This window comes from Convolutriloba macropyga, chromosome 13 (genome assembly GCF_964194025.1).
Source record: "Convolutriloba macropyga chromosome 13, txConMacr16.3, whole genome shotgun sequence".
Taxonomy (NCBI): Eukaryota; Metazoa; Xenacoelomorpha; order Acoela; family Convolutidae; genus Convolutriloba; species Convolutriloba macropyga.
This window is the reverse complement of record NC_134480.1, coordinates 35,939,152-36,011,240: the sequence shown is the minus strand read 5'-3', so window position 1 is coordinate 36,011,240 and position 72,089 is coordinate 35,939,152. Positions and strand designations below refer to the sequence as shown.

Below are 72,089 nucleotides of genomic sequence, written 5' to 3'. Positions count from 1 at the left end.
TCCTCAAAACAGTTTCGGTGAATCGCATAACTCGAAACTAGTAAGACGTAAGGCTCTAAGAGAGCTGCTCAGCAAATTAATGCACTTCGAGCTTTACCTTTTTATCGCTTTTTTTTGAGGACGAGAAGTCAAAAGGGCCAGACGATGAATTGGTCAAGCGAAAATCGCATAAAAAAGACCACAAAACTAATATAATTGCTACAAACTTTAATTGAGAGCAATTAAATAACGCAAAAAAATTGAACACAGGAAACGACTGTGGAACACTAGTGCTACTTGTAGTTGTTTTTTGGGGTCCGGGTAGTTGACGAATAGGTGGGTTCAGATATGTAGGCAAGGGTGTAATACAGGTAGATCGCGTGGGGGTGGGCGATAGGACTGTCTACGATTGAAAACGTCTCAGAATAATCTTTTTACCTTGAAAAATAGCAGCCAATACTAATTACTATACATTAGGAACTAGCTGAATGTTCGCGAAATGTTAATACCCAATGTTCCAAAACAAAAGTCGAGTGTTTGAAAAGAAAGGAGTCAAAGTTCAAGTGGTGAACAAATATACTTCAGCTTACGAACATGTAGAAAGCCAATACTTCTCTTCGAGTCGTAAGAAGACGAATATTGCGAATTATTGCAATAAATTTGTTTTGAGATCAATTAAAATCGGTCATAAAATAGTTTTCCGGCATTTCCTATAGCGTTTCATAATTATGTATCTCAGATACTGTTTAACAGCAATTTTTGCGATTCTTTTGCTAAATGTGCTATTTTGAGAAACTGAAATTACACGAGGGTGCGCCGGGGGGGGGCTGATGGGTGCGGGGGGCAACAAGGGGCAGTAACAGTTAGGGGGGGGGGTTCCTTCAACTTATAAGTATAAGTGTGAACAACCGCCCTTCACATTATAAGTATAAGTCACCCGAACAGTTTGAGCTGAAACAGAGCTAAAAGGCTGTAAGAGCACTTAATGTCCGCTGCGCGCTACCTGTTTATCCCGTTGTTGAGGACGAAAACTAAATGGGTCAGAAGAAAAATCGGTCAAGCGACAGGACTCATATAATTGCTAAAAACTTTGTTTGAGAGCAATTAAACATTAATTGTAATACCCGTAACAGCATTAGGCCAATAACGACCTGTGCTCATTAATCCGTTTTTATTCAACACTATTTTTTCTGTGAAACTTTTACGTAGCAGCCAATATTGATTGTGGTCGACAAGAAGTCCTCCAAAACTCATCTTTGCACAGCAAGTCCCACGGAGGCAAACAATGGCGTGTGAAACACACCTTGCCTCTCGGCTATCACGCACCGTGGAGATTAACATATCACAAGTTCACAAAATTCTTGATGAGAATTGGACTTGCCGAAAGTTATGCCATCAAAAATATCCAAGGCTGGGTTCCTGAGATTAATTTTAGCCAGGGTAGACACAGTTTTGCGAGCAGCCTCCGCTTTGTTCCTGTCTGTCCGTTTCGTCCTTCGAGTTGCATGTTTTCTGGTCTCAAACTTCTCCGATATCGTCAGTTTTTCCGAGTTGTCGGTAGATTTATTGTCAGCTGCTCCAGATGAGCAAAACCTTTGTATCTGAGAAAAGTACAAACCGTCTTCAGGTCTGAATGGATTTTCTACCAAAATGAATATTAGTTAATTCCTAATTTCCCTAATACAATATAGCTTGCACTTCCTTACATAATAGTTTAGAGGATTGTTCCCAGTTTATATAGTAACGCTTGTTCAAAAGCATAAAAATAAATTTAGCGCGTGTTAAAAATAATACGAATCTTAGTCAATCGCAAAGTTATAATCAGTTCAAATCATGAAGAGATCAAATTGTCATTTTGACACGCAATCGGGTTCAAAAGTAGATATAGGGGGAAATCCTATTTGACATGTGTTATTACGATTGCAAACCAAATCTTGCCTATTTGTCAGAGTAAACTCACTCGGCCTTTGAAAAGTCAACTCAGACCTGGAGACGATTTCCAGCAGTCCAAGAAAAGTCGCCCAGAAAAGGAGCTTTCGGAAACTGAGATGCTTCGTAAATACTATTTTTGCATGCCGCTTGACGAAGACAAAAGCGGCAGTAATTGCGAGAAAAATTTGCCAACATTGTTAAACCCTGCCAGCATGATTTACATCTGAAAGCGAAGATCTGAAAAGCGATGACCATTTTTTCATCATGAAATAAACAAAATGGAGGATAGCTTCGTACTCTTCTATTAATCAATTTAATCAAAAGATCATTCAAGATATAATTTCTTTGAAAAAAAAAATCAGCAATCAAAATGGCCAATATAAATTACAGCTGTTTATCATCAACAGATTTTCACTTAATCAACTAATTAAATGACAATATGCAAAATACTGACAAACTCGAACCTCGTAAGTACACGCTCAGATTTCTGCATTGTATTGCTAATCACAACAAGATCTGGACCATCTCACCAGACCATCTGGAATTTCTATTAGCTGACAATCATGTCCCTCTCTAATTATAACGAAGGTGAAAGCAGAAGTTTATTGGCTCTTTAATCACATTTCAATTTATAAGAACAATATATAGACCTCTATTTGTTGACTGAACACGCGCCCAAAATTCCTGCACAGCTTAAAGATGCGCAGAAACAGTACAAGACAGATATTCAATCAAGTGAATTCAGCCTCGACGGAAGACAGACACTAGGATTCGTCAATGACCATTTTAAAAATGAATAATTTTCTTGATTATGTAATTACTGGTTTACAGCCAACAAATATGAGAAACACATTTCAAAAACTACCATTTTAAGGCAGAAATCAACTTCTGTTCTGATCTAACAAACGGTAGATCCAAAAGGAACTAATAAAACAAAAAAAAAACAAATTGGTCATTCGGAAAACATTCAAAGAAAACTTAAATCGGCATTCTTTTGGCTTAATCCATAATTTCCTTGTAACAACGTAACTTAAAAAAGCAGGACGTTATTTTATTAACCTCCAAAACACTAGATTGTCTCAGTGTAACCAAAGTAACGACTTGTAATTCCACTGCTTAAAGAGAAACATTTCCCAGTTATGCTATTAATCACTTTTATAGCTTTGCTTCAAATCGAACTTAGTTCTGAGCGGTTAATCCACAAGTGTCATATTTGGCACAAATTTTGAAAACGAGTTTCTAAACTTACGCAACTGCAATGTTGCTCCCAAAAATATGTTTACATAATCGCTTTCCAAACGCTTCACAAGAGAACGAAAATTAAGAATAAGCCTCCCACTAGACGCCCGTTGGAATATATACAATTTCTCAGATGCCCCCCCCCCACTTCGACAATGAAAGCTGGAGATTCCATTTTGATCGACTTTGGAATGAATAATTGTAAAGTTCGCTCGCTTTATGGGGCAGTTGAAAATATGGAAGGTTGAAAGCTAGAAAACAAATTTATTTCCTAAAAATCTCGAAAAACCTCTGATCGGTTTCGATATTTATTTGGACAAATCTGACGTTAACCAATCAAAGGCTTCCGATGATCCCGGTACCGCAGATCAAAACAGAAACCACGAGCGTTGTTGATTGCCAGTAACACAGTCTTCTCAAAAAAATCTCGGCCCAATCACTTCAGAGTTCAATATAGTGCATATTGTGAACCCAATGATTTATTCGCATAATTTAACCCAACTACAACAACAACACGATGCAACAAGAAGCAACTACAACTCCAGCTGCAAAGGAGCCCAAGCCAAGCGACACCCTGTTCAAGAAGGCCCTCTCCGCTATCCAAAGCGCGCGTCCGAAGCTTTGCCTTCCACCGATAGCGCCAAAATTGCTAAGGACCATAGCTTTGTGATAGTCGGAGTAGGGCTGTACAAGAACCTAGAACATGTCAAAGCAGCCATCAACAAGACCTACCCAGCGAAGATGAGCCTAGTGCTCATCCGAAGCCGGGCCACCCACGCATCAACCCAGTTAGTGAGAGCCTTCACGAGATGCTAAACCACGAAAACGCTCCTAATCAGCCGCCGCCTGATGATCGAGCTCACCCATTACCGATGTGAAGAGTCAAGACAAGCCAAGACATCTCCTCCTCTTCAAAAACGTGATGTGGTGATCCAGTACTGTCAGGTGAAAGGCTTTGGTCACAAGGCGTACGCGTGCACCCTAGAAGCTAGATGCATCAGATGTTGAGGTCATCATAAGCTAGCTGACAGTCCCGAGGTAACCCAAGGGGTGTCAACTGCCAGTGAGACCACGCTGGGAGCTACAGGGGCTGCATCAGTTACAAGAACGAAAAAGCCCTGAACCGAAACCTCAGTGAGAAACCTCGAATGAATCCTAACAGCAGTCACCCGAATAGTAGCTGATGCCGTGGTCAAAGCCAAGTCCACCCGGAACTCTACCTTTGACCTTAACAAGTCCTAGACAGTCTCTTCAAAATGCCGCCAGAACTCCTCAGGGCGCCTCCAGAATCCGGCAAGCAAGACAGCCCAGACCCATTTGCTGATGAGCCCAACCACTGCCACCAACGACGAATACTACTGTGACAGAAACCACCACTGCAAAGCAGCGAAATATGAGAGCTAGGGACCCACAGCTCGAAGAGTTGCTGCTTAGACTGCCAGCCAGTCTGGCGAAACACGCAAACAACTCAATGATTTATTTGCAAATTTAAGTAGTAGCATTGCATCAGAAAAAATTGTCAATTTGCTGGCCATTTGAGCTAGTTTTCCAAATTTTGATAATGAAAAATAAAATCATCGCCCATTGAAAATACTCATTGAGAATTGGCATTATCAAAACTGACTGTTAGCCCCTTGAGCCAATCGGTATTGAAAAAAAAGTGATACACAATCACAGACTCAACTCTAAATGTAATATGTTCTAATTTGGTGGGCAGCTTCAGTTAGAATACGCATAAATTTGGCTAATCGGCAGTAGCTCAACGCTAGTTGTGTAGCAGACACAGGGGGGACGTTTCAATCGCTTGAGCCGAAACTCCCATTTTTCGAAAAACGATTTCAATTGCTTATGGTTTTCATTTTTCGAACCCCTGAGACAACTTCAACAAATTCATTCACTTATTTCATTTGCTAATTTTGCCCTCTATTCATAGGATAGCGTTTGTATATGCGAACATATCATAAGCGTTCTTTGTCTACGAGTGAATCATACACAAGCACATAATTTCGTACAATTGTCAGAAGAAGGTGAGTACACTCGAATTCGAGGAAATCGAAACAAGGTTCCTTGATTTTGTTTGTCCAAAGTCTACGTTATACAATTTAAGAATATTTTAAATTTTATTACACTACAGATTTCGGCTGATCAATACGGATATGCTGGCAATCAACAAATTTATCAACACACAGCCCTCATAAAAATCAGATGGACCGCATTTTGGAATATTCAATTTGTCTGAAGTCTTCCTAACTGAAATTCGTTTCTCGGGGGAAATTTTTCGTTTCCAGGACAATGTTCAAAAAACAAAAAAATCTGGACAAAATAATCTAGCGGTAATTTTGATTTTGTTCAACAGGTTCAGAAGCTTAGATTTTGACAGTTTGTTTTCAGATCATTGTTGCAAAGATTTCTTGCGATTCTTCATCGCCTTCAGTACGGTGTATTTTGCTTCTAATGATTTTTTGTTGCAGACATTTGGGTCTAGAGTGTTGATTATATCAGGGATTGAAAAGATTATGCACACTTTTAGCTAAAAAATACAAAATTGAAAAGAATAAATTCTCTTCATGTAATTACAATATTAATTTATAATTATAACATTTCTATATACCAGTTATTCCCTTATATTTTTATCTCCCATAATATTTTCGGACAGACGGCTCTTTACAGTGTGTTACTTTCTATCCTAAGCAGCTTGAACGGCGTTATGATAATAATTCTCAGTTGAGTTACCGCGTTTTGTGCTACCTGGACAAAGATTTTGCTAAGAATTGGATACGAGCGTATGTAACAACATTACTTTGAAAGCAACTCTTATATCTCGTTTCTTCTATTTATATTACAGGATGAAAAAATCGCTTCTCGGACAAGTGAAGCAAGCTGAGACGCAAAGAGATCAAGCACGCCGCCAACGAGACGGAACGATCAACAATTCCATCAGTCAATGAATCTGATCAAAGAAATTAGAGGGCAACTTAACAAGACAATAATTAGAGGGCAACTTAATGAATGCGATCAGGCTATTAAAGAACGCGAGGACGCTCTATTAAAAAGACGGGGCTGAAAGAGAACTACAAAGAACTATTGACGACGTCCAATGGGCACTGATTTCTCAGAGAAGCATTTGAGGAGCGTTCACAAATGTACACACTGCTTGAAGAAATGCAACACAAGCGCAACAGTGCCTGAGATACTTTGACATGAGTAAATGAACGCGGTGACAGTTCAGAGCAATTCGTCGAACTCAACTGTCCAATTGTGACGAACCCAATTGCCAATCAGCGGAAAGCAGCTGAAAAAGCTGAGAAAAATAAACACCTGCAAAACTAAAACCTTAACGTCGAAAAGTTCTGGAGCTTAACCAAAACAAACCTTCTAACAAATCTTTCGCTATGAATCGTCATTTGAGCTTGCTTCATTGTTAAACTTTTTCTTAGCGCCTCTTCTCAAAAAATCAACTTCTGGCATATACAAATAAATAAGCCTGGTTTACAAAAACTTGCACATTCAACGAGTATTGATGAAAAATAACTAAAATATTAGCACCTAAGGTGCCTGTAGAGTACCTAAGGATATCTTTGACTTACACATACACTGAGCATTGAAAAGAAAAAACTTGTGCAATGTATCCTGTACTAACTGTTGGTTACCAAGGCGTTTTAACTTGTACATATAAAAAGAACTGGTGAAAACTAACTTGTGTATCGGATCCTAATCCACCTGCTGGTTACCTAAGCGAGTTTTAACTTGAACATATTAAGAGTACTGCTGAAAAATAACTTGTGTATTGGTTAATAAGCTACCCCCTTGTTAACTAACCGAGTTTTAACTTGTACATATAAAAAGTATTGGTGAATAATAACTTGCGTATTGTATCCTAAGGTACCTACTGATTTTACTATGTTCATATTCAGAGTAGTGGTGAAAATTAACTTGTGTAATGAATCTAAAGCTAGCTGCTGGTAACCTAAGCGAGTTCTAACTTGAACTTATTAAGAGTACTGCTGAAAAAATTGTGTATCGGTTCATAGGCTACCCACTGATTAACTAACCAAGTTTTAACTTGTACACATAAAGAGGAATGCTGAACAATAACCTGTGCATTGGATCCTAAGGTAGCTGTTAGTTACGAAAGCGTGTTTTAACTTGGACATATAAAAGAGTATTGGTGAAAAAAACTTGCGTATTGCACCCTAAGATACCTGTAGGTTAACGAACCTAGTTTTAACTTGTACTTATTAAAGTAACAAAGCCGGCAGGTTGCCGGAAAATAGCTGCGATAAACGCTTGTGGCCTTCCATGATTTGAAACAACTAAAGAAATAAGATAGAAAGATCGGACACCAGTCCTTTAATAGACCACTACACTTTTTGGGTTAGATTCGGACTGTCAATTTCTTGACATATACGGTATATAGGGAAAAAGCCTAAGAGAGCTTTTTCGAAATTGATATTCGAAATCAAAAACTCAAGACTAATACTCAAAAACTAGGGCATATAAGTTGGGCACTACTTAGATGCACACTATTGATCCTTACCTAAAATGTTCATAAAATTTAAAGTTCCATAAGTGAGTTCAGACGTCATTTTTTTGAGTGAGGTTAGTCACGCAATTGACCTAAAAGCTGAAATGACGTCACGTACACAAATTTCATCGATGGCGACGACGAAATAGAAAAACACGATGTCCCCAATAATAGCCGCTATTGCTTCGCAGCTATTAATAAAACACTTTGTGTATTGGATCATAAGCTACCTGCTGGTTAACTAACCGTGTTTAAACTTGTACATATAAAAGAGTATTGGTGAAAAGTAACTTTTGCATTGCATCCTATGGTACCTGTTGGTTAACTATGAGTTTCAACATGTACATATGAAGAGAATTGATTGAAAAAAACTGACTTGTGTATTGGATCCTAAGCTACCCTCTGGTTACCTAAGCGAGTTTTAACTTGTACAAGAAATAATGTTCTTGAATAAAACAAAAACGGTCAAACAAAAATTTAGCGTGAAACGATTACAATAAGTGCTCGAGGGTTCATTCGATGGCTCTTAGTCCAAAGATCTCGACGCAATACTTGATCTGAACGAGTGGAATAGCAATGCAACGACAGATACTATATCTATGCCCAAGCTCCAAATTCTGAGCTATAAAAAAAGAAAATTGAAACACAGAATGCCACGTGCCGTCAGTGACACTAAAAGCTGTCTTGGTTTGCACGTCTTCGTCCACTCAACCACTTTATGGTACATGACAAATGCAAATAGCAATTCTGTCTTCGCCAGTTGTTGATAACTGTGCCTGAAAGGCTATCCTATAGGTACCTGTTTTACAGAGCTCTTGGTACGTACCTGGAACCAAAAGTTAATCTTGACTCAATAGAAAACAATGGGTACAGTAGAAACGAGAATCTGAGAAAATTTGCAAGCGTCTCTTGTTTTTCGAGCAGCAGGCTGCTGCATGCTATCCTGCGATATGTCATGTTAACATAAATGTCGCTGTAAGTGTTTTTAAAATGGTCACTGATTCAAACTTCAATTAAGTAAAATCAATTAAGTTTGACATTATTTTTTCTTTTAGTTATCAGTTACCGTGTTTCCGTTCTGAGGTACTTCGGCGAAAAAAGAAACGGTCTTAATTCAATCTTGCATTGAAAATTTTTGTGTGCACTAGAGAAAGGCGCCTGTTCCTTTAAAACGAAATGATTTTTTGTCAAAATGGAAGAACTGATGACATTAAAACAGTCAATAGCATGGCATCGAAAACAGCAGATTTGTTTATAACAAAATAAATTTGGAACTGTTTCACCTAGCCTGAACGAAAAGTTCCTTTTCACAAGCCTTCTGAACAAGCTAATACGTGCTATGGTAAGGTCTTTTGTAGCCCAAATGGAGATTGAACAGGGAATTATAAGTAAAAATAGGATCTAATAATATCAGTAAAAATTTTCATATTTCAAGGAAGGCGGAAACAGCTCCATAAATTGTTCATACTGCTTGTATAGTTCTAATAGTCAGTGCCTCGGCTGACGACCTCTTTGCATCCTGGTCTGAGAAGGATGGTATGCTCGAACTGTGCAGTGTAACAGCCTTTGATGTCACTCAGGGGAGGGTATGCATTCACTATTCCCTCATCACAAAGCTGTCGCAAAGAAAGCTGATACCTGAAACAAATTAACTCATCTCAGTATCAAGCTTTCTGCAATTAAAAGTACAGTTTGCGTGGTCACGACTATGCCTCAGCAGCCCGTGGGTTTCATACAAAAGCATCACAAACAAAGATGACATCAAATTAATTTTTTTTGAAACATGTAAATTACTCAGACTATAACCCTAAGGTTAGATATCTACATGCACTAAAATGTTAAATAAATCAATCAGCATTGTTATTAATATAATAACCTTCAAATTGTGGCTGTTCGTTTTCATAGGTAAAAATAGGACTTGAAGGCTCCTATTTGTCTATTAACGGGTACTTTCTTGTGTTGATCGAGCAAAAACTCGGTTAAAACATTTTTAAAGCAAGATTTACTGTTGAAAGTTATTATTGAAGAGGGGAATTTGTTCCATTTTTGAACGCTTTTCAAGATTAAGGATTTGTTACTCCACTTCGTTTTCGTTTTCTTTTTTATAATAATTTGATTTGTTCTCTTGTTCTGTCTAGCGTTATGGCAACTAGAAAACATTTTAAAATTTTCGGATGTTTCCCATTGTCTTATGTCTGTTTGTAGCTTCATTAGGCTAACTTTTGAGATAAACAATTCGGCTGGCAGGATACGATCCTGAATGAGAAGATCAATGGAGTGGTCAAATTTTTGACGAAAATAACAAACTTTTATTCCCCAGTTAATTTGCTTGTTTATGCGGTTTATGTTTCTCACTGTAAGAGTTTGAAGGAATACTCCACTGAATGAAAGATGAGAGAGTACAACTGACTTGAAAACATCAATTCTTACTTTCAAAGGTATTGATTTCTTACAAGATACTACAAAGAATGAATTGCATTAAACATTTTGCTTAAAACTGAGTTCAGGTGATTTTCAAAGGTTAGGTTTGAATCAATTTGTTCTCCGAGATAACGACATGCATGAGCTGGTTTGATAATTTCGCCTTTAAAAGAAAATTCTGGATCCGAATTAGTATGATTTGTAAAGAATAACATCTATGTTTTATCGGCATTTAAAGTGAGTTGATTCTCTGTTAGGTATTTGTCTGTTTGATCTAATACTTTTTCAATTTTTTGGAGAAAATTTTCATTACATTCACATTCACATTTGCATATATTACCAGTGTCATCCGCAAATTGAACATCATATTCACCTTCCAGCTTTTCAGAAAAATCGTTAACATAAAAAAGAAAAATAAGAGGTCCTAACACAGTTCCTTGTGGAACACCATGATTAATAGATATTTTATCTGATAAGTCAATACCCAGTTTTACGCATTGTGTTCGATTTTCGAGAGAAGATTTGAGAAGTAAAATTGTTGATTGAGAGAGGTTGAAAGTTTCAGCTTTCTTGAGAAAGATCTCATGTGAAATTGAATTGAAAGCTTTTGCAAGATCTAAGAACACAGCACCTGTGTCGTTGTTATCTTCCACATTTCCTATTAATTTTTCAATACAATAAAGCACAGCATCAGTAGACGACTTTCGAGATTGGAAACCGAATTGTTTTCTGTTCAAGAGCGCAAATTTTTCAAGATATTCTACTAACTGATTAAGTAAAAACCTTTCAAAAACTTTTGCAAAAGTTGGTGTGACAGAAATTGGACGATAATTAGTTAAAACAGAAACATCTCCTTTCCTGAAAATTGGTGTGATGTGCGCATCCTTAAGAATTGTTAGAAAAACTTTCTCTTGAATACAATCGTTAAATATAATCTGAAGATGAGTCCAAGAGCATATTTTCCGGAATTCAATGCCCAAGCATTGATGTATCCCGGCCCTGGTGCTTTGTTGTTGTCTAGATTGTCAATAACTTTATAGATTTCCCTCAAAGTAAAAGGTCTAAAGTTAAACTCTTGAAATTTTCGCTCTATTTTTTCGACGTTCAATGGAACACTCTGCCCTCTGTAGATGCCCGTTTCGCTGAAAACTCTGTTAAAGCGTTACATATTGTTTTTTGTCTTTCGTTTTTCTACCATTCTCATCAATTTCAGTGATGCTTGGACTGTTGTTCTTCTTTCCGATTTTTTTCTTAATGAATTTCCATTTCTCTTTTGAAGTTTCAATTTTCTCAAAAATATCCTCTGAAAATTGATTTTGTGCTTCTTTTAACTTTCAATTTACAAGGTTGCGATACTTTTTAAATGACACAAATGATTCAGTACTTTTTGTCAATTTGTAGTCATTGAAGTAACGATGCTTCTCGGCAACTAAATGTTGGATTTCTTTTGTCACCCAAGGTTTTTCTGAAGTAGTCTTTTTTATATTAGAAACTAATTTCTTCTTTGTTGGTGCGTTTTTCTCGAGTACTGTCAAAGAAATTCTGTTAAACTCTGCAAACATTTCATCGCAGTTTCTTTGTTGATAAAGTGTTCTCCAATCTGCAAGAGCCAGATCTCTATTAAATTTTTCATCGACAAAATTGTTTGTATCTCGTTTAAAAAAATAATTTTGTTTTTCTTCTAACAAAAAAAGTTTGCTCTATCGAAAGGAGGTAAGCAGACTTTCCAAGTAAAGATTTGCTCATTAGTCGAAAAACAGTGATCTATCAAACTTTTTTATTGTTGCTTATGCGTGTAGGAATATCAAGGTTAGATAACTGTAACCATCGTACCGCCGCAAAATTCTGAAGGCTTTTCTTCCCATTTACACTCAACATATCAATGTTATAATCACCAAATAAGAGAATATTATCTGTAGCTGAGAACGCATTAGAAACCTCTGCACTTAATTCGTCTAAAAAGAAGTCACCCAAGTTTTGATGTGGACAATAGGAAATTTTTGAGACATTTTTTAATGAGACATTTTTCCGTTAATGGGTTGCCTAGTTCCAGCCACAAAGTTTCAAAAAATTTCGGATCAGCTAACTCAAATTCTCTTCTGCGTTTAAAATTTATGTTCTTAGGAATCCATAGTCCTACACCCCCACCCTTAGCTGCTCCCATTTGATGTGACCGATTTTTATGCCAAAAATTGTGCTCAGCGCTGAGGTTAAAATTCAAGCTTTGTTCTTCGCTCATCCAAGTTTCAGTTACTATAACAAAAGTTTCCGAATCCAGCTGCTGGAGCAAGTTTGATATATCTTGATACTTATTTTGTATGCTGCGAGCGTTGAAAAGTAGGATGTTAATGCCATTTTGAGCGCCAAATATAGCATCATCCAAAGTAGAAAGTTTTGAAGCATCAAAGGGTCCAGGATTTTTTTCTATGTCACCACAAAGAAGCAAAAAACTTCTGTTAGGAAAAAGTGAAACACAACGAACAGCCGCAATGAATAATAAAATCAGCTTTCTCTGGAAATAAATCAGCACATTTTCTAAAATATCATGTTTCTTATTTACTTGAGTTAAGCAACGTTGCTTAATGTATACCTGGTCTTTCACATTTCCCAAAAAAAAACCAGAAAGTTAAAACAAACGGTAAAAATATCATGTCAAAAAGTTACTCAACTCAAGCAAAATTCAAATTTCTATGTAATTTCCGAGGTAGAACTGTATTCTGTGATGCTGGTAGGTTATGTGTCATATTATAGTGACGTATGTTTTCTACCAGATTTTTTATACCGCCATTATTGGGATGCACTCCATCAAAGCATATATCATCAATTGATACCGCTTTTTCAAAACCTCAATCCGTGACCAAGGATAGGATCCATCAAGCTCCAGGCTTATCATTTCTAGATGGTCATTGAATTTAGATATTTCCTCGTTGTTCGTTTTCCTTCCATAGCAACCGTCTTTTACCGGACCAATTTTGCATATAGCAACACGATGAGGTTTGAATTTTTGCATAAATTTGTCGACTGTTTCTTTGAGTTGAGTCGCTGCCTCCTGTCCAGAAACACCTTTGTCAATTGAATTATGACCGACATGTACAATTAATGTTTCCGTTTTGGCTCCAGTGGATTGCAGTCTGCTTTGAAATGTCATGCTGATTTACTTTCCGAAAAGTGCTATCAGATATAACTAATTGCTTGGCAAATCGGGTTACTATTTTTGGTTGATAAATTTTCAGTGGAGGATAAACACGCCTGTTGCTTTTTGACGTCTCCTGTCTCTCAAGTAAATTATCAATAAATTTAGAAGTTTGAGTATTGAAAAATTCGATATCTTTTTCCATGCGATCAATAGTTTCTTTTTGATGTCCGACAGTTAGTTTTTGCATTTCATAGTTAACAAGATGCTTTTCGAGTTTTGGTATGATATTGTCTTTTTCTTGTATTTTTTCATAGGTCTCCAAAAGCTTTGCAATTAGTTCTTCTTTGTTGCATTTCTCGAGAACTTTTTTTGAAAACATGGTGATAACGCGTATTTGCTCTAATTGAGACTTTAAAAAATCTAAAGCATTTTTATTTTTCGTTTGTGACCTGAAGATGAAATTAAAAAAAAAGTGAGTAGAGATAAGAATGGAATGATCTCACCGGTGATGAAGCAAGCAGAATACTCAATAAGAATTTTATCTTCTTTTGATGCCTTAAAAAAACGAAAAATGTTCGAGATGAATTCAAAAAACAAAAGATTTTTTGATCGTCGTTTGATAGGATACCGAATAACTGCGAGATTTGAAAGAATATCCAGTAATATAACAGCTTCAGAGAAAAAAAGAAGGTCGAATAAGACTTGCTCAGTATTCGAATTCAAAAAGAAGCGAATAAAACGACAAAAAATGGTTTATCCATACAGTTAACTTCTGACTGTGTTATGTATGATAAATGTGACAAAACATGCTTATAATACCAACTGCTATGTTGGACTACTGACCATAAAAGATCAAAAGCAGCCAATTCCCTATTTCACTGAGCATTATGGCAAGGCGTATTTCGACACATTTTGTATTTTGACATTGGGTAAACTGACAGCTATCTAATTTCGTGTACACAATAAAGAATAACTCAAACGACAGGTGTACATCTTAATATGGTGACTCAAAGAGTATAGGGTTAATTTCACTGGAATACCAGGCACTTTATCCTCACCTCGATTCTCCTGCTCTCTCCAACCACCGTTTACAAAACGCAAGAGTGCCGAAATTCTTGTTAATAGTGTTCAGCAGCTGCTTCGTCCTCTGCACGCGGATATTCCTGAATCCAGCATCGAAGTTCTTCATGTAATGGGAACAGTCTACGTCATCATTGACCCATCCTTTGCCCGTACTGCCGAATGTCTCAATAGCATAAAACTCGTTTTCCTCCATAACTTCCCTCTTCTCACCACCCTAAAATAACCACCCAATTCAAGCTTGTGGAGACCCAATTTTTGTTCAAACTATTGTTGACATGGTGACTTACATCTGTCACTTGAATCAATGAGCTTTTTAAAGACCAACGCATACTGCCTTTCAAACAATTTGAGCAACTTTTAATCAGATCTAGGAAGCCAGAAGTATTTTTGTTAACGTCTCAGTGGTCAAGCTCTAACACAACTAACTGTAGCCGTTCTTAATGTAATGCAAAACAATAATGAAGATCATATTCAAAGCAGGATTTATGGAACCTCCCACATCCATTGAAAACTCTACCAAATCTGATAATTCAGCAGAAATTATCCAGTTAAATCTCACTAAATCCTTAAAAAAAATTGTTTATTCCTCTGCATTTGCAAATGCGATCTGAACAAATCATTTGATTTCTGTCCCTTTGAAGCAATCATTCGCAAAATCTACGCTTTTTCACTAAAGAACTGGGCAATAATTCTCAATTCAGTGCTATTGTCAAAATTCGACCCAAAAAATGATTCGAAACCTTGACAATGGGAACTGTTTTTCCAGCGTGTATCCTGTAAGCATCAATGGAGTGTCCGTTCAGATTCCTGATTGGGTGAATTGGGTATGTCTTCCCATCCAATTCCACTTCATAAGATTCCATAGTCTCTTGAATGGCCTCTCCTATTTCGCCCAGTCTGGCATCGATGCCTGCCTCTCGGATGCCAGTGTTGGTAGCGGCCCTCACTGCTTCGAGTAGTTTGTCGTATTTGGGGTCAAAAGACACTGTCCAAGCGCAGTCTATTATTCGCCCGTTCACATGTACCCCGAAGTCAACCTAAAATTGCGCATAATTATTCTTTAAATCAAAAATTCATGCAATTTTGTGTCAAAATTGAATCTCAATGCAGCAATTCAATTAGTACCACAAACTAAGGCGATTAAACAATTGTTTACTGATTATTTACACTTCGAAACCCTGAGCATCAACCCTCAATTTATAATTCTCTCAGTGCAGCCAGAGCACTGTTTTTATTTTTTTTTTACTATTACAGTCAACTTGACAACATTGTACATGGCTCAAAATGTGATCTACTGTGTGTAACGTGACGTATTACTTTAAATAATGATGAGTAAACATAACCGACTAACGTCGGGCAAATTGCTCTCAAACGACCGCCCAGTGGTTGGCTTCGTCAGTAGCTAGCTTTAGCTTGATTCGACTGCAACTTTTAGCTTTCCAGCCTTGCTAGTAAAAACATAATCGACTAAACGTCGGAAGAATTGCTCTCGAACGACTAGTTGGAGCTCTAATCAATTGCAGCCTGCTTCAGTCAGGCGGGGGGGGGGGGAGGGGGAGGGGGCACCTGAGCCTGAATGGGACTAAGAAGTTCAAAAGTGGGCTTCAAATAACCACATTAGAGGTTAACATATACCACTATTAAGATTTAAAGTAAAAAATGGCACCAGTTTCGGCGCATTTTTCATTTGACTTTCAGTATTAAATTGCCGACAATTGAGTTCAGCTGCTTGAAATTCTGATTGAGAGAGAATTTTAGATCACGCGAAACGCAAAAAGTGAAGGGCGTAAAAGTCACTCGAAAAGTCAACATTGTCAAGCAAAAATTTTGCTCAAAAAAGACAAGTTTACAATAATTGCTATGAACTTCGTTCAAGAGCAATTAAAAATTTTAAAAAAAATATTTTAAAAATTTGCAAATTATTGCAAAATTTAAAAGAAAAGCTTCCAGATTTCGCAAAAAGTTCAAAGTTATTTTTTCCTTGGAGTTATGTCAAGTAACCCATCTGCAAGACTTGGCCAGTAATTATCGTTAAACTCAGAAAAGGACAAAAACATTAAAAAATTTTGAAAACAATAGCAAATTTGAACACAATCTTAAATCTTCAAAACCATTTCAGGCTCTGAAGAGACTATCCAGTATCCCTATTTCAAGCTTTAAATAGTTTCACTAGCTCATGAAGATCCATAAATTTGGAACATGGAAAATTTAAATTTTATTAAAAAAATTGCTAAGGCTGGAGTCATTAAAACATCGATAACCATCTCATTAACTCTAGAAACTATGCATCAATTTATTATCAAACCTTGGAGGAGGTCCCTAGGACCTCGGTGTTGGAAAAATGATAAAATAAAAAAAATCCAAAAAACTTAAAAAAATGCGAATATTTTTAAAAATTGCTCATATTAAAGTCTTGAAAAACATTCCATTACATCTAGAAGCTATTGAGTAACCTATGATTAAACCATAGAAGAAGTTATGTGACTCTTGAGGCTGGAGAAACCTAAAAAATGACAAAATTTCAAAAAAGTTGAAAAAAATTGCAAGTTGCATAAAAAACTACTAAAATTTGTGATAAGAAAAGTTAAAAACTAATCCCTGGCCAAAAAATATGTTCCGATAACTTATTATCAAATCCTAACGGAGATTTTCTGTTATGCCGAAAAACTTGAATAATGACAATAAATGTCAAAAATAGCCGTCAGATTGCCGGAATAGCTGCGAAAGAATGGACTTAAGTGCCTTGATAATAGATAGGAAATGATACAGATCTAAATTGTAAAATAAATCGACGCCGCTCAAAAAGCTATGTAAAAAACATTCAGCGATAAATTAAAAAAGCTTGTGTAAATTCATTACACAGAAGCCTTTTATTAGGGACCTTTACTGCACATATGGGTTCGTTCTACCTTAAACTAATTCAAATTAAACTTAAGTTTTAAAGTGCAAAAGTCATTTTTTTGAGTGGGGTAAGTCACGTATGATCAAAATCTAATCACGCAAATCACCCTCATACTTTTTCTAGAGAGAATGAGAAATAACGTCACGCGCGCAAACGCTGTTAGTGAGAGGAAGAAGTCATTCAGAAAATTTGACTTTTTCAGCTTTGATGTGTGAACAAATGCGAAACGAAAAAGAGCATCAGACGACGAAACAAAAACAAACAAGAGCACCGCAATAAAGCTCCGCTCAGCTTAGAGCTTCGCAGCTATAAAAAAATGAATATTGCAGTTTTTTTTAAAAAGGCTAAAATTTGTGGCGTTGAAATCTTGAAAAACCTTCCATTACAATTGGAAATTATACATTAAACTATTGTGTAACCCCAGGGAAGGTTCCTTGGCTCTTGAGGCTGGAAAAACCTAAAAATCGACAAAAAATTTTAAAACTTGAAAATATGCAAATTTCATAAAATTCTAAAACTTGTCATATTAGAAAATTGAAAGCTATACCATAGCAAAAAAAAATTTTTCAGTAACTCATTATCAAACCCTTAAGGACGTTTTCTGGCGCCTTCGTCTGGAAAGACGTGAACAATGAAAAATTAATTTAAAAAATTGAAAAATTTCGCACCGTTTGTTAAAAAAATGCTAAAATTCGTGATGTTAAAATGTTGAAAGAAACAATTCGACTACAACTATAAATATGCAGTAACCTTTAGTAAAACCCTAGAGGAGGTTCCTTGGCATCCAGGGCTGAAAGAAATCAAAAATTGGCAAACTTCAAAAAGCTTGAAAAAAAATTGTGAGTGAGGGGGGAGTGAGGGGTGGGGGGGGGGGGGGGGGGGTTGGCAAGTGGGGTGTGGGGGGGGGGGGCAACAGCGCGGTGTGGGCAATAGTGGGTGGGGGGTCATTAGTGTGGGTGTCTTCAACCTCTAAGAACAGCCCTTCACGCCATAATCATAAGTCTCCAAAACAGTTTGAGCTGAAGAAACAGAGCAGAAAGGCTCTAAGAGCACTTAATGCCCGCTGGGGGGGGGGGGGGGGTGGGCAACAGTGGGTTGGGGGCAACGGCAAATTGCCAGAAAATAGCCGCAATAGCTTCATAGATCTGTAGTCTCAAAAAGAAGGTAAAAAGACAGACCAAAAAAGATACTTATCATTAGGGGCTGAGATGTTAAAATTTTGATTGAGAACCTGCATAACTTACTGCTGTTTCTATTAGTTGCTCTTAAATAACCTTCAATTAGAGTGGCAAGCACTCATTTGACCTTATCTCTATGAATTAAAGCAAAGAAAAGTCAATTTCAGAGTGAGGAAGTCATTTTTGAGAGTGAGGTAAGTCACGTGTGACCCAAAATTTAATCACGCGAATGAACAAAAAAAACTAGCTCCACTAAGAGTGCAAAATGACGTCACGCATGCAATTCAGTTGAAATTGCATGAACGAATGAACAAAAAGCAGATTTGAAGTGGTTGTGACGTCATATGGTCGTAACAAAAATTGTGACGACGAAATAAATTTAAAAAACCAAGAGAAGGCCAATAATAGCCTCAGCTATCGCTTCGCGGCTATTGAAAACATCGCAATCCAAGAACAGTCATACCTTGCAGACATCCTCGTACTTCAACACTGTCTCATCGCCCGGATTTGGAGTGTAATGGGCAGCACAGTGGTTCAAACTGCACCCTGTTGGAAATGCTAGACCGGCACTCAATCCAGACTCCTGGATCAGTCTCCGGTTGCAGTCTTCTAACTTCTCACATATCTCCACCATTCCCATACCTGGCTTGATCCAAGACTGGACCCACTGCCGGGTCTGTCTGTGGCATTCTGCGGCTCTTCTGAAGTCATGGTATACTTCTTCCATGGGAGCTTCCATCGCCTTCACCTCTTCTGCGCTCACTCTGAAAAAAGCAATTCGAGATAAACCATTTAACACAATTAAAATTTGAGTCAAATCTATATTGATATTACCGTATCACTCAGCGGTGTGAACAATTTAAGGCCATTATAATTTTATTTGTCAAACAAATTTCTTCAATTGTTTTAACGTACATCAAACAAAGATTCAGTGTGGCCCAACATCAGAACAACAAATTATTGGTCCCAATTTTTTTCAAAATGGGGAACACATGCACGAAGCATGACTTTTCTCTTCAGTTTTCAGAACTATGTAGCTCCTTGTTGCCAATTTCCCTGGTATTAATTGCCAGAAATCTTATCCAAACGAAATGCACCACTCTTGCTGTACAAAACTAAAGAATACAATTTTTGAGATAACGAGAAAACCAACAAATCTGAAAATGTTGTTCACCTTTTTACTTGTTTCTCTGGCATAATGAACAAACTAATTTTGTAATACAGTGGGTACACATGCCAAAACAGAAAGCCATATTCCTAGTAAATTCGAAATATAAGATTGAAAAAACTGAGGAACAAAAAACAATTTGTCATCTTGTTTATTTGAAGAATTCAAAACGACATCAAGGGAGAAAAATGGTGACATTTTGATATTTAATGTTAAAAATCCAAGCTGAAAACGTTTATAAATAGTTTCGTATCCCGAAATATTTCACCCGGCTCGGTCTTAGGTCGATGTTTACTTAGCCAACACATCATTGAGAAATCATCTGTAGCTACTAGAGTTTTGATTAAAGAACCAGTTTTGTAGCAAACTTTAAAAAAATGTTTATACTTTCCGATCTATAACTTGAAAAGAGAAATCACGAGTGTTGGATATTGATTGCGGGGATATTCTGACTCTGAGACGGGGAAGTGAAAGACGCTTGCTAGGTATATTTAGCAAACCTGAATGAAGTAATGGTCGAAAACTTTCAAATAGATAACGAATATAGAAGTCAAAACAACTACTATGTTATTGTTGTAGCTGTCGCACAGAACTGCAATTCCCGGGTAATTTTGGCGGAATATCGGCTCTTATTGACGTTTTTAACTGGCTCCTTAGTTGCATTTGTATAATAAAAAATATATCAATAGGGTGACTGCTTATCCACAACATGCTTGTGGTGCGGCGACCTTTCTGCATGTACGCCATGGTGGGTAACATGCGGTCCCCGGGTTAGGAGGGCAGGAGGGGCACCGTCAACATCGGGGGAAAGCGGCAAGGAAGGCTGATATTTCTGTGCAGTTTAGTCGTGTTGGACTGATGGAGTCAAGCCAGTTAGCTACCTCTACTGGTCAATCCCACAAGTCAACAACTTTAAAACATAACCGACAAAACGTCGGAAGAATTGCTCTCGAAAGACTAGTGTGAGCTTTAATGAAATTCAGCCTGCTTCATTCGGGGGGGGGGGGGGGGGTGGGAGAGGGAGGGTGTGGGGGGGCGGAGGGAGGGGGAGCCTAAATAGGACTAAGAAGTTCAATAGTGGGCTTCAAATAACCACATTAGAGGTTAACATATACCACTGTTAAGATTTAAAGTGAAAAATGGCACCAGCTTCGGCGCACTTTTCATTTGACTTTCAGTATTAAATTGCCGACAATTGAGTTCAGCTGCTTGAAATTGTGATTGAGAGAGAATTTTAGATCACGCGAAACGCAAAAAGTGAAGGGCGTAAAAGTCACTCGAAAAGTCAAAATTGTCAAGCAAAAAATTGGAATAAAAAAAAACACGCACGTTTACAATAATTGCTATGAACTTCGTTCAAGAGCAATTAAACAACTACTTTTGTTTTCCCCGTTAGTTTTTGCCAATTATCTATAGCTAATTAAAAGTATTAAGTTGCTGAAATGTTTGATTTCATTAGGAATAGTAATAATTTCAACGAAAGACCTTCATTACATTGAGCTGTTACGATGAAGATTAAATGTACTTGTCTCTCTAAAGAGTTTCCAGCATTGAATTTCCTAATTAAAAAAATTAAAGCCAAAGGCTAATTATTGCAACCTCCCTCAAGTAATCAGAGAAATTCTGATTTACCAAGAAACGAGAAAGCCTGAAAAATTCAACTAAATTAAAGAACAATTTGAACAATTAAAGAAAAATGGATTTTCGCTTTTTATAAAAAAGCAATTCGTATAAAAAACATGATGCATCAAATTCGCAGACAATAATTTTCGTAACATTTTTTCAAACTAACTAAACAGATTTAGAAACTTGATTATGGATAAAAATGGTGCCAAATCCAGCATAACAAAGACTTTTATCATAGATACCTTTATTCTCTTGAGTCCTTTTCTTGAGTCCACACATTGTCAATCAAAAGAAAAAGTCATGTTAACATTTTAGATATTAAATTGTTTTAATACCAGCTCCTCAAAGAGTGAATGGCAAGACCTTTCGAAAAAAACTTGCAGTAAACCATTTTCAAACAGTTTTCCACGCTGGGAAAAATTTAACAATTCTGTTTGTAGGAATCTTCTATTCATTTTTCATCACAGCAGTTTCGCACAAAAAATGAGACCAGAAAAGCGTTTTGGATCATCATTTAAACGCTAGTTAAACTTATAACACTTGAGCTTTTATTATAAACTTATTATTGCTATATTTGACTGAATATCAAAAACAATTTCCCCACCTTAATGATATTTAAATTCATGTGTTTTTTTTTCTCCTGTTGTCATGTGTTCCTCGAGCATATAAGGCATAAGCCCGAGGAAAATCTTTTAATTGCCATGATAGACAGTTTGGACAACTTTTCTTGTAACATTTTCTCATTATTGCAAGTTTTTCTTGAAATTTGTCGAATTACTGTATCTAATTTGCTGTTCCGCCTGTTGTTTACCTTATTTAACCAATACTTAAATTAGAATTTCTCCACCGACTGTATAATTACAGGTTTTTAAAGTCCCGAAAAGTAAAGCGATATTTTTCAAAAATTTGTCTTTGTGCTCTATTCGCTCGATAAAAAGGGTAAAAAGGGCAAAACTTTAAGGTTGAGAGGTGTCGGAAAATTATGTGAAAACGCACATTACAGAGCCTTCTTGTTTTCTTTAATATTGGAGCCTTCAGTTAGCTCCAAAAATGAGTTCAAGGTAAAAAAAAAATGACGTTATTTACGTTAACATGTTTATTCCAATTGGCATGTTTAGACGTACATCGCAAGCTTGCTGCATAATTGCTGTCTATTATAACTAATGCATGAAGAAAAAAACTTTTCGGATAATTGTCGATTTATCTTGAACGTTTCAAACAACAAGGGCATGTTTTGCTACTTTCCTCAATCGTTGCTTCCCATTCTCATTGTGTACTTTTAAAAACACCATAGAAAATATTTTATGGGATAATTCTCTATCAATTGTGCGGTTCGAAACTAAAGGTGACGGAAACACTCTTTCGTTAACTTTTTTATTCAAGTTATATCTCCCAAAAGCAGCTTCTTTCTACGATACATCAAGGCAATAAGCACATCTCAATGGCCCGGCAAATCTAGCTGTATCTGCTAGCAGGTATTTTGTCTGAGCCGATTTTCGGCTCAGATTGGTCACCGATACGTTTTCGAAACATAAAAATATTAAGCCTAAAAAGAGCGCAATCGATTCAGTATATTAGTAGGCTCAACGAAAGTTATGTTTAACGAACTTTTTCCGAGCTTTCTATGCCAAATAGAACGTATTTTGTGTGCATTTAATCTTTTCGTAAGGCTTACATGGTTAAGAGATTACGTAATAGTTTTCTCGCTGGATAGATTTCTCGCTGCTTTATTTAAATAGCGCATTGTTCATTTAGTTTACTCGGTAACATCCTCCGGCCCGGAAGAAAATGTTGGGAGGATTGGCACAAGCTTAACGAGTGGGCGGACGAGCGATCCGGATGACGTGCGTAAGGCGGCGGAGCGGGCGACGCTGTCGGAGCCGTACCGAAGTTCCTCAATCCGAGCGGTTGGATAGTAACCCCTAGGGTTGCTTTCTTCAACGATCCAAACTAAATCACCGACCTTGAGGTGCTGCTCGGCAGGCGTCTGCCACTTAGATCTACGGTTCAACGCAGGTACATACTCCTTGAGCCAACGTACCCAAATTGCATTGGCGTATGACTGTGCACGGGCGTATCGCTTACGATGATCGAACTCGTCGACGCCAACGATAGACGGAATTCTGGTTGCTTGGTTACCGAGTAGAAAATGATTAGGTGTTATAGCGCCTAGGTCGGACGGGTCGGCGCTTACGGGCGTTAAAGGACGTGAGTTTAGTGCGTATTCGATCAGACAAAAAGTAGTGTTCAACACCTCATCTGTGAGGCGACGCGTACCGAGGATAGTGTACAGTACTCTTTTAAAACAACGAACTAACCTCTCCCAGATGCCACCTTGGTGTGGCGCACTGGGTGGATTGAACCTCCACTTAATGCCCTTATGTGCAAGTTCGGCAGCAATGTTGAGCGTATTCCATTTTTCCACACATTCACGGAGCTCTTTCTCCGCTCCAATGAAGTTCGTACCATTATCCGACCAAATCATAGCAGGAGTACCCCGACGGGAGACGAACCGCTCAACTCCCATTACACAGGAACTAGTGTCCATGGACGGGACAACTTCAACATGGACAGCACGAGTAGTGAGACAAGTGAAGAGAAATCCCCACCTCTTCTCGGTAGTCCGACGAACTGTGACGTAAAATGGGCCGAAGTAATCAACCCCGGTGTTGGTAAAGGGAGGAGACTGGTATGCGAGTCTCTCCTTTGGGAGGTCTGCCATGATAGGTTGAATGGTTGCTGCACGGAACTTTCTACACAAGACGCAGTTTGATTTGATGGAACGCAGTGTGGAACGTAGTTTAAGGATGGCATAACGTTCCTGTACCTTTGACCGTAAGTAATCGATGCCCTGGTGATGGTTTTTCAAATGAGTATGCCGCAGAAACAGTTTAACAAAAGTATGACGCGCATCCAGAACGATAGGATGCTTAGTGTCAAAGTCAGTTTCCACTAGCCGTCTGAGTCGACCAGAAGAACGGATGAGACCATGAGGCCCAATAAACGGAGTAAACTGAGCAATGCGGCTGCTCTTCTTAACGGATTTGTTGTCAAGAAGATCCTTTCTTTCAGTATTAAAGGACTCTCTTTGAACCAAGTACTGGAGATGACGCTCGGCTTCGTCAAGCTCAACAGGGTCGGCTATGCTGCCGTCTACGGTACGGTAACTTTCATGAGATGGTAAAAGACGGAGCAAATATGCGGTGACACGAAGTAATTTTTGATAAGAACTGAACTTATCAAAAGGGATCAGATTAATGCTTTGTTCCTTTGGGGAATTGGTTACAGATGCGGCTAAAGATGATATGGAGTCATCATCTGGTTCCTTGGTTTCAACGCCGAGCTTGATGTTATCAACGACGACAGTATTTGGTACAAAAGGGAACTGCTTAGTTCTCAAGAAGTCAGGACCCCTCACCCAGCTACTTGATTGCTAAACTTCAGCGGACATGCCACGCGTGCCAGCATCGGCCGGATTATCACAAGTGGCGACGTGGTTCCATTGGTCAACGCTGGTGTTCTCCAGGATTTCACTTACCCGATTTGCAATGAAGATGGGGTGTTTGTTTGTTGAGTTTATCCACTGCAAGACGATTGTACTATCTGTCCACATAAAGACTTTGTCCACAGTAACCGTTAATGCTCGACAGATTTCCCCTTTTAAACGGGCAGCGAGGAGAGCGGCTTGTAATTCCAACTTAGGAACTGTCATTACCTTCATAGGTGCAACACGGGCCTTGCCCAAGACAAACGCCAGCTCTGTTTTAATCTCCCCGGAGTTGCAAGTTACTTGAGCCCTAAGGAAACCTACTGCACTGAATACGTCTTGCGAGCTATCACCAAACATGTGGAGTTCAAGATGTTGGAATGGTCCTGAAAAGTAACTTCTCGGTATAGTGATCTCAGCTAACCGCGGCAGTTCAATACACCAGGCAAGGAATCTATCAACTGTGTCCTTAGATAACTCGTCATCCCAACTTTGTCCATTGACACGCCAAATGTCTTTCAAGATTAACCGAGCACCAACAGTGAAAGGTGCGACAAGACCAATTGGGTCGTAGACCTTTGACACAAGACTTAAGACCAAGCGCTGTGTTAAACTTTTCGTGATCGTGCTGTTAGTACCCCTACTCACGACCAGAGTATCGTTGTTGTGATCCCACTTAAGCCCAAGCACGTGCATTAATTCCTCCTTGGATGAAACGATGACCTTCGGTTCAGTGGATTGAGCAGACCCATCAATTTGGTCAGCCAGATCTGGTACATTGCTTACAAACTTAGTAAGCTTGAACCCACCTAGATGGAGAAGATGTACCAATTCCTTCGACCTAATGAGGGCCCTCTCGGGGGATTCCACAGAATCCAAGTAATCGTCCATGTAGAAGTTCTCAAGGACGGCTTTCGCAGCTTCTGGGTACTCCTTAGCATTATCGCGTGCCGTGCGCTGAAGTGCGTAGTTGGCGCAGGTGGGCGAATCTTTTGCCCCAAAGATGTGGCGCGTATACTGGTGTACCACAACATTTGATGTGGGGTCCTCCCGCCACAAAAGCGCAATGATGGTTGATCACATGGCAACACTCCAACTTGGAGGAACATTCCCTCGATGTCGGCGGATACGGCAAATGGATGTTGTCTGAACCGTAGGAGTACATAGATTAGGTTTTGCAGTAGGTCAGGTCCGGTGAGTAATGACTTATTAAGAGATGCGCCATGGAATTTTGCTGCTCCGTTTAGTACCCTACGAACCTTGCCCGGCTTGTTCGGGTTAACAACCGGATGGCGTGGTAGGTACCACTCTCGTTCCGAGCGACTTTCCACCTTATGAGCATCTTTGACCCTTACTACGTAGCCTTTGTCTAAGTCCTCTTTGATGGTATTCGAGTACTTTTCCCTTAAAGTCTGGTCTTTCGTAAGCCGCTTTTCCAACGATTTCATTTGAACCAGCGCTGAGAAGTAATTGTTGGGCAGTTCGATGTTATCTTCAGCCCATAGCATTCCTACATCGTACCTTTTTCCATTATGCACGGTGGTGTTTTCAAGAATATCATGCGCACGTGCATCCGAGGCGGATCGTGGATCTACTTGCTTAAGTGCGCCGTACGACTCCATGTCGTACCAAGATTTTACCTGACTAGCGAGTTCAAAATCCTGTTCCATATTAGCTTTGAAACAAGTCGAGACTAAACCTGAAGACGACGGTAGAGGGCCGCTTAGAACCCAACCTATGGGCAAGCGAACAGCGAAGGGCGAGGACTTCTCGTCGGCAGCGAAGTACTCTAACGGGCGGATGGCATGATACACATCCTGTCCAAGTATCATCTCGATGTTTCCATAGCAATATGTAACTGGGTCTAGAACTGCTAGGTGCGGGTATGTTTCCTGAAGTGCTTTAATGTTAATGACATCGGCGCCTACATTCAAATTTTCCTCTACGTAAGGGCTGACTTTAAATTGTTCAAATGCTTGGTTGTCGCGTGGTGTTACAATTAGTTCAACTAACTTAGTGTCTACAACCTCCTCGGTATTTATACCCTTAACTGTTAATTTCAATGCTGTACCGTGCAAACCAAGTCTATTTGCAAGATCATCGGACACCCAAGAGTTACTGCAAGCGGTATCACACAAAACTAAAGCCGTGGTATCTTTACCGTTAGAGCTCTTTAACTGTAATTCAGTCACCTGAAGGAGGCCTTTCACATTACTCACAGATGACAAAGTGGTGGTCTTGCTCGATGATTGGACACTAGGAAGTTTACTTTGATTTGCGCCAGCATTAGAATTACTATTGTTGTTGTTTGGAGGGGATTTTGATGGATAAACCCTCTCAGCTCCATGGAGAAGAGTATTATGGGAGCTGTTGCAACCGTCCTTCCTGCATTTCCTGGGGTTTGGGCATTGCCTGAACATATGCTTTTCTCTCAAACATGAGAAACACAGTTTTGCTTCAGCCACTACCTTTGCTCGCTGAGTGGGAGACTTTTCTTTAAATACCCTACACTCCCAGATGCGGTGGATACCTTTACACACAATGCAGCGAGGGGTTGCAGGCGTTGCCGATGTTGAGGCTGGTCTCTGAGTGCCCTTAGTTTGTGTATTAGCAGCAAAAGTTCTTGAGGCAACTTTGGTCTTTACTACTGAGTTGGTGTTATCCTCAGTTCTTGCTTTCGACGAAGTTTGTTTCATTAAATCATGTGCCTCGGCCTTCTCCTTCAACCAATCGTTGAAGTCGAGGAGTGTTGGCTTAACCCAATGTTTCTTCACGGTGAAGAGTGACCAAGACTCTTTCAGATTGGGCGACAATTTTTGCACAGCCGTGTTGAGAAGTGAGGCACTCTTAAGGTCTGCGTCAAATGAAAGTGATTTAAAGACCCCAACAAGACTTGAAATTGTTGCAGAATAGTTTATGATGTTATCACTATTGTGCATCTTTAGTGGTGGAAAAGAGCTGAGTTTTTCTAAGTGTGCACTGACTACTGCCTGTGGTTGGCCAAATTTACGTTCGAGTGTCATAAGTGCATCCTTATACATTACACCACAGTATGCGAACTCAGCGATGGCGGTTTTAGCTTTTCCAGTTACAAGAGTTTTTAAGTATGTTAACTTGACATCATCAGTCAAGGACTGTGCGTCTATGGCGCTTTTAAATTGTCCGAACCATTCGTGCCACTGCAGGGGATCACCATTGTATTGTGACAACTTCCACTCGGGCAGTGGATCGTTCTTCTTACAAGTAATTGCGTCCGCCAACTGCTTTATCAAATCCGCAGAGTCCAAAGAAGGAGCCGAAGGTGTGGGATGCGGCGGGCCACCCCAACACAACGGGTTTGGTACGGTAGCTCCATACGTTGGCGGAATGATCGGAGTGACAAAGGTGGGGGCGGTACCTGTGGAAGAACTAAATGGATTCGCTTGCATGAAGTCTGATGTTACGTAATTTTGAGCGCCTGCTGCTGCTTGTGCATGAGGGGAGCGGTGCGATGTAGATATATGAGGGTTGATTAACGGGGCCGGTTGTGCGATGTATAAATTTGCAGATGTACGTACAAGTGGTAATGCATTTGGTGGGACTGCTGCCTGAAAACGCCAAACATATGGATCTGGAGGAGCAGGAGGTGCGTGGGTTATGGGCACAAAGTTTTGGGGCTGAAAACTCTTTTGTGGAGGTGGTGGATGATTTAATTGAGGTACGAAATTGTTTGCGGAGGAAATGAATGGTGCAGGCGGAGAATGGGGTAACAGATTGACATTATTCGCCACGGGGTTAGTGGCTTGTAGTGGGAGTGCTTGTGGCGGGGAAGGAGGAAAGCGGAATGCTGGTGGGATTAACGGAAAATGCGGTGGTGCGGGGTTTAGAACGGGGGATGGAGGGGCTGGTACATTTATGTGTGCTTGTTGCGGATCAAGTGCTAGCGGAGCATTAACAAGTGTGTTTAAAGGTAGTGAACGCGAAGGGCTGACTAAATTCAACTGTCCCGGCATGCTCGACCTGCGAGGGAATTGATGACCAACTGTAAACCATCGAAGTGCATTGTTGCTTGAGACAGTTGTCGGGCTGTGTTTGGGGCGTTTAGTTGAGTTGGCATACCAAAGTTTATTGGTGGTGATGGAGGCGTATATTGAGGCTGTCGCTGCTCTTGCATGATGTTGTTTGCAACATGTGCATCATTGGTTACATTGGTTCTACTATTTGGTTCATGGACAGGGAGGTTGATGTTGGCCTCAACTTGACTATGTGTATTGAGATTTAAGTGTGAGTTTGGTAGTTGAGCTGAAGAAGGTCGTTGGACAATTGCTTGGTTGGATTGGGCGATGGAACCAGAAAAGTGCAAACTTGGTTCGTTTGCAACATCTGCCATGTTCCCGGCCGGTGACGAATTAATCCAATCTTGAACAAGTTTCTTGCTCTTGACTGAACTTCTTTCCGTAAAGAGCCCACTCATTTTGCCTGTACCAGACCCGTCCGCTGATGATTTTGTCATCAACTCAATTTCCTCAAGGGCTGCAGCAGCTACTTCCTTGCGATGATCTTCCTCAAGCTGTTCAATTTCTAATTCCCGCAATTTCGTTTGTTTTTCAATTTCAAGACGTTGTCTAGCAATGCGGAGTTTTGCCTCATGTTGTTTCTCAAGTTCCTCCCTTTTGAGTCTAGATAGTTCTAAGTCTCGTTGACGCTGACTTGATCTTTTTGAGGAAGTCATATGTGAACCTGATCTTGATTGGTGAGAGGTATACAGCTCTGCTGTCTCTTTGTCATGGACCGAATTGATATACCCTCGAGCAGCAGCAATGAACTCATCAGTTTTCTTTGTTACAGTCTCTAACCATTTTTCAAGGTTCTTACAAGCAGCATCTGGATTTTCAGTCTTTTGTGCCAGATCAAAGAGCTCTTCATTTTTATCAACTACTCTAATAAAAGCGTCTTTGCACTTCACAAGCAGACGTTCGATCTTAACTTTCCTGTCTTGCTTATCAACAGCATTGTTAATTTCACCATAGATGTTATTAAGTTCAGCCTCTAATTTTGCCCTCGCACTATAAAGTTTGTTGAATTTGTCCTGCAAAGTTGTCATGATCTTAAGATAAGGATCTTATGAAAACAGGAACCACAAGTTTAATTTAGTACTAATATAGAGAACACACACATGCAACAGCACAACACAAATGGGTTATACCGAACCCTAGTGTGACGGTTTGCCTAGCAAACCGCCAAGGAGCAAAGATGTTCGTCGAGTACAATAGTACCCGGCGAAAGAAAGAACGGTGCGCAGGAAGCGCGAAACGGGACAGGACGGGGGACGGGACGGACGGGAAGAGACGCCGAACGAATAACGCACGACGCAACGGGAAACCGGACGGACAAACGGGAGCGTCGGGCGAATGGCGCGCGACGAAACGGGAAAACGGCACGGGCGGGTCGGAAACGTCGGGCGGATGGCGCGCAACGAAAGGGGAAAACGGCACGGGCGGGGCGGAAACGTCGGGCGGATGGCGCGCGACGAAACGGGAAAACGGCACGGGCGGGGCTGAAACGTCGGGCGGATGGCGCGCGACGAAACGGGAAAACGGCACGGGCGGGGCGGAAGCCACAAGCAAGGAGGCGGGAAGATCGATGCTAGCAGACCACAGCAACAAACTCAACCAAACAAGCTAGCCGTAACTCCAGAATAAACTTAAGTCACACCCTAGAAAGAAGGAGAGGGGCTACTGCCAGGTAAATTAGCACAAAACATTATGGGGCTTTATCAACGGCATCAAAACATCAAACATGAAACAATTTACGGCAACAGTGTAGTATAACCAAAAGTCGAAAAGGTCAGGAACTTTACTAGCCGTAACCCCAGAACAAACTTAAGTCACACCCTAGCAAACCACCCTACCCAAACAAAAGTGCATACTACAAAAATTAATAAAGCTACAACAAATTGCTAGCAAACCAGTGTGATGAAAGTCACGAAACAAACCAGCCGTAACTCCAGAATGAACTTAAGTCACACCCTAGCAAGGAACGAGACTAAACAACAAGCCAGCATACTAGCAGAAAGAAATTTTACTACAGGAAAACTCAACATACTACATCATACAACAAATAAACGAGGGATAGAAGGAAGCAAAGTGACACGGAAACAAAAGGACGGAAGCAGAAAATGAAACCAGATAACCTGCGGAAAACGGACGGTAGTGAAAAACTCGAAGAATGGGGAGAGCGAAACGTTTAGTAAAGCGCTATCGGAGAGAACCAACCACAAACTAACCCGTAACCCGTGAGTTAACTAAGTCACACCGCCAGTCAGCGGGTAGACTCCCAAAACAGCGCAAGACTAAGTGACATTCAGGTTATCAAAGGCTTGTGTGAGTTCCGCCTCCTCGAACGCATGACGGGTGCGAAGCGTTTTACGACGGCGCTTTGAAAGTTTCTTCGGTCGGGAGCGTGTTATCAAGGACCGGAGGTTGTTCTTATGAGCTAAGACTATAGTGAGTGTTTTCAGCTCAAGCGCAGGCCTTTGGTGTAATGCTCTGTACTCTTTAAGTAAACTAAGATCTTTCTGTTTACGTTTAGACACAATGTCTTTCACTAAATGGATGGTAACTAGAGTACTACGCTTGAGCTGATTGTAAATATCAGGAGTTCCCTCTCTGGGGCAATACACTATAGCTTCTATGCGCTCCTGATACTTTTCAAGCACTTCAATAAGCTGCGAAGGTGTTAAAGGCTTATTGTTGTTGCTTCGATGACGTGAAAGCGAATTGTTCACTACATCATGCCATATAACTAGGCGCTTCTTATCATGAAAGAAATGACTCAACTGGAACTGCGCTGTTTTTCGGACTTTCAAAGCGTTAGGGTTGAAACTTAAACCCGGTAATGCGTAAACGTTACGTTTGTAACGATTTTGTGTTACTTGAGGCGCAGTTTTTATGGCGTGATGAGTGAACTTGCAGCTAATATGAAAACCATGTAATGTTTTTACAACATAATTGATTTGAGCTTTGCTCAAACTCCGAACCTTGATGTTAAATGCACAATTTGTTAACGAATTTCCAAGAATGAGCGCCTTTTGTGAAAAAAAAATCAGTTACCTGATCTTTTTTGTGAAGTTTGAAGAACTTGACCAAACTTGTTTTTACAACGTTTTAATCTATCTAACTACTATATAACTATGCTAGAATGATCGGATAGATTTTTTTCCCAATTTTTTCAAATCTGGTCAATTTTTTCAAACTTTTTTCTTGCTTCGCTTGATTTTATTTCGTATAAGACTTTACCCGTTCCAATAACTATTATTTAGCCCGATTTGGTCAATTCCAAAATTTTGACCAAAAATTTTCAAATTCGATGTTTTTTCAAGGTAAAAAATATATGGGGGTGGGTTATCGGTGACCGGTGAACTCAAAAAAATTTGCTATATGGGATAGGAAATGGGTTCTGGGGGCTAGATTTGCCGGACAATCAATTCAAAGCATCATAAGTTTTTGGATGAGTCTTACAGTTTTTTTGCCAGTCAATACTCTTTATAGACAATCAGTTGTGTTCATAGCGGTCCCATTCTGCGTTTTGAAGTCCCACCAACTCGTAGGTAGTATGCAGAAGGTCGTCTGACTTAGCTAGGACAAAGTAAAATGTTGCAGTAACGGCTGACAGCACCAGGGCAGATGATGCGAATGATATCCCTTATTAGGGATTGTTATCTCTTTAACGATACAATTGAATAATATACCACAAACCACAACCAATCAATTGATATGTCTTTCTGACAATAGACAACCAATAAATACGGTAAAGTTCCAAACAAAAATTACTACAGGTAATTATGAAGTTATGAAACAAAAAGGTTATTACGAATTTAGCTGATAGATTCGGAGTGATATTTTGGTCAGTATTGTGAAAAAGCAAGTTTTCTATGAAGGCAGGTAACGTCTAAAGAGTCTGACATCAAAATACGGAAAGAGCAGTAACAGAAAGAGGTACAGATTATAAGGAATATAAAAGCTCAAGAGATGCTTGAATTAAAGTCCCAATCCAGGGACCTACTGCTTAACTCCCAAGAAAGACTTAATGATAAAAGTTTTTGGGCGTCCAATTTCATTCTTACTCCACTAAGTAAGGTAGGATTCAGCGTATTTGCGGAGTGGAGTAAAGCTGCATAATAAATCAATCCGGACCCGATTACCGTGATTGGGCTCGTTATCGCCTTGATATATTCTACACCAAGTTTACCCATTTATTAAATGAATGCATGCTATGTGAGACGAGATGGATATCAGTTGTAGTGTATTTGTGAGAACATGCGTGGAGCAGATGTTAAAGCAACACGTTTAACATAAACACGGCACCAAAATAAAGGTGACGGAAACACTCTTTCGTTAACTTTTTTACTCAAGTTATATCTCCCAAAAGCAGCTTCTTTCTACGATACATCAAGGCAATAAGCACATCTCAATGGCCCGGCAAATCTAGCTGTATCTGCTAGCAGGTATTTTGTCTGAGCCGATTTTCGGCTCAGATTGGTCACCGATACGTTTTCGAAACATAAAAATATTAAGCCTAAAAAGAGCGCAATCGATTCAGTATATTAGTAGGCTCAACGAAAATTATGTTTAACGAACTTTTTCCGAGCTTTCTATGCCAAATAGAACGTATTTTGTGTGCATTTAATCTTTTCGTAAGGCTTACATGGTTAAGAGATTACGTAATAGTTTTCTCGCTGGATAGATTTCTCGCTGCTTTATTTAAATAGCGCATTGTTCATTTAGTTTACTCGGTAACAGAAACCCACGACAACTAAAAAAACATGTCCCTTGTTTCATGTTATTCGTTGTTGAACTGTCTGAACTGAATAAGTTGTCCTTTTTTCACCTCAATAGTGAACAAAAGAACGAAAAATGAGCGTTGGACGACGGCGAAACAAAACGAAAAACCAAGAGCGCCTAAATATAGCTTCGCTCATCTAACAGCTTTGCAGCTATAACAAGAAATTGAAATGCATTCGCTACTTATACCTATGTCGTGCTTTTCTCTCGTCTGTAAATGTGGGGTGATCCATAACCTCGCCAATTGGATACGTGTTATTCGGGAATAACTCAGTTATAGGAATAGTAGGAGGATCAGTTTGCTTCTTTCCACCACCACCACCGCCGCCCTTCTTTTTCTTTTTCTTCTTTTTCTTAGCTTTCTCAGGAGCCGACCCATCTTCGGCAGCTTCATTATCTCCCTCGCAGTCGGGATTCATACCAGTTTTCTCCTCGTCGTCTTTAGCGTCGTGTACTCCATTAGTCACGTGATTTTCCTTGTCGAGAACTGCAGCATCTGCAGGTTGCTCAACCTCTGTCATTATGTTAATTATTCACAATGTATACTACTCATTAAATACATCAATTACCTGAAAATGGATTTTTACTAGGGCCAAAGTTTTCAAGTCACGCTAATGATCGCGGCAATTAAAACAGATCCTAACTTGGTTAATGCGTGCTGTTAACCACAGCCAAGTAACAAAGTCTGATGAGGCTCTTATTGGCTAACACCGCTACAGCACAAGAAAAAAAATTGGCAGCAAAATCAAATGCTCATGATTTAATACAACTTCCACATCAATTGAAGCCCGAGAGCACTTTTATCAGCTGGACGCATCCAAAACGCTCGATCGCAAGAGTCAGTGAAATTCCGGATTATTATCCCAATTGAAAAAATAAAATTCAAAGTTAAAATTTTTTGGATCCGAAGGATCTTAAAAAAATAAATTATTTAAATTTTCAAGAGAACTTTCAGAATTATACATTTTTGAAAATACACAAAAGAGAGGAAGAGGCGCCAAAATCAAGATTTTTCCTTAAAAATTGCGAAATCTTCGGAAGAAACAGCAACCTTTATTTCTCTCAAACGACCGTCGGCTCGACGGGTTGGCTTTAGTAGTCTCTAGCTTATTAAACTTTGGAGCCTATCTTTTCTGGGAAACGGGCATGAAAGAGGGAGCGTAAAACATGAGTGGGGGCTTCTGCTGGTGAGGGGAGTACCCAAATCATATAACATTGCTTCTCACACTGTAAATTTACGCCTTCACATCAGAGTCCGGTGGGCGCTGGAGTGCGTGTGTGTGTGGTGGGGTGATCCAAAATGACCGATATTTTCTCTTCTCTTCGCACCATGACTGTACCTGCAAAGAGCAGTTGAATCGTATACTTAGATACTGTTAGTGCTGTTACGAAACTGGTGAGCAACTTAATGATATCAGGTTTTGGTTTTAACAATTTATCCCGTTTCCCAGGACAAAACATCACGACATACCTTCGACAGAAATCAGTGCTATAAAAATTTGCATTAAAGGCCAGCGGGACTAAAAAAGCGACCAGGAGACGTTTCTTTGGAAGTCGCTGGCACGGGGGGGGGGGGTGTCGAGCGCTCTGTTTACGGTTGGAACGATGTCTAGCAAGCCGAAAGGCGCTAAGAGACCTTAATGTCCTTCGGAGTTACCTGTTTATCCCGTTCTTGAGGACGGACAAAAAGTCTAAAGGATCAGACGACAATCAGTCAAGCCAAAATTCGCTTAAAAGTCCGTAGGACTATAACTGCTACAAATTTAGTTTGAAAGCAATTGATAAATGGGACTAGTAGATTTGCACGTCCACAAAAATCAAAAGACAAACTCCTCACGTCCGACTTATTGCTCTCAAGCTACAGGCAGGGGCTCTACTCTTTGTGCCTTGATTCAGACGGGCGCGATTGTAGCCTCTTAAAGCAGGAGAGGGAGAGAGTGACTTCAAATGATGCTATATACAGCTTACAGTCTAATTTACAGTAGATCAATAAGATCAATACAATAGATGAAAAAATAGGCAAATATCGACAAGCTCTGCTGCTTAAAATGTAACGGGGGAGCATTCAAAAATCTGATCCGAAAAATTGAAACAACAGTAAAAATCAAAGTGAAATTTCCGCATGTGAACAAAAAACCACTAGCGAGAAAGCGAATTTTTGTTCAAACAACGTTTTCTCACTCTACTTTAAAATTAGAGCGAAAAAATTTCACGCCGCAAAACCACTCGCTTTTTCGCTCCATTTCCTGTTTCGGCGTACAAAAGTCACTACTCCAATTTGACTTCAAAAATCATAAAAATGTGTGAACAGATCTTAAAAAAAGAGAGCGCCCCAATACAATTCAAATTCTTTGAATTATAAAAAAAAACATACCCGGCAGATTCCCGGAAAATAGCCGCCGTTGACTCCAATAAGCATGATTGTGATTGAAAGAATAGAAGATATTGAAAAAAAATTTTTGTACAAAAACATTTTTTAAGTCCGATTTATTTTGATGGCATTTCGTAGTTGAACATAACGTACTTCTGTTTCTTAGAGAGAGGCTACAGGGGCTACTATCAATACCAATAAGCATTAGAGATGGTAACTAAGACTTATAGGAACGACGTTCAAATAGCGGGTATCTAAAATTGGGCTTTATGGGTTTATCCCGTTTCAACTTCTGACTTCAATTTTTTATACTGACTCTGTTCATTTTGAATTGTTTTGCTGACCAACTGATGTTCAAAATCACTTTTAGCAGAATGAGAGAAGAGAGAAACTAGCCTAGAGAAGTCAAAAAGATTTCCTGCAAAATGTTGAAAAAGCGGCAAAATGAGGTAAAGCGAAACATTTTTTTATTTGACGAAGTAAAAAAACATAGCAGGACAAGTCCTGACGTACAAATCAAAGAATTTTCATTGACTAAACAGAAAACTAGACCTAGAACGGACTATGAATGGATTGGTAAAACCATTTAGAAAAAAATCCGATCCAAAAAAAACGAAAAAACAGTAAAAATCAAAGTGAAATTGCCGCATGTGAACAAAAAACCACTAGCGAGAAAGCGAATTTTTGTTCAAACACCGTTTTCTCAAATACCTTAAAATTAGAGCGAAAAAATTTCACGCCGCAAAACCACTCGCTTTTTCGCTCCACTTCCTGTTTCGGCGTGACCAAAATCACTACTCCAATTTGACTTCAAAAATCATGAAGATGTGAGAACAGATCTTAAAAAAAGACAGCGCCCCAATACAAGTCAAATTCTTTTAAATGTGAAAAAAACCAAGATCACCGCAATATAGCTCCAACTCAGCTTACAACTTCGCCGCTATAAAAAAATTGGCAAAGAAATCGGTGAAAACTTGGGTGAATATCAATTAAAAATGCAAGCCATTGAAGCAATAATTTTGCAAGGAAAAGATTGGACAAAACGCAAAAAGATCGGTAGTAATTTCATGAGGTCACTTAAAGCCAAATTTTCCAGTAAAACCAATTTTTTAAAACCAAAATTGGTAACCAAATTTGTCACTTAAAACCAAATGCAACTTCTAGAAAACTGACTAATAAAACTCTAATCCAGCTAATTTCTGTTCGAGCTCCGAGATATCTTCTGCTAATCATAAAAGAATGACTGATAAAAATTAATTGAATCTACCGGACAGTAACTAATATATTGAGAATGTAATCTAATTGTGAGCTAAAACTAACAAATAGAGAAGAAACATTGAGTACAGGACTGAGAGCGCAATAAATACAACAACGCCACTATCTATCTATTTTGTACCTCATTCATTCAAATCTAGAGAGAGATTAGATGAAGTTGAATACATTATCTCTCAACGCAACTACTCTTAAAATCCAATTCATTTATATATTTGCATGTTTTGCGAGCATTCAACGTTGTTAGCACCTGATAAGAGTTGTTTATATTGTGAGATTAATCGAAACAGGCAAACCAATCTGCATAAAGCTAGTCATCATCCAGATCACACCCCTCCCCTGAAGGTGAACAAAAGTCACTCCAGGAGCATATTTGAACAAATAACTTGATACTTTTACACTGATAATGGTCTGCACAGCCTATTTAGCTATACCATGAAAAAAACGTTCCGAAATGTTGGAGTTTACGATGCTTGCCTTTCAATATTTAGAAGCTCTTGAAATGTCTAAAATTCCTTCAGTCCAAAAAATTTGACGCATTTAATCGTTCTGATAGAATCTCTTTTGCAAGGGATACACGAGTGACATTTTTATTTAGTATTTTCATTTTTATTCTGCGATGTGAAAAACCATCCAATCTAAACTGCGTAAATTTCAATCGATTGCACATTTTGGCTCATTTGAAAATTTAGCAAGGCACCACTTATCAGAATTGATCAGATCGATAAAAAATATCCCGACCTGGAAGATTGCAACTTTTCAGCAGATTGGATTTTGAGCGAAAAGTTGTGAAGTATGAGAGAAACGTTTTACAAGCACCAATACAATTTCCTGCTTCGCGATATTCTGTTAGCTGTCTTGTTTCTAAGGCATCTGCATTCTTCTGTGTAAATTGAGGAGGAGCTGCTGCTACGTGCTTCTAAATATCATCTACCTTGGGGGAATTTTCACAATTAGGGTAGAAAATTTTTTGAGTAATTTGAAATCCATCATTGAGGTGTTGAACACGTTCTAGTATTGTATAACCATTTATGAAAGGACGTCTCCGAGAAGCATCCAGAGTTTTCTATTAACTGTTAATCACGATACCACAAAATAGAATTGATCGGTTTTTATCAAAACAAAGAGATTGATGTTGTCTATTTGGATAAATAGAATTGATCGGTTTTTTATCAAAACAAAGAAATGGATGTTGTCCTGTTGGATAAACTTGGATAAACCACATCGTTTTTGTAGTTCACGTGAAGTTTGTATACATTTGAAGTTTGTTCACGTGTCGTTACATTGATCAAAACTGTGAATTCGAAATATATCCATTCAATCGGGGCTTGTATCTAAAATCACTTTCATTGTTGGGACATGTATCAAAAAAAATTCCATTGGATTAGAAACCCTCTCCATTCTATATACGATTTATTGTGGAACCCAATACGGTGAAACGATAATTGATTGCTCAATAACGTGTCAGATAAATAGTAAGCGCTTCCTCGAGCTACTCAGCGGAAAAGTTAGCCTTTTCAGTACTTCCATTTGTTCAAGGCTTCGTGTCTACAGTCTGGAACCAACTGGTGTGACACTCCGTCTATTACTGTGGATGTGGCCTCACTGGCCAGAATAACAGGTGCTATCAAGGTAGGCGGGATCTGTCTCAGAACACCCCCCACTGCTCCTGTTAGACCTCGAGTGTCTTTCCCGTCTACTGCCTCTTGCACTAACGTGATGGCGGTGTCACTTAGACCTGAAAAGTCACTAAGTTCAAACTTTACGACCAACTTTTGATGCTCATATGCTATATTGACGTCAACTGTATCACATAACGCATCAGCAGAGACGGTTATAAAACTAATTCCACGAATTTCACAATATGGTCAGATATTTATACGTATCAACTATCGTTTATGACGTTTTGAATATAACTTTTTTGGTAAAGTTCAGAAACTAAAACAGATGTGAACATTTCTTATACGAAGTACAACAGTTATCTTCTGATAAAGGCAGAAAGCTTTTAGCTGTGATATGCAAGGACATGTCAGTAATAATCGGAGGACTCCGTACAACTGAACCAAAATTATCCCTAAATCTGATAACATGGACTCTCACCTTCGTAGAGCGTTTTATAAGCCATATTAAGTCCCTCTCTGAAATCATTAGGCTGAGCCGCGTGTCTCGAATGGGGAGGAGGTAGAATTGCTTTGCGTGGATTTGGAGACAGGAGATCAAAGGCAGTTTCTGCCGTGAAGTGGATAGCACTGATGAGTCGATTGGTCAACTGGAGGGCGGCAGCAGTTGAGGATGTCGTGAAGGAGGCAGCCCCCCTTTGGAACCCTTTGAGTAGTCTTCCATCTCTCCTGTACTGCTCAATTGGCATGCACACTAGGTCAATGAGACCATGCACTAAAACAAATTCAAAGAACGAATGATGCAAAGCTCAAATGCGTCATCAACCACAAAACATACCCGACAGATTGTCGGAAAATAGCCGCCGTTGATTCCCATAACTCTATTGGGATTGAAAGAAAAGAAAAAATCAACAAACATTGATTTTTGTATAAAAACATTTTTAAGTGCGATTTATTTTGATGTCATTTCGTAATTGAACATACTTCTGTCTCTCAGTGAGAGGCTACAGGGTCTAGTATCAACACCAATAAGCATTATAGATAGTAACTAAAACTTATGAGAAAAAACTTCAAGTACCGGGCATCTAAAAATGGGCTTTATGGGTTTATCCCTTTCCAATTCTGACTTTGATTTTTTTGTACTGACTCTCTTCATTTTGAATTGCTTTGCTGAGCAGCTGCTGTTAAAAAGAACTTTGAGCAGAATGACAGAAGAGTGAAACTAGCCTAGAGAAGTCGAAAAGATTTCACGCAAAATATCGAAAAAGCGGCAAAATGGGTAAAGCGAAAAAAAAGTTCGACGAAGTAAAAAAACATAGCAGGACAAGTCCTGAAATACAATCCAAAGAATTGAATGAAAAACTGAGAACTATTGTATCTGACCAGACGATCAATTGAACAATCCCAGCCGAAAAGACCATCTCAAAAGTTGAGAAACAAACTTTAATTGATATAACTCTGACGCTTTTACCCTGAAGACCAAATATAATAGGATTCAATATACTCATCCATACACGCACAAACCCTTGCAAGATATTTATTCATTAAATGCATATAAACTCCAGCTTCATAAACTGTGACAAAAGCTTCAAAAAACTGACAAGTGTTTCAAAAAACTGAAAAGTGCAAATATTGAAGAAAATTTCTATATTTAGCAAAAAATTAAACCACTTATTTGTCTCTGTAATTTTTTAAGTCAACCCAACTGCAAGACTTGAAAAAGTTTCGTTGGCCAGTAAAGATTGTTGAACTCGAAAAAATGATAAACGAAAAAAAATTGAAAATAATTGCAAATTTAAGAAAGTCATGCTAAAAATTGCGATATTAATATCTTGAAGCATTCCATTGTCTCCAGAGACTACATAGTATCCCTATTTCAAGCTTTATATAGCTTCATAATATGCATTAACTTGCTAAAATGCGTGACAATAAAAATTGAAAACTCTCTTATTGCCACTAGAAACTGTGAAGTAAACCCTCGTCAAATCCTAGAGGAGGTTCTGTGGCCCTTGAGGCTGGAGAAGCCTAAAAGTGACAAACTTTAAAATAGTAAATTTTATCAAAAAATTGCTATAATTGTGAAAATAAAATGTTGAAAACCATCACATGAACAATAAAAATTTTTCAGTAACCAAGTATCCTATCCTATAGGAGGTTTATTGGCACGGAAGGCTGGAAAAACTTAAAAATAACAGTAAATGTTAGGAAATTTGAAAAAATTGCAAGTTTTATAGAAAATTTGTTGAATTCGTTATGTTAAAAAGTTGAAACCCATTCTAATAATTCTCTAGAAATTCTGCGGTAACCTATTATCAAACCCTAGAGGAGGTTTCTGGACACCTACGTCTAGAAAAGCTCAAAAAATGACAAAAATTTTTATTAAACTTGAAAAAAATGTGAAAATTAGTATACATTTGCGTGTGTTTTTAATACCAAAACACATAGTTCATAAAATGGCCACAAAAAGAAATTATTTCTTGCAAAATACTATCGAATTTTACAAGCCTCAATTTTAGACTGGAAAAAGTTCGACGAAGTAAAAAAAACATAGCAGGACAAGTCCTGAAATATAATCCAAAGAATTGAATGAAAAACTGAGAACAATTGTATCTGACCAGACGATCAATTGAACAATCCCAGCCGAAAAGACCATCTCAAAAGTTGAGAAACAAATTTTAATTGCTATAACTCTGACGCTTTTACCCTGAAGACCAAATATAATAGGATTCAATATACTCATCCATACACGCATAAACCTTGCAAGATATTTATTCACTGAATGCATATAAACTCCAGAAATATGACAAGTGCTTCAAAAAACTGACAAGTGTTTCAAAAAACTTAAAAGTGCAAATATTGAAGAAGATTTCTATATTTAGCAAAAATTTAAACCACTTATTTGTCTCTGAAATTTTTTAAGTCAACCCAACTGCAAGACTTGAAAAAGTTTTGTTGGCCAGTAAAGATTGTTGAACTCGAAAAAATGACAAACGAAAAAAAATTGAAAATAATTGCAACTTTAAGAAAGTCATGCTAAAAATTGGGATATTAATATCTTGAAGCATTCCATTGTCTCCAGAGACTACATAGTATCCCTATTTCAAGCTTTATATAGCTTCATAATATGCAGTAACTTATCATTAAACCAAAGAGGTGGTTCCTGCGCCCACGGCGCCGGAAAAAACTGTTGAAAAATTTTCAAAAACACTTCAAAAGAAATTCAGGTTTCATTTTTAAAAAATGCTAAAATGCAAGACATTAAAAATTGGATTTCCACTAGAAACTGTGAAGTAACCCCTCGTCAAATCCTAGAGGAGGTTCTGTGCCCCTTGAGGCTGGAGAAGCCTAAAAGTGACAAACTTTAAAATAGTAAATTTTATCAAAAAATTGCTATAATTGTGATAATAAAATGTTGAAAACCATCACAAGAACAATAAAAATTTTTCAGTAACCAAGTATCCTATCCTATAGGAGGTTTATTGGCACGGAAGGCTGGAAAAACATAAAAATAACAGTAAATGTTAGGAAATTTGAAAAAATTGCAAGTTTTTAAAGAAAATTTGTTGAATTCGTGATGTTAAAAAGTTGAAAACCATTCTAATAATTCTCTAGAAATTCTGCAGTAACCTATTATCAAACCCTAGAGGAGGTTTCTGGACACCTACGTCTAGAAAAGCTCAAAAAATGACAAAAATTTTTATTAAACTTGAAAAAAATGTGAAAATTAGTATACATTTGCGTGTGTTTTTAATACCAAAACACATAGCTCATAAAATGGCCACAAAAAGAAATTATTTCTTGCAAAATACTTTTATCGAATTTTACAAGCCTCAATTTCAGACTGGAAAAAGTTCGACGAAGTAAAAAAACATAGCAGGACAAGTCCTGAAATATAATCCAAAGAATTGAATGAAAAACTGAGAACAATTGTATCTGACCAGACGATCAATTGAACAATCCCAGCCGAAAAGACCATCTCAAAAGTTGAGAAACAAATTTTAATTGCTATAACTCTGACGCTTTTACCCTGAAGACCAAATATAATAGGATTCAATATACTCATCCATACACGCATAAACCTTGCAAGATATTTATTCACTGAATGCATATAAACTCCAGAAATATGAAAAGTGCTTCAAAAAACTGACAAGTGTTTCAAAAAACTGAAAAGTGCAAATATTGAAGAAGATTTCTATATTTAGCAAAAATTTAAACCACTTATTTGTCTCTGAAATTTTTTAAGTCAACCCAACTGCAAGACTTGAAAAAGTTTTGTTGGCCAGTAAAGATTGTTGAACTCGAAAAAATGACAAACGAAAAAAAATTGAAAATAATTGCAACTTTAAGAAAGTCATGCTAAAAATTGCGATATTAATATCTTGAAGCATTCCATTGTCTCCAGAGACTACATAGTATCCCTATTTCAAGCTTTATATAGCTTCATAATATGCATTAACTTATCATTAAACCAAAGAGGTGGTTCCTGCGCCCACGGCGCCGGAAAAAACTGTTGAAAAATTTTCAAAAACACTTCAAAAGAAATTCAAGTTTCATTTTTAAAAAATGCTAAAATGCAAGACATTAAAAATTGGATTTCCACTAGAAACTGTGAAGTAACCCCTCGTCAAATCCTAGAGGAGGTTCTGTGGCCCTTGAGGCTGGAGAAGCCTAAAAGTGACAAACTTTAAAATAGTAAATTTTATCAAAAAATTGCTATAATTGTGATAATAAAATGTTGAAAACCATCACAAGAACAATAAAAATTTTTCAGTAACCAAGTATCCTATCCTATAGGAGGTTTATTGGCACGGAAGGCTGGAAAAACATAAAAATAACAGTAAATGTTAGGAAATTTGAAAAAATTGCAAGTTTTTAAAGAAAATTTGTTGAATTCGTGATGTTAAAAAGTTGAAAACCATTCTAATAATTCTCTAGAAATTCTGCAGTAACCTATTATCAAACCCTAGAGGAGGTTTCTGGACACCTACGTCTAGAAAAGCTCAAAAAATGACAAAAATTTTTATTAAACTTGAAAAAAATGTGAAAATTAGTATACATTTGCGTGTGTTTTTAATACCAAAACACATAGCTCATAAAATGGCCACAAAAAGAAATTATTTCTTGCAAAATACTTTTATCGAATTTTACAAGCCTCAATTTTAGACTGGAAAAAGTTCGACGAAGTAAAAAAAACATAGCAGGACAAGTCCTGAAATATAATCCAAAGAATTGAATGAAAAACTGAGAACAATTGTATCTGACCAGACGATCAATTGAACAATCCCAGCCGAAAAGACCATCTCAAAAGTTGAGAAACAAATTTTAATTGCTATAACTCTGACGCTTTTACCCTGAAGACCAAATATAATAGGATTCAATATACTCATCCATACACGCATAAACCTTGCAAGATATTTATTCACTGAATGCATATAAACTCCAGAAATATGACAAGTGCTTCAAAAAACTGACAAGTGTTTCAAAAAACTGAAAAGTGCAAATATTGAAGAAGATTTCTATATTTAGCAAAAATTTAAACCACTTATTTGTCTCTGAAATTTTTTAAGTCAACCCAACTGCAAGACTTGAAAAAGTTTTGTTGGCCAGTAAAGATTGTTGAACTCGAAAAAATGACAAACGAAAAAAAATTGAAAATAATTGCAACTTTAAGAAAGTCATGCTAAAAATTGCGATATTAATATCTTGAAGCATTCCATTATCTCCAGAGACTACATAGTATCCCTATTTCAAGCTTTATATAGCTTCATAATATGCAGTAACTTATCATTAAACCAAAGAGGTGGTTCCTGCGCCCACGGCGCCGGAAAAAACTGTTGAAAAATTTTCAAAAACACTTCAAAAGAAATTCAGGTTTCATTTTTAAAAAATGCTAAAATGCAAGACATTAAAAATTGGATTTCCACTAGAAACTGTGAAGTAACCCCTCGTCAAATCCTAGAGGAGGTTCTGTGCCCCTTGAGGCTGGAGAAGCCTAAAAGTGACAAACTTTAAAATAGTAAATTTTATCAAAAAATTGCTATAATTGTGATAATAAAATGTTGAAAACCATCACAAGAACAATAAAAATTTTTCAGTAACCAAGTATCCTATCCTATAGGAGGTTTATTGGCACGGAAGGCTGGAAAAACATAAAAATAACAGTAAATGTTAGGAAATTTGAAAAAATTGCAAGTTTTTAAAGAAAATTTGTTGAATTCGTGATGTTAAAAAGTTGAAAACCATTCTAATAATTCTCTAGAAATTCTGCAGTAACCTATTATCAAACCCTAGAGGAGGTTTCTGGACACCTACGTCTAGAAAAGCTCAAAAAATGACAAAAATTTTTATTAAACTTGAAAAAAATGTGAAAATTAGTATACATTTGCGTGTGTTTTTAATACCAAAACACATAGCTCATAAAATGGCCACAAAAAGAAATTATTTCTTGCAAAATACTTTTATCGAATTTTACAAGCCTCAATTTTAGACTGGAAAAAGTTCGACGAAAAAAAACATAGCAGGACAAGTCCTGAAATATAATCCAAAGAATTGAATGAAAAACTGAGAACTATTGTATCTGACCAGACGATCAATTGAACAATCCCAACCAAAAAGACCATCTCAAAAGTTGAGAAACAAATTTTAATTGCTATAACTCTGACGCTTTTACCCTGAAGACCAAATATAATAGGATTCAATATACTCATCCATACACGCACAAACCTTGCAAGATATTTATTCACTGAATGCATATAAACTCCAGAAATATGACAAGTGCTTCAAAAAACTGACAATCGTTTCAAAAAACTGAAAAGTGCAAATATTGAAGAAGATTTCTATATTTAGCAAAAATTTAAACCACTTATTTGTCTCTGAAATTTTTTAAGTCAACCCAACTGCAAGACTTGAAAAAGTTTTGTTGGCCAGTAAAGATTGTTGAACTCGAAAAAATGACAAACGAAAAAAAATTGAAAATAATTGCAAATTTAAGAAAGTCATGCTAAAAATTGCGATATTAATATCTTGAAGCATTCCATTGTCGCCAGAGACTACATAGTATCCCTATTTCAAGCTTTATATAGCTTCATAATATGCAGTAACTTATCATTAAACCAAAGAGGTGGTTCCTGCGCCCACGGCGCCGGAAAAAACTGTTGAAAAATTTTCAAAAACACTTCAAAAGAAATTCAAGTTTCATTTTTAAAAAAAGCTAAAATGCAAGACATTAAAAATTGGATTTCCACTAGAAACTGTGAAGTAACCCCTCGTCAAATCCTAGAGGAGGTTCTGTGGCCCTTGAGGCTGGAGAAGCCTAAAAGTGACAAACTTTAAAATAGTAAATTTTATCAAAAAATTGCTATAATTGTGATAATAAAATGTTGAAAACCATCACAAGAACAATAAAAATTTTTCAGTAACCAAGTATCCTATCCTATAGGAGGTTTATTGGCACGGAAGGCTGGAAAAACTTAAAAATAACAGTAAATGTTAGGAAATTTGAAAAAATTGCAAGTTTTTAAAGAAAATTTGTTGAATTCGTGATGTTAAAAAGTTGAAAACCATTCTAATAATTCTCTAGAAATTCTGCAGTAACCTATTATCAAACCCTAGAGGAGGTTTCTGGACACCTACGTCTAGAAAAACTCAAAAAATGACAAAAATTTTTATTAAACTTGAAAAAAATGTAAAAATTAGTATACATTTGCGTGTGTTTTTAATACCAAAACACATAGCTCATAAAATGGACACAAAAAGAAACTATTTCTTGCAAAAGACTTTTATCGAATTTTACAAGCCTCAATTTTAGACTGGTTTAACAAAAAATTCGAAAACTGACAAAAAAAAAATTGCAACAATTTGGGCTCGAAAACTCTTAAAAAGACCTTCCTAAAAAGAATTAGGGCAATCCCAGTAGCTTCACCACACTGAGATCTTGAATGACTACTAAACGCTGCTAAGGGCCTCTAATAAAACTTCATGCCCGCTGAGCTTTACCTGTTTATCCCGTTTTCAAAGCTCAAAAGTCATGAAAAAAGGTGTGAAAACATCTTACAAAAATAAAAAAAGGCAGAGCACCAATACAATCCAATTCTTGGATTGTAAAAAATAGGAGCGCTATAATAACCGGCTGAGAAGATGAGGGCGGCTATTAATAAGATATGTAGCTTTCTATTTAAATTTATTTAGGTTTCAATATTAGTAAGAAAGAAAAACTGTCGAAGAGAGCTTTTATTGATACAGCCTTTTTAGACTCTTTCTTATTTGAAACACTAATATCTGGCGGCAAAATGATGTCTTTAATGCAATATTCCTTATTAATTGTCCACTCTAATTGGGAACAAACGAAGTCTTAAACTTACTTATTTGAGTGAAAGAGTAGATAGGCCCAATTCCTCCCAATAGAGACGGTATCTGGTTCTTCTTGATATCTCTCAACCACTCTGTTACGCAGTAGAGAACCAAATTGTCGAAGCCCAAAATTCTGAAACAAATGTAAAAGTTACGTTGATTCAAGTTATAAAGGCATATTGTATCCAAATTTCTGTCCATACTCAAAATCAACAATGCAGCAACATTCTCAGCAAAAATGGCAACACAAATACTTTAAATTATTTCACCAAAGCAAATTTTAACCCCATTCACTCACATTGACGGAGGATACTATATATACCTACTACTTTGAAAAATATATGCTCCTCGACATTGTTCGAATCATAACGCCGAGCTCTAATGAGGTCAAGTGATATATTATGCTGCTTTGTTTACACTGTATTAGCGTCTCCAATAGTTCATTTGATTTTTAAGTGTCTTTAAGTCTTTTGTTAAGTCTTTAATGACTTAGTTTTTCCATAACAATTCGAAAAAAAATTGATATTGCTTTTAAGTATGAAGCAATACCAATTTCTGACCAACCCCTGATTCGCATGGATCTTCTTAAGCACTAGCTGAGAGCATTGCACTTGAGCCAGTCCAACCAGCAACCCTACGAGCCTCCCTCTGTCCATGTCCAAGTACTGGCCCTGGTAGTCAAATTTAATCAGCACTTCCGACAGGAAACAGAACTCTCTAAAATTAAAATTACGTTTCAGAGAACATTTCAGAACACCAGAACTTTCAGTGAGAATATTACTTTCTAAGATCTAATGCCAATTGTACTAAACTACTAGCTATAAAAGGTAACTGGAAGACGCAACTAGCACAGTTTAATTTCCTAGGGTCAAATATGACATCTGTAGTTGACTTTGCACACTATTAAAAACAGGGCATTGGGTAAGATGGCAGGTTGGGTAAAAGGGCATTGGGTAAAATGGAATTGGGCAAATTGTCATGTAACCCCAACTTTAATTGCAATCGCCAACCCTAATTCATTAATAAGTGGGTTTCGCAGCAGCAACCACTATCACCGCTAAATTAGATTAAAACTACAAACGTACTTAATGAAGCTGGTCGATCGACCACTGGGAGCACCCGACCTTGATGCACTTCTTGACTTCATAGGAGATCCTTTCGCCGACTTACAAGACGTCGGTAGAGCTGCGCTAGGATTATCTGAAATACCGTCAACTGAAGGGAGAAACTCTTTCTTTGGTTGCCCAACAGATCCAGACGTAGGCGGCAATTCAACTCGAAGCTGGTCGGGGTCAGAATTCTTAAAGGACACTCTGTCTTTGTTCCCGCTATCACCAGCGGCCAGTGCAAACTTCACTTTTCCTCCTTTTTTGGTCTCGTTATTGTTGTTAAATATTTCAATATTGCTCTTGTTGTTATCGGAGAAGAAATCTGACAGGAAGAATACAGTTCGCTGATCAAAGTTGAGTCTCACTGGCAGTAAATTGAGTCGAACTATGTACTCTGAGCCTTCTTGAGTAGTTTCAGATGGAGCACATTCTAGGGACTTGAATAGAATCTGAAACGGCAATTTTTGCTTCAATCGATGCGTCCAGACATTTTTTGAATCTACAAGACCTCACTTTTTTCAATAGTTATTATTATAATTCAAAGAAAGATAAATCATGGTCCTGTATAACGTGGTCTCATTTACAAATATTAAAAATTTCAAATAAAAGTCTAAACAGTCAATACATGCCCCAAGACCTATAAAAATTCAAATATCAAGAAATCAATAATTCGATCTTTACCAGGGGTTAGCTTACACTTATAGTCAGATTAAAATTACCTTGAACAACACAGCTCATGTAAGCCTGTGGCACAACATTCCTACAATACGGCTATGGAAAACATACACCGACTAACTTCGGACGAATTGCTCTCGAACGACTGGCGAGGCAAACAAATTAGAAGGGGGAGAGAGAAGTCTTCAGAGGCTAGAGAAATTTTATGGTGAAAAAAGTTCTCAATAGTGAGCGTTTCGAACCCGAATCCTCTCGAATGAGATTCGGGGACATTAGCCGGGGATATTCGGGGTCTATGTGTGTTGCTCCTCACAAAAAGTTTTATCAATCAAAAACTCAAAAGTCAAGCGTGAAAAAGTCGATCGATGAGCGAAATCTAAAGAATGTTCTAGAAGACAACAAAACTTAGCATAAAAAGACACACGCTTAAAATACATGAAAAAAACTTTCGAGAGCAACTAACAACGAACTGAAACAAAAAATTGCTTTTAATAAATCGAAGCTTCACGTCCGATATCATTATGAGCTTTCACGAATCACTTTCGTTATATTTGTCTGCTTTCAAAAAAATTTAAGCATCCAAAACTTTGCGTTACATTTCATGAAACGTGTACTTTTGGACAGCAAACTGGGGAGTAACTAAATCTTGATTTTTGAAAAGAAAATCTGCAACTGGTAGTAAAAGTTTCAAAATTATTGCTGTTGTTTAATCAAGTCAACTAGCACATTTTTTTGACAAAATGATTGTCGAATCGATTTCAACTGCAGATAATTATGAGGGCATTAATGAGAAAAATAACTCTGAGAAAAATTACACTATTTTTTTCCTTTTAGCTCGCATCTAGGACTAAAATCTTCAAGAATTTTGAGTTCCTCAAAAAATTCGCTTGATAATTGATGAATACCTTAACAAAATTTGGAAAAATTACAAACGTGAATTAAGAAAGATCTCGACATCTTCGTTATTCAGTAGCATACTGGAGCATCGAGAAATCCCGCCTGCGCAATAGAAAAACAGTGGATTCAGTTTTCTTTCCACCCTAGAAACCCCACATAAAAGGCCGAAATTTTGTCTCACATCTTTTAACAGTTTTCAGTTTTTAAAGATTTTGGAAAGAGAAGTCTTCTAAGGGCCAAACATAGACAGATGGGGCTCAAATTTTAAACAATTTATGCCACAACGTGTCGGCGCCTTGCTCAGTTCTTAAAAAGGCAAAAACCTTCGAAATCAATGATGTCTAGCTTCATCCTCTTAAATTGTTGAAAAAATACCGCTCAAGTCTTTCCTAAGTTAAAAAATTTCTTGAAAACAAATTATTAAATTTTTAGGCTTTTCGTGCAACGATCGTTTGAAAAATGGCAATTGCTACAAAATGTTTTAGTTCGTAAAGCTTGGTATATATAACAGTCATTTCAAACAAGTTTTTGGAAATATTTTTTATAAAGTTTAACATTCTCCTGAGTGTTTTCCATACAAAGTTTAAAAAATTTCCTATTGGGCACATTTTGAACGAATGCAAATTGACTCTTTTTGGAAACAAATTCCACTTTTAATTAGATCTCTCACGCAAAGCTTTTTCTACAACCCGTAAAAAGGGGTGTTGATTATTACTGAAAAAGAACAGCCTATCATTTGTCTTCCCGTATTTCCTTAGAAAATGTGACATGTCGGCCCAGTAGTGAGCGTTAAAAATGCTCTTCACCAAGCTAAACTGCAAAGTTCCAAAGTAAATCAAACGTTTCTAAGTTGAAATCCTAAAATTTGACAGATTTTTCAATACGATTGACATGGATATCAGTACCTCTTATCGCAACTCTATTACTCAAGAGAACAACAAAGCTGTAAATTTTGGTTCGAAAAAATTTGATACACACTGCAAAAAATATTTCTCTTAACCGTTCTCTGAAATTTCTCACGATCAATCGATATCATTTGCAAAACTAGTAACACACTTTTCCACATCAAATTTCAGTACATATCTAATGACCATCAATTGAAAAATCTTTCAATTCAAAATAAAACAACGTCGGGAGAATTGCTCTAAAACAACCAGCAAGCCAAAAAAAATTGACAACGACAACTAGTTATTAGTCAAAGTTCAACAGACAGAAACACATTTGGCGCAATTTTTATACCAAAAAAAATAATTCGCGACAAACAGAGCCCTTTCAAGATTTAAATGACTAAATGAAGATTAACCACCTAACATTTATAAGGTGTTCTTGCCGTTTAAATCCAAGAGCAAAAGTCAAACTCTGCGAGCATGAATAAATGAATGAACATCAGACATGAACGAACATCACACATGAACTAACATCACACAAGAACGAAAAAATGAAAGTGACACATGAACAAACAAAAACAAAATCCTGCTAACAAAACTGAAAACTGCGGCTCAAAATTTTAAAGCAGAATCACAATGAAACTCAGCTTCTGTACAGAAACTCATTGACGCTTCAAAATTCATTGAAAACTACGGCTCTTTTGAAATTTCACCAAAACGTACACCGTAAAATTTGAATACAATTGAAAGATTTAAAAAATCCACGTCGAGACAAGCCTTGATTAATTGTTCGCGGCTATAATTAATAATAACCATCAAATTGCCGTAAAATAGCCGCCGTTGACGCGCTTGATGCACATCGGGATTGAAACAGAAAAAAAGACAAATTGTGATTTTTTGTCTGTTTTTTTTTTTTTTCATTTTCGAAAACTGTTCTAATTTAGAGTGCAGTTTCACTTAGATTCTAAAACTATACTTAATTCAGCTTCTAAACTGAAAGCTTATAAACTTAATACCGATATCAGCTAGCAAACACTCTAATGAACTCTGAAAACCTAATTCTCAATTACTTAATGACCGGGCTTTATCGGTTCATCCCGTTTCGTCGATTTTGCTCTTTTGACTTTGACCGTATTCACTATATTGCATAAGTTAATGCGTGAAAGAATTTAAAATTCATTCAAATGAAACAGTGAGTGAGGTCATTCAGAAGTCAAGCGTGAAAATAGTGACTTATGTAAAACGAAAAAAGTGATCAATTAGAGGCCCAAAACTGCATTTGGGCTTATGAGACTAAATTCCTAAACCAAAACGAAAACTATCAGAAACTTCAAGTAAAGATGACAAAACTTGAAAATTAAAAATTTATTGGTTATAATATAATAGATAGAATTAACATATAATAAGTTTAAATAATAAATTTAATTGTAGTGGAATGGGGATCAGGGGTGAAACTCTAAGAATCCCCTTCATACCATGAAATTACGCTGCCAGAACAGTTTCGGTTAATCGCATACTAAGAAACCAGTAAGGTCTAAGGCCCTGCACAGAGAGCTGCTCAGCGACTTAATTCCCTCTGGGCTTTACCTGGTTATCTAGGGAGGGCTTTACCTGGTTTTTGAGGATAAAAAGCCATGGTCAGACTAATGTAATTCGTAAAAACTTCGTTTGAGAGCAATTAACAACCAATAAAGCCTAAAAACCTGGCTCAAACAAGCTTTAAAAAATGGGGAAACAACCAACAGAATACATGAACTGACTAACAGCGAGTAAAGTTCTCTCAAACGACTGGCGTGGCAATTTAGTTCAGAGAGGGCTGTAACATTGATAATGTTTTATGGGGTGCAGAAAACTGCGACCAAGGAGGGGTTCAAACACCCGACCTCCGCGCTAATAGACTGAAGCATTAACCACCCGGCTATCAGTTCTCTGTAGTCGCTGCTCTTATAATCACCTTTATTTTGGGAAAAGACCTTATTTCTCTGACTTTTCAATTTTTATAAGTGTGTGTGTGTGTGTTCTGTGTTTGAATCTTCCCTATGAACAGACGCTAGCAGAAATCCACTAACCATGTGTGCGTGTGCCTGTCGCAGACAATTTTCAGCCGAGTAGCAGTAGAGCATTTTGTTGATGGAGGAAGCTGAAATGCGATCCAGGACTTCGACATCATCGCAAGCAATAGCCAGCCTGGATTTGTACTTCGGATGTGAGTATTGCTCGTACAGCAACTCAATCTAAAAACAACTAGTTAACTTTGGATGAATTGCTTATAAACGTCAAGCAGAGGGGTTAGGGTACGATATTATTAGACCATAAAATGATTTCTGTAAAAATGAAATCAATTTTGGCGACATTTTGATTGACTTTCAGTACTAAATTACCGCCAACCCTGCGAACCTATTTTCAAGCTATAAGAAACCTCAATTCGAAGGTCATTTCGATACAATTCTTTCAGGTACAAAACATAAGCAGCCTCAGAAAAAGGCTTTTGAAGCCTGATAATTACCTTTTGAAAACAGAGGTCGACCAGATTTGTCTTATCCCTGCCATATTGCATTCCACTTGCACCTGGAAAATGAACAATCGTATATCAATCAATATTTAGTACATAAAGCAACTACTTCAGCATTTCCGTAATGGTGAGATCACCTTAAAAAAACTCCATCCTTTTATTGGGAAATTTTAATTTTAATGGCTTTTCGCTCCTCATATAAAACATTATCAACCTCGTCAAAAATATTAAAAACGCATCAGTGTGTTCACACCGACTCGTGAAAACAATTTATTTTATGATGGACAGAAACACATCCCACAACAGACTTAAGACTTGACGCACTAACTTGGGAAGTCATGTCCAGCGTAGAGTTTCCACGAAACATTGAACTCCTGGATGTTGTATTTGCAAACCGGCGTCGGCAAATAACTAGCAGCTTTCAACATGTCCCGTTTACCGGGCATCGGTTCCTCAAAATGGTTTTCCACTAGCTGCAAGTCCTCATTATCAAGGCTCAGAATCGAACAGTCACCTTCATAGGAGCTTTTGCGAACAAATGGAGATTCGATTACACAAAACTGGGAAGCAACTAAGAGATTTTCGACTTCACCCTCAACCGAGTCACTTGGCGAAGCTGTGATGACTGCGCGGGCTGCACTTCTTGTGAACTCCTGGTCAGTATCAGTAATCGAGTCATGCTGACTTTCTAAACCTTGACTTGAATTCATTGGTGACAATTCACTTCTCGACTGAATAGATGCTGAGTGAATCGAAGTTGTACTGTTTGTTGAGCTACTTTGCGGAGAAGGTCTTCCTTTTCCTTGGGAATCATCCGGGAAGAAAAAGACATTTTGAAGTGCCTCCGTGTAATCTTGATGCATGCCTGAAACACAATCGCATTATTTTTCATCCAATCAGCCAAGTTTTACTAGCTTTGATGAAATATCAAAGCTAATTGCACCCCCTCCCCGCCGTTCATATACGTATAGCTTAGTATTTTTGAAACGCATAGCCCTCTCATTAACATAAACATGCCACAGTGTTCGTATCATGGGAAAGACCAGCTAGTTTAATAGATAACTGAGCGAAAGATATGATTTGTTGAAAATTGCCATTAAATCTAACATCGGGGGTCAGTTACATAAAAAATTTACAACCTCTCAGCAAGTTCGGGGGAACATGTACCAAACATACTAATTGAGCACTGAACCACGACTTCATGCCTTTGTGTTGCATCGGTTTATGCGCTTTTGAAAAAGACCAGAAACCTCAAAAAATCGCTACAATTAATAGAATGTTTTGCCGGAATGATACAGAAAAACAGACTAACTTGCGACCATATCTTCGTTGATTGCCGATTGGATCATTTGATTGAGATTTACACCGCCATTAGCACCACCATCGCCAGAGCTAATTTTATTCTCCGCAACCACTAAACTATCACCTTTAGCCCCAACGACACCCGACAAATTCTGTGAATTCTCGATTATGTTTCTGTTAACATCAGATTCGGTATCTTCAGGAACATTTCGTTCTGGACAATCTCCACTGGCTGCTAAGTATTGTATGACTTCAGATAGCACCTTGAGCGAATCGCTACACGTGTAGATATTAAATATATCGCAACTTAGTCTGATCTCGGACTTAGTGCCATGGTTTTCGCTCTTTTTCTTCTTGTGTTTTGAAGATGATGACGAGTGTCCTCCCTTTTGGGTAATGACATCGAGCGATATAAGCCCAGTGTCTGCTATCTTGGCAAAATCTGTTGCGAAACATCAATTAACTGTCATTCTCAAGAAATAGCATTGATAACGAACCTCACGGTTTCCAAATAACGAAAAAATCCTCCCACCCAAACACAACATCAACACCAAGTTGTTGAAACCCAAACTTGGCTTGAAACGAATGTTTGATCTTACCAACTGAAATTTTATCCGTGTTTTGCACGAAAAACAGCTTTACTGCCCAAGCTAAAGGACAAGCTTTACTACCCACAACAAAATCATCGCAACAGGGCAAATTCATCCACCTAACACAACTCCTGTTAAACTTGCCATGACCTTACATTATGAGAAATATCAGATCGCTTCTAAGTATCAAATCATTCTTTCAGATTCTTCAGATGGAAACTAAAAAGCTCGGACCCATTAATACTTAATCTATGAACAACAAAATTGATCAAGGTCTCCTTTTTAACTAATGATTACGACCTTCTGAATGTATCGGTATCGGTTATCAGAATGTATCCGATTTTGGCATCAAAAGATCATACCAAAAAAGTTGAATGAACAAGAAAGCCTGTTGGTCAAAATTTTACTTGTTACGCTGTTTGTACATATTATTGCAAATAAAATCCTGGTTGTACGACAATAACGCATAATTTCTTCTAATGTCATTTTTGGAGAAATTGTAATAGAAGCTCGTAACGATTCATTTATGCTAACTTTATTTGTACTGTACAGCAACTGCAGTTTTTTATTCTTTTAATGAAATGGGAGGGAGCTGGAATGAAGTACTAAACTGTCTACTGATTGTAACTGATAACAAAATTGAAAGATGTTTTTACCAGAGAGTTTGCTCTTGAGTGACCTTGAGCATGACAAGTAGAGAGAGGCTGCTTCGATCACAAGCTGGAAAATGGACGAGGGCGAATCGGCTACGACATTGGATGACATGTAGCAACAGCCAGTATTCAGCACCACTGTATACGGTAAGTGAAGTGGTCTGAACAGAACAGAACACAATTTCAAACTCGATATTTCGATATTGCCTCATTACAATTTTGCTTAGGGTTGCTAATTTTTCAACTCAACACTTGCGTAATAAATGTACCGTTCAAACCATACAATTATAAGGCAATAAAGACCATTATTAGTGTAAAGACATTTAAGTAGTGAAACACGCCCGCGCAAGTTTTAAAATTCCCGATCCCGGAAGCGCCGCATTCTAGTATGACAGATTTCCTATATAGTGCCAGATTATTTTGAAACCACTGGCCAAGTTTATGTTTCAATTACGATTGCGTGACTCTGCTAAAGTCAATTTGAAATTCTGGCTTATATCTTCAACCACTGGCCGGTTATCCATTATGTCACATTTTCTCGGTGACCTCATTGACGTCACGTAATCTATACCTAAAAGACTCAAGAAAAACTGCACAGGTTAAAATGAAAAAAATCTTAATTCAAAAATTTTTTATCAGTTACTGGACGGTAAAACGCCCATTGAGCGAGAAGCAATCATTCTTAATTAGTACCTGTACAAAATGGCACAATTGGTGAGCGATATGTGCAGTTCTGTCATCACAGGCAGGAATTTGTAACCAGGTATTGGTTCGTCTCTCGGACTGAACATCTCGAGAAGGTCATCGTACCACTGGTGCTGATCAAATCTGTGGAACAATGTCACGGCTTCTGCGTTGACTGCAACTTTAATGTGCTGAAATACAATTTTTCGAACTTCGGACCATGTTCTATTACGATTGAAGGAAACTCTATGAAGATCACTGACACGATAAACACTGTATCGTCCATAAGTCTCAAATACAGTTTAAACCTCTTGATAAAGGCGGAATCAAAGATCTTTACGAAGTGATAATGTTCATGTATCTTCGTCTGGCTATAAGAGAAACCTAACAGAGATCATTTTTTCGTCGAGTTGAGACAGTGGTCAATGATTTCAAGGATTGTAAAATCTTCAATTTACTTGAGCCACCGAGCAATTCAAAATCTCTTATAAAGACATCTTCTCAAAAACTGCGTGACTCTAAGTATAATTTTAATCAAAATTGCACTTGGTCAGTAAACTGTCAATGTTCTATTTGCAGATCTTAGCTCACTAATTGTTTTAATTAAGTTTTTTAATTATTAAGTTTATTAGTCACCTTCTGTACAGCCCTCTCTTTGTACTGTTAAAATTCCACAATTGGTATTGAAAAACTTTGCGTTTTGTAAGCTATTATCCTTTTTTTATCGCGTAAAGAAAATTGTTGGGGAAAATTTAGGACGGATTACTTACTGCTATTGCGGCGCGCAAACTGCCTTCCGATATCATATCTTTTAATTTAACGAGATCTCAATTTCTTCTTAGCAATTAGAAGTGGAGGAAGCTTTATCCAGTTTGACAATTACTTTACGATTAGGCGGAATCAAAGATCTTTACGAAGTGATACTGTTCATGTATCTTCGTCTGGTTATAAGAGAAACCTAACAGAGAGATCATTTTTTTGTCGAGTTCTGACAGTGGTCAATGATTTCAAGGATTGTAAAATCTTCAATTTACTTGAGCCACCCAGCAACTCAACATCTCTTATAAAGACATCTTCTCAAAAACAGCGTGACTCTAAGTAAAATTTTAATCAAACTTGCACTTGGTCAGTAAACTGTCACTGTTCTATTTGCAGATCTTAGCTCACTATTTGTTTTATTTAAGTTTTTTAATTATTAAGTTTATTATTAAAACTCCACAATTGGTCTTGAAAAAATAAAACTTATGCGTTTTTGTAAGCTATTATCTATTTGCAGATCTTAGCTCACTATTTGTTTTAATTAAGTTTTTTAATTATTAAGTTTATTAGTAAAATTCCACAATTGTTTTTAAAAAAATAAAAACTTATGCGTTTTTGTAAGCTATTATCTATTTGCAGATCTTAGCTCGCTATTTGTTTTAATTAAATTTTTTAATTATTAAGTTTATTAGTTACCTTCTGTACAGCCCTCTCTTTGTACCGTTAAAATTCCACAATTGGTATTGAAAAACTTTGCGTTTTTGTAAGCTATTATCCTTTTTTTATCGCGTAAAGAAAATTTAACGCGATCTCAATTTCTTCTTAGCAATTAGAAGTGGAGGAAGCTTTATCCAGTTTGATAATTACTTTACGATTAGGCGGAATCAAAGATCTTTAGGAAGTGATACTGTTCATGTATCTTCGTCTGGCTATAAGAGAAACCTAACAAAGATCATTTTTTCGTCGAGTTGTGACAGTGGTCAATGATTTCAAGGATTGTAAAATCTTCAATTTACTTGAGCCACCCAGCAACACAAAATCTCTTATAAAGACATCTTCTCAAAAACTACTTGAGTCTAAGTATAATTTTAATCAACCTTGCACTTGGTCAGTAAACTGTCACTGTTCTATTTGCAGATCTTAGCTCAATATTTGTTTTATTTAAGTTTTTTAATTATTAAGTTTATTATTAAAACTACACAATTGGTTTTGAAAAAATCAAAACTTATGAGTTTTTGTAAGCTATTATCTATTTGCAGACCTTAGCTCACTATTTGTTTTAATTAATTTTTTTAATTATTAAGTTTATTAGTTACCTTCTGTACAGCCCTCTCTTTGTACTGTTAAAATTCCACAATTGGTATTGAAAAACTTTGCGTTTTTGTAAGCTATTATCCTTTTTTATCGCGTAAAGAAAATTGTTGGGGAAACTTTAGGACGGATTACTTACTGCTATTGCGGCGCGCAAACTGCCTTCCGATATCATATCTTTTAATTTAACGCGATCTCAATTTCTTCTTAGCAATTAGAAGTGGAGGAAGCTTTATCCAGTTTGACAATTACTTTACGATTAGGCAGAATCAAAGATCTTTACGAAGTGATACTGTTCATGTATCTTCGTCTGGCTATAAGAGAAACCTAACAGAGAGATCATTTTTTCGTCGAGTTGTGACAGTGGTCAATGATTTCAAGGATTGTAAAATCTTCAATTTACTTGAGCCACCCAGCAACACAAAATCTCTTAAGACATCTTCTCAAAAACTGCTTGAATCTAAGTATAATTTTAATCAACCTTGCACTTGGTCAGTAAACTGTCACTGTTCTATTTGCAGATCTTAGCTCATTATTTGTTTTATTTAAGTTTTTTAATTATTAAGTTTATTATTAAAACTACACAATTGGTTTTGAAAAAATCAAAACTTATGAGTTTTTGTAAGCTATTATCTATTTGCAGATCTTAGCTCACTATTTGTTTTAATTAAATTTTTTAATTATTAAGTTTATTAGTTACCTTCTGTACAGCCCTCTCTTTGTACTGTTAAAATTCCACAATTGGTATTGAAAAACTTTTGCGTTTTTGTAAGCTATTATCCTTTTTTATCGCGTAAAGAAAATTGTTGGGGAAACTTTAGGACGGATTACTTACTGCTATTGCGGCGCGCAAACTGCCTTCCGATATCATATCTTTTAATTTAACGCGATCTCAATTTCTTCTTAGCAATTAGAAGTGGAGGAAGCTTTATCCAGTTTGACAATTACTTTACGATTAGGCGGAATCAAAGATCTTTACGAAGTGATACTGTTCATGTATCTTCGTCTGGCTATAAGAGAAACCTAACAGAGAGATCATTTTTTCGTCGAGTTCTGACAGTGGTCAATGATTTCAAGGATTGTAAAATCTTCAATTCACTTGAGCCACTGAGCAACTCAAAATCTCTTATAAAGACATCTTCTCAAAAACTGCGTGACTCTAAGTATAATTTTAATAAACCTTGCACTTGGTCAGTAAGCTGTCACTGTTCTATTTGCAGATCTTAGCTCACCATTTGTTTTAATTAAGTTTTTTAATTATTAAGTTTATTAGTAAAATTCCACAATTGGTACTGAAAAAATAAAAATTTATGCGTTTTTGTAAGCTATTATCTATTTGCAGATCTTAGCTCACTATTTGTTTTAATCAAATTTTTTGATTATTAAGTTTATTAGTTACCTTCTGTACAGCCCTCTCTTTATACTGTTAAAATTCCACAATTGGTATTGAAAAACTTTGCGTTTTTGTAAGCTATTATCCTTTTTTATCGCGTAAAGAAAATTGTTGGGGAAACTTTAGAACTGTATCGCGTCAGTTGGATTTGAAGCACCACCTTTGATAGTGCTAATTGGCATTCTCCATTATAATCCCTACAATCCTAATCGGACGTTCGCCCAATATGCCATATCCCCAAAAAAAGTCTCAGATTTTGATGTTTTCATGTTGATACAACTTTGACTCAATTTACATCTGCCTCAACCATTAGAAAGATCCTGAAACCGCTCTTTTTTAATTTGAGGATATGAAGGAGTTTGTCATTTAGGCATGGTGGTATCTGGTACGTTAGCGTTGCATTTTATCTCAGACTCACATGTAGTCAAGATCACTAGCATGAGCAGTTATGTAGTTTTCCATCCAAACTCTGATAAAATTGGCAAAATTTTATATTTGCCCAAATTGAACGTTTACTTCATAAAACAATCGGGTGCAATCAGAAAATTGCTCAACAAAGGCATGAAAACCAACAAAACTAAGCCCCCAGGTGATTATTTCAACAATGGAGATTGAATTCAACACAATGAACCGAGGTTCTATTTGCAGATCTTAGCTCACTATTTGTTTTAATCAAATTTTTTGATTATTAAGTTTATTAGTTACCTTCTGTACAGCCCTCTCTTTATACTGTTAAAATTCCACAATTGGTATTGAAAAACTTTGCGTTTTTGTAAGCTATTATCCTTTTTTATCGCGTAAAGAAAATTGTTGGGGAAACTTTAGAACTGTATCGCGTCAGTTGGATTTGAAGCACCACCTTTGATAGTGCTAATTGGCATTCTCCATTATAATCCCTACAATCCTAATCGGACGTTCGCCCAATATGCCATATCCCCAAAAAAAAGTCTCAGATTTTGATGTTTTCATGTTGATACAACTTTGACTCAATTTACATCTGCCTCAACCATTAGAAAGATCCTGAAACCGTTCTTTTTTAATTTGAGGATATGAAGGAGTTTGTCATTTAGGCATGGTGGTATCTGGTACGTTAGCGTTGCATTTTATCTCAGACTCACATGTAGTCAAGATCACTAGCATGAGCAGTTATGTAGTTTTCCATCCAAACTCTGATAAAATTGGCAAAATTTTATATTTGCCCAAATTGAACGTTTACTTCATAAAACAATCGGGTGCAATCAGAAAATTGCTCAACAAAGGCATGAAAACCAACAAAACTAAGCCCCCAGGTGATTATTTCAACAATGGAGATTGAATTCAACACAATGAACCGAGGTACAAATTGTTTTGAAGTGTTTTTTGAATCAAAGTTAAATACCATAGATCAATTTATCCTCATCTGATTCAAGATACAGCAAAAACTTGTGTCAAATAAGGTGAGAACGGTTCTGGGATACCTTAGAAGATTCAAGATCAGCCTCGAGATCTAACTGATCTCTTAGGCTGCCCCGAACTATAGTTGAACATACATGGATCGAAAACATTTAGCAAGCTTGTAAATTGACTTAGATTACGGCTTTTCGGCGTTCGTTTTAATGTTTCTATGCTGCCAACTTGCATCGTTTCAATCCATAAACCATAAAGTGATGCGTGAAAACTATTAGTCTGATATACTCAATATTTTTTCGCTCTTAATAGAACACACCTTGAAGTTCTTGGCCTTGTTGGCATGGATTCTGACAGCCATAGAGAGGAGTGGGTTTGTAAATGACTCCTGGTGATGATGGGATAACATGTCTAGTCTGCTCTTGCGCAGCTTCATGTCCAAGTAGCTGGGGAACTTCACATTCAACTGGTCGTCAAAACAGAACGGCTTACACAACGCCTCCTCTGAAATCACCAAATTCACAATCGACTAACTAACTGATGGAAGCTCCAATTTGCACGTTTTTTTGTGCAGTCATATAATTGGACTCCAATTACTTTCTCGTGTCTTCCAGTTTTTTTTTGCTAAACATTGGCAAATGAGAACTACAAATATAAATTTTTGCATGCAGCTTGTGAGGGTCTGTTCTGTTGACCATAAAAAGTAAGAAAAAACAAAGGCTTGATACCCATCACTGAGCAGCGGAACCTTAGAAATCGCGTCTCTGAATTAATACAGGCGAAAGTACTTTATTGCTAAATACCAAAAGGTCATTCAAAGGTCATTCACCGAATCTTGCGGCCCTAACAAATAAAGTGGACTATTTAGGCCATTTTACCTCTTTACTTCCACAAAACGCATCTTAACATATGACAACAGGGCCTTACCGTATGGGATATGGCAACTAAGGAACGATTATAAACATACCCGGCAGATGGCCGGAAAATAGCCGCCGTTGATTCCAATAAGCATGATTGGGATTGAACGAATAGAATATATTGAAAAAAAAAAAGATTTTTGTACAAAAATATTTTTTAAGTCCGATTTATTTTGATGGCAGTTCGTAGTTGAACATACTTCGTTTCTTAGAGAGAGGCTACAGGGGCTACTATCAACACCAATAAGCATTAGAGGTGGTAACTAAGACTTATAGGAACGACGTTCAAATAGCGGGCATCTAAAATTGGGCTTTATGGGTTTATCCCGTTTCTATTTCTGACTTCAATATTTTATACCGACTCTGTTCATTTTGAATTGCTTTGCTTAGCAACTGATGTTCAAATTCACTTTTAGCAGAATGAGAGAAGAGAGAAACTAGCCTAGAGAAGTCAAAAAGATTTCACGCAAAATGTCGAAAAAGCGGCAAAATAGTAAAGCGAAAAAAAGTGAATTGAGAAGACCATTTTTAAAAAAATCAGATCAAAAAAATAAGAAAACACAAAATCAATGTCAAAATGCCGCATGTCAACAAAAAAAACCACTAGCGAGAAATTAAAATTTAATTCAAATAAAAAAATTAGGCCTAGAATGAGCTGTGAATGGATTGGGAAAACCATTTAGAAAAAATCCGATCCAATAAATCGAAAAAACAGTAAAAAATCAGAGAGAAATTGCCGCATGTGAACAAAAAACCACTACCGAGAAACCGAATTTTTGTTCAAACACCGTTTTCTCACTCTACTTTAAAATTAGAGCGAAAAAAATTCACGCCGCAAAACCACTCGCTTTTTCGCTCCATTTCCTGTTTCGGCGTGATCAAAATCACTACTCCAATTTGACTTCAAAAATCATGAAAATGTGTGAACAGATCTTAAAAAAAAGACAGCGCCCCAATACAATTCAAATTCTTTGAATTGTAAAAAAAAATACGAGCGCAATAATAGCCGGCTGAGAAGATGAGGGCGGCTATTAATAATTGGTAATTAAACAACGTCTTGGTCTTTTGTGGTCATATTTCACGAATTAGCGCAATATGAAAGGAATGCGATGCGAATGCGATGCTGACCTTCACTATGGTAGTACTGTCCGTCGAAGCATGACATTGTGATGATTGTAGTGTCGCTGCATCCTGCATGGCCAGCTACCACAAACAGAGTCCCATTTTTCAGGTCAGAGAATGATTGGAACGAAATCACGTCAGCCTAAAAAACAAAGCTATCCTAAAATCGTTGTCCACAAATATGAATAAAAACCTTACAAAACCTTTTATCATCCCATTAATCTAATATATGCACTTCATCAGATGGAAAATTGCAGAAAATCTGAAAAACTCACGGTCAGCAATGTTAGCTAGCATGATAGCTAGCTATAAATGCCGCCATACACGCAAATCAGTCAGAAAATTGCATGACTGAACGCAAAAAAAGCTGGTTTGAAGTGAGCGTGATGTAACTGATCTTTTAAAAAAAATGTTGACGACAAAAAAATCACAGGTCAAATACTTAACAACAATTCAAATAATTTTCAATGACTAACAAAAATCTAGATCTAAAAATGACTAGCAACGGATTTGGAAACTCATTTCGAAAAACACATTTTTTAAACACCGTTCTCTCAGTACTTACTAATTCGATTGATACAATTTCACACAAAACCAATTGACTTTTGCCTCAACTTCCTTTTTCCGTTAGACCAATGTCCGCACTCAAATTTGATTTCTAAAAATCAAAAATGTAAACAGATCTTAAAAAAGACAGTAAATCAATACAATTCAACATATTTGAATATCAAAAAACATGAGACGGCCGATAATACCTAATACCTTCAGCAAAAGTGTAAACAAAATGTGGTCGTAGAGATAAAAAAAAGTATTGAAAACTTTCGTAGTTTTCAAACATTTTTTTGAAAACATTCCAGCGGTTAACATTTAGTCCGAATTCTTTTTAGTAACAGCCTTTATTTTTGACCTCAAAAAGTTTTGAGAGTAAGCGTAAGTCACTAAAATATAAAGTCACCAAGAGTTGAAAGTCATTCAGAGAGCAAAGTAAGTCATTTACGATTATTACAAGTTCAATCACAAACATAAAAACAGTTGCAAAGCTGCTTGAAGAGACGAAGGAAATGCTGTTTTTGAGACTTGCCAGGCGAAGAAAAATAATACAAAAAATAAGAGTCAGGCAACAAAACAAAAAACAACCAACTAACCTCAACTCATGAGCCGTTGGTCTATTCAGAAGCTAGCTGAGGATAGCTTTAGATTAACAGAGAGTGTAATAGAAGGTTGCATAATGGAGGCTAACAGAGGCAGAGTGAGGAAACGCTAAACCAACAAAAAAACTGATGCGAAGTGAGGGAAGCCTAAATCAACGCAAAAATTGATGTCATCTCAGCAGCTTCGGTGTTTTAAACATTTAGAGACTAGTAAAGCTTTTAGAGCTGCCAAGAATATTAATACCCTCCGGGCTTTAACTGTCTATCCTCTTTTTGAATCAAAATCGTCAGACGAAAAGTCGATCCAGTAAAAAATTATATAAAAAGACCACAGAATAAAAATAAATGGTACAAAATCTGTTTTAGAGCAACAAAATTTATCGAGGAGCACGTCAACAGTCATTGCAAGGCGCTGCTATGAAGCACTAACAACAATTATTGTTTCATTGCTAGACTGAAAAGCTAAGTTTGAAAAAAACGTAACCGACTAATGTTGGGCGGATTGCTCTCAAACAACTCGCAATCGGTTGGCTTTGCTAGTAATCAGCTGGGACTTAGGGCAGCTAGCATGGGAGTGTGAGTGAAGTGGGGGTGGGTCAATCGTTGACGGGCGGGGGGTCAACCGACGGCGGTGGTGGGTAGGGGTTGGAAGGGCTGGACGAGGGGGGTTTCAAATCGCCAAATTTAGGAGTATGGACTAGAGGAGAGTGTTACGGAGGGGGGGGGGGGGGGGGGGTTGAATGAGAGGATCACATTTTTAAGATTAAAACCACCCTTCATACCATGAAATTGTCTTTAAAAACAGTTTCGGTCAATCGCACACTTAAGAACTATCAAGTCATAAGGCTCAAGGACAGTTCCTCAGCCACTTAATACCATCAGGGCGATACCTAATTAAACCTTCTTTGACGACAAAAAGTCAAAAGGGTCAGATAAAAAATTGGTCAAACGAAAAATCGGTCAAACGAAAAATCGGGCAAACGAAAAATCGCATAAAAAAAGACTACAGGACTAATATGATTGCTATAAACTTCGTTTGAAAGTAATTAAACATTGCACTTTTTGCGAGAGGTACGATCATGCTAAAATATGTTGTATAATTGCTATAGCCTGGCATTAGTGGAGAACGTAGCAGTGCGAGATGTGAAAAGATGTACTTCAGCCGAAACACGTAATCTTGCTTGAAATACACATTTCGCAAGTTTTAAAATCGTGCGCTGTAAATACGAAATTGCGACACAGCGGCGATCTAGCATTTCAAGAAAACCTGCACCTGCCTGTTTCAAGGACCATGTCAAAAAATTCTTACATTGTTTTTATCAACATCCGACAGCGCCAGTTGAACTGTTCCAAACTTCACTTGCAACGATAACCAACTTTGCGAAGCTTCTCGGTCACTGTCACTCTCTCCATATAATGACTCATTTTCATTCTCGCCATCCAAAGTAGTTTCCCCGTCATCGCTACCCTGGCTCAAGTTACCATACGCACTTCTGATACCCGATTTACACATTGAGAAATGTTGCTTCCCTCTTGAAATTGCGGCTGCTTGACTAGCCAGGCCCAGACCAACTTTTGATGTTCCAGAACCCGTCAAGCTTTCCACTGGCGTCATTTTTGAAAATAATGGCTCCCATAGCAAGAGATCGTTTGAGAACCGGTTGTATACTAAGTCAAATACGGCTTTGTTAGGGATGAAAAAGGAAACATGAGGTAAAGATATTTTAAGCACTAATCTAGAATCACCTAGACACTCGTCCGCAAATTCACGCATTTCTTTATGAGTTCCACAGTTAACAACAGGTTGTGAATTGTGAATCACAACTTTCCAACTAAAAGGCGATTTTTTGCCACGTGAATTTGATGAAAAATCACAGGGGAACGAATCGTACATCGAAGCTGTGTTCATATCGAAATGATTGGCGGATTCAAGTTCACAGTGAAAGGGATAGAGCTTGAAAGAGACAAAAGGTTTACTCCTTTGATCTGAACTAATTCTGCACAGTCTTAAACTAACAACACTCGAAACTAGTAACATATCAATTGAGTTTGCGTCTAAACACACGGATAAATCTTCCTCGATTTTGGTAAAATCAAACTTTAACGACATCGATGTGAATTGAAACTCGAAAGCCTCGTTTCGTATTAATCTTTGCGTGGACACTAGCAGTGATTTCTCTTCTTCAAAAATTGGAATTGGAATGTAAAAGGTCAAATCTAAATCTGGACATCTAAGTTCGAAACTGGAAACAGTTTCACTACTATTCTCTTCCAAAATGTCCTTTTCTGGATCGAGCACGAACGCCTCCGAAGCTGTAAAAATCTCTGGTTTTGTCCGGGTTTCTGGCTTGAAAAACTCATATAATCGGTCAAGTAAAGTCAAATCTACATTCAAAATAGTTGGCATCAGGTCCAATAAGAAATTGACACGCTTTTTGGGTTCAGATAGGTCCGTTTTTGAAGCGCTACTAGACCACGTAATGTCTATTTTCATATTCGGTTGCACTAAGATATCATTCGGTGAAAAATTCTTCTGATTCACAAATGTCAGTATAGTTGATTCTTGTTTTTCAGAAGGCGTGTTTAAGCATTCTGTGATTTCAAAAAACGCGAAAGTCAGAAGCGCATTAGACTTCGATCCCTTTTTTGATTGGTTAAGAATGAGCCTCATATTAACAGGACATGCAAGTAAGGTTATATGATTCAAATCACAGGCGGATTCGATAAGTTTCTTTTGATCGTAGGCGTCCTTGGGTCCAAACCCACATCGCAAGTTGGTAACTTCGTGTAGTTTGAGGTAAAAATTGTCAGATAAAGCGTTGAAATCTTCAGTGGTCGATTCTAACAGAACCAAAGATAGTCCATTGAGTCTAATGTTAACCATAGTCGGATCGTGATGTTTGTCAGTTGCTCGTTCCTTTCGCTGATCAAAAGCTAAAAAATGAAAATAATATTTATGACTCAACGCTGTCATTCTCTTCTATAATCAATGTAAATGTGAATTAAAAATACCATGACCAATCCCTTTTTGAACTTTTTAGTGATTTCAACTTAATAAAGCTGCCTGACTGCAATGGCACTTCAAAATTAGGTTAGATCTCTTGAAAGGCGCGAAGGGAACTAGAAGGATGTTTACGTACCTTGTGTGGTGGCAGTCGTGGTACTTCCCGAAATCATCGATGACGTCATAGAATTATGTTCAGAGGCGTCGTCGTATATTGAGTAGAAATCATCATCATTGTACACGACACTGGAGTTGTTCGGGTAATACGATGGCATCTCCACTGGAAGCCTCTCATGTCCTTGATACAGACCTGCAGATCCGGTGTTCCTCTTGTGACCTGGGGCTCCGAGAGACGGGAGATTTTGGTGAATGTTGATTTCGTTCTCAAATTGACATGTTGCAAACATAAGGCCTGATTTGTCAGTTGTTCCAGTGCTCAAGCTGGGCTCCATAGGTGGTTCATGCAATGCATTTGGAGCTAGAAACACAAAGAGTTAATAGGATTAATAAGATAGAATAAAGACACCACATTCTGAACACCCAATGACCACGGAATGCACGACAATTTCAATCAATTTCTATATTGACCGAGCCAATTAACAGCATAATAAATTTTTTTAAATAAAGAATAAGTTTTGATCAACTGCAGCACTAAGTTTAAATAATCCCACAAGTTTTTGTTTTCCATTATTGCTCCCATAGCTGAAAAATTGATTAAAGCAACAATTAATTATTTTACATTTTACCTCTATATTATTTTCCTGTTTATTTTAGGCCACAAATGATTAAAAGTTTGAAAAAATACGAAGCACTATTTGTACTTGTTTACCTAAACTGGACAAGTTTTTTTCTCACGTCTGCAAAAATTCCTTTCGTCTAACATCCCATGCCCCTTGCATTCCACTTAAGCATTTGAGCGATGAAAGGCATTAGGAAACAATAAAACTTTATTCAAAATTTTCAGCACACGATCATTTTATTCAATAGGAATGATGTAGTCTGTAGATTCTCACATGCAACTAAAATTGCATGGATGATTAATAAAAAAAGAGCACATGCAGTATCTGCTATTTGAAAAAATGTTGATTTACTTAAATTTCTCGTCGCGCTCAAGATTTCAACTATGAGGCACTAAAGATTTCAAGGTGAAATAATTCTCAGCGGAATTTTCAGCGCATAAGTGCTCACACAACAAAAAAACTTATGAGCTGTTTAAGGTAGTCCTTTTCTCGACATAAACAGCAACAACTGCATTATTTTTATTTCTGTCTTTTGTTTATTTGACCGTGAGAAACCCGGACAAAATTCCGAAAATTTAAATTAGTTTTAGGACTTTCAAAATAACTGTTCAGGCCGCCAAAAGAATGAAACTTAAAGCAACCATCGAAACAGCTCTGGACTATGCTAATCTATATTTAGAGTCAAATTTATTAAACATAACTGACAAGCGTCAGGCGAACTGCTCTCAAACGGCTGGCGAGTACCTTTGGTAGCAGCAGGCGTCAAACACCCCTTCGGTGACTTTTCAAGGAATCATTCGTACTCAGCAGTTTTGATGAACCGTTTAATCAGAGATTAGTAAAAGATCTAAAACAATTGCTCATCTATTCAATTTTACAAGTTTATCCCGTTTATGAAAAGAAAATCAAATGGTCAGACGAAAAATTGAAAAAGAGCAAAATCAAATTAAAATACCAGGACCAAAAACTTTCCACAATTTTTTTTGAGAGCTATTCAAAACATAGCCGACTAAACGTCGGAAGAATTGCTCTCGAACAACTAGTGGGAGCTCTAATCAATTGCAGCCTGCTTGAGTCGGGGGAGGGAGGGAGGGGGAGCCTAAATGGGACTAAGAAGTTCAATAGTGGGCATCAAATAACCACACTAGAGGTTAACAAACCACTATTAAGATTTAAAGTAAAAAATGGCACCAGTTTCGGCGCACTTTTCATTTGACTTTTAGTATAAAATTGCCGCCAATTGAATTCATCTGCTTAAAATTGTGATTGAGAGAGAATTTTAGATCACGCGAAACGCAAGAAGTCAAGGGCGTAAAAGTTACTCGAAAAGTCAAAATTGTCAGGCGAAAATTTTGCATAAAAGAAGTCACACGCTTACAATAATTGCTATGAATTTCGTTCAAGAGCAATTAAACATGAACAGAGAACGTGGGATGAAATACTTCGCAATGACAGGCAGGAAAACTTAATTACGAGGAGGCAGCTTAGAAGTATTCTGATGGTTGAAAAACCAACTAGAGAGGGGTTCAAACGCACGATCTTACGAATAGTCATCTGACACTTTGACCATTAACCTACAGGGGGTTTGATACTACTTCCCTTTCAATCGGGTTCATGTTTGCAACCGAGATTTGGAATGAGAACATTTTAGATCACAAGAAGTCAAGTGTGAGTCACTCGCAAATTTTGCATAAAAGACACACTTTCACTATAATTGCTCCTAACTTAATTCGAGAGCAATTAAAAAAAACTTTAGGACAAACAGAGGCAAAGAAGGTCCAAGGAACTATTGACAAAACTAGCAACAACTTTCCTAAGAAAATCTTTTAGATGCAACTTTACAGTCTACACCAACAGCACAAAATCAACAGAGCCATGCTTATTAGTTTTACATTCCTACAATTCATTGTAAAGAGATTTCAAAGACAGAAGTTTGAAAATTTTTGAATTTTGTGATTAATCCTTCATACAAGAGCATTTGCGTAAAACTTCATGACAACATTACTTTCAGTTTCTGTGGAATAAAACAAAAACTGCAAATAAACACAATTGCCATGATTTTTGGAGAAAATACAGATTTTTCCAAACTATTCCCGTCTGGCCCAAAAGTGTGAAATTAAAAAATCCGCTTGGCTTCCAAGATCACACCACTCCTCTTCATGCATTGATTATTTCGAGTACAAAAATAACAAACCAGAAAGCCAGTCTCGGCAAGTTCCTTCCCTTATTCCACGATATAGTGGTTAGTTACACTATCAAGAATTCATTACAACTCCAGTAATAACTTTTGAATTTCACTCTAGCACTTACTGAACTTTTGCACTTACCTGAAGAATTGATGAAACCATCCAACACATCCACCAGAACCTTGATGTGCTTTGGCTGTGTGAACAAAGACAAAGACCCCAACATACAGTCAACTGATAATTTCGCCCCGCTCACAGACGGGTTTTGCTTCATCTTCACTTTCGCTTCCAGTTTTCCTAAAAACTCCCCAATTTTAACCGGATTGACACCTTGTTTGTCGCCATTTTGACCTCTTCCCATAGCCGCGTTCATTTCCTCAGTTGTTAGGACTTCCGTCATAACTTTGTTCACGTTGCATGCGTTAGGCACATGATTTATCGACATCCCTTCGAGCTTGAAAACCTTTGTGGAAAAGTTTGAAGTAAAAAATTGAGGCGTCGCTTCCTTTTCAACCTCATTTTCCGAAGAATTGACTAAATTTTCTTCTTCTGACACTGAATCGTCGAAGAAATCAATTCTCTCAACGATTATTTCAATTGAGTCCGAGTAAGGATCTGAAGATTCAAACCTAATTTTGGTATTAATTAATGATATCCGAACTTTCAACAATACAGTCTCAATTGCCTGCGCGAAAAACTCTACCGCCTCGCCTTGCTGTTGTTGTCGATTCCCGGATCTCGGATTAGGATGACCATCTGATCTTGAGTCTAAACTTGACGGCGGCGACGATCCGAAGTTCGACGCCAGCTCGCCATCTTTCAGACATTTTTGAGCAACTTGCATACTCGTGTTCATTAAACTGTTGAAGTAAGATTCGGTCAAGAAAGTTGAATCAGACGAGGCAGACTGACCTTTGATCGCAATATTGAGTGATCGAATTTCAACTTTGGACGCATTTTGGAATATATTAGACCACGGAATACTGACTGTTATTGTTGCAATGTCTCCGCTAACTAGTTCGATCGGGATTCCTTGGCTTTCAAGGACGTCATTGACACTGTAGATGTCAATCGGGACGTTGTGTAGGGACCCCGTGCCATTGTAGAGGTCAATAGTAAGCTGGTCCAAGGTCAAATGATCTTTCAAAAAGCGACCCAAGTAGTGATGAAGAATAAATCTACAAGCTCGTTTTTTAAACGTATCAACGTACGGTAGGTAACTGCTCCATGTTGAGCTAAATCCACCTTTATTCCCACCACCCGATGGAAATTTGGGAAGCATTTTGAGGATAATTACTTAGAGACAAATAATATAAATAGTTTCTTTACATCTATATACAAACTGAAAGCTAAGCTGGCTGGTACCACGCTGTAATTTAGCAATGATTTCACATTTTGGATCTGAAAAAATTGAACATTGTTAACTTAAATGACACCTGATCGAACTTTGGAATGTTCTGGAGAACCAATTGATTTGAGATTGATGAACAAATCTGTCAATTAATACCTTCTATTAGCGATTAACTATTACAGTACATTTACAAACACGCACATAAATGATATTTTTCTGTTATTTTGAGCCCACGACAAAATATTATGCAAGAAAGTCTTAATCAAAATGAGGTGATGTCAATCGCACAAAGTAAACAAGGAAGCACCATTATAGCATGTAGTAGGGTAATGAAACATCTATTCTGCAACA

The 72,089-nt window shown here is 37.5% G+C and overlaps 2 protein-coding genes across 3 annotated transcripts; both read right to left on the bottom strand.

Moving 5' to 3' along the window:
• Window positions 1-9,104: 9,104 nt before the first annotated feature.
• On the bottom strand, window positions 9,105-34,063 carry LOC142352016 (methionine aminopeptidase 2-like). Its single transcript, XM_075404345.1, has 5 exons — window positions 33,688-34,063; window positions 18,859-19,159; window positions 15,056-15,352; window positions 14,291-14,529; window positions 9,105-9,313 (listed from the first exon to the last, which is right to left on the bottom strand). The coding sequence occupies exons 1-5, from the start codon at window positions 34,017-34,019 to the stop codon at window positions 9,157-9,159; spliced, it is 1,326 nt and encodes a 441-aa protein (XP_075260460.1). The 5' UTR covers window positions 34,020-34,063; the 3' UTR covers window positions 9,105-9,156.
• Window positions 34,064-38,394: 4,331 nt separating this feature from the next.
• LOC142351892 (autophagy-related protein 2 homolog A-like) lies at window positions 38,395-71,807 on the bottom strand. Of its 2 annotated transcripts, XM_075404145.1 has the most exons (16): window positions 70,529-71,807; window positions 67,598-67,939; window positions 65,767-67,391; window positions 63,313-63,448; window positions 61,587-61,771; window positions 56,428-56,609; window positions 55,738-55,895; window positions 54,502-54,933; window positions 53,518-54,054; window positions 53,184-53,245; window positions 52,747-52,911; window positions 48,195-48,667; window positions 47,674-47,826; window positions 47,121-47,242; window positions 39,242-39,535; window positions 38,395-38,879 (listed from the first exon to the last, which is right to left on the bottom strand). In XM_075404145.1, the coding sequence occupies exons 1-16, from the start codon at window positions 71,667-71,669 to the stop codon at window positions 38,659-38,661; spliced, it is 6,228 nt and encodes a 2,075-aa protein (XP_075260260.1). In that variant the 5' UTR covers window positions 71,670-71,807; the 3' UTR covers window positions 38,395-38,658. The 2 variants fall into 2 exon arrangements, with proteins under 2 accessions (XP_075260260.1, XP_075260261.1); XM_075404146.1 differs by lacking the exon at window positions 54,502-54,933.
• Between the last annotated feature and the right edge of the window lie 282 nt (window positions 71,808-72,089).

Bases quoted from the DNA above. Each gene is read 5' to 3' on its own strand.
- LOC142352016 (XM_075404345.1), bottom strand. From the start codon at position 34,019: ATGACAGAGGTTGAGCAACCTGCAGATGCTGCAGTTCTCGACAAGGAA. The intron at 19,160-33,687 runs GTATAAGTAGCG...TGCTTTTTTCAG, and splicing joins GAGAGAAAAGCACGACATAG to AGTGAGCGCAGAAGAGGTGA. The intron at 14,530-15,055 runs GTTTCGAATCAT...TGGTTATTTTAG, and splicing joins AAACAGTTCCCATTGTCAAG to GGTGGTGAGAAGAGGGAAGT.
- LOC142351892 (XM_075404145.1), bottom strand. From the start codon at position 71,669: ATGCTTCCCAAATTTCCATCGGGTGGTGGGAATAAAGGTGGATTTAGC. The intron at 56,610-61,586 runs GTGTGTTCTATT...ATTGTATTTCAG, and splicing joins ACAAGGCCAAGAACTTCAAG to CACATTAAAGTTGCAGTCAA. The intron at 38,880-39,241 runs GTGAGAGTCCAT...GTGACTTTTCAG, and splicing joins TTATAAAACGCTCTACGAAG to GTCTAAGTGACACCGCCATC.